The following is a 72,089-nucleotide window of genomic DNA, read 5'->3' as shown; positions in this document are numbered from 1 at the left end:
TATCCTGTTTTAAGAAAGTTACAACTCATAATTCAGGCTGGAAAGATTTGTAATTTTAGGCCAAGCTAAAGTTCAGAGTATAATCTCAAGCAAACAAATAAAACAAAATATATAATGGCCGTATTACTATAACAATGTGAGTGTGGACAAGCTATATCTACCTATAGCCAGACACCTTGATCCTGTGAGGGTACATACCTCCTCCCTGTCCACTGCCATCTACCTGCCCTCCCCCCAGATTACACCCCCTGCCTCTCCCCCCACCTCACTCACATACACCCTCCTGATGAAGTTTCCTACTCTCCATTCCACCAACTTACACCCCCTCCCCTATCCCTCCATTTTGTTCACATACACTTGCCTAGTTAGTCTTTCACACCCCAACTTACACCCCCCTCTCATATATCTCTCCACTCCATCCCTCCATCTCATCCTCAGTCTCCACCTGCCACTTTCCCCACCTCCACCTCACTCAGACAAACCCCTCCATCCCCCCCCACTTACACCTCCCTCTCATACCTCTATTCCATCCCTCCACCTCACTCTCATATTCCACCCCCAACTTACACCCTCCTCTCCTATATACCTCCACTCATCCCTCCATCTCGTCATCAGTCTCCCCCTTCCTCTTACCACACATCCACCTTACTCACACTCCTAGTTAGTTTCCCTCTCCATCCCATTTCAATTTACAACATCCTCTACTCAATCCCTCAGTTTCCCTCCATCTCACACATTAGGGCCGATTCACACTACACGGTTCGTCTCGGTACGGCTTTCGTACGTTAATTATTTTATCGAAATCAATGGGGCTGTTCACACTATATTTTCCGTTTATCGTTCATCTTTCGTGCGGCTTTCACTCGTACGGATCGCCTATGTTTGGAAGAAATCTCTAACGAATGAAAAGTATACGTATGGAAACGCTCCGTACCTCCACCGATCAGTGTGAACATTGATACGTATCAGTCACGGTGTGTTTACAGACGACAGAGGACAACTTTAGCCTGTCACTGCTTTTGGCCGTGAACAGTACTATAAGCAGTCATGAGTAACGAGAAGTTATTAGAACTGGTCAGAGGCTACGAGGAACTATATGACATGGGCAACAGAAAATACAACGATAACCATGTGAAAGAAAAAATATGGAAATTAATAGGAAAGGGATTGGAAAAATTGGGTAAGATATTTAAATATTTCACTATTTTATTATAACTGTGACAAATTGCATTTTATCCTTCATCCTATTCATTACCATTCATAGGGTATCTCTTAACACCCTATCCATTACCATTCACAGGTTCTCCCAACATCCTGTTCATAACCATTGGTAGGTTCTCTCTCAACCCTCTTTACGCCCATGGAAGAGAACCAGTGGGACTTCAAGAATCTTTTAAATTTCTTTTACAAGGAATGCACCTTGTGGAGCATTTCATCCCTGTCTAGTTATGTCTACTAAAGAGCTTGCATTGTTTGTGACATTCATGGTTGTAATATCAGTGGCATTGTCACCTAAGTAGTTGTGCAAAAATGAATGTTGCAGCAAGCTGCTTTACACTAATTTCTGAGGCTTCTTGTCGGAGCCACAGCTGCACGCAGACTGACGAGATCATGGACATATAGTGTGAACAGTGACATAGCAAATGAACCGTAACCCTACGAAGACGAACTGTATAGTGTGAATTGGCCCTTAGTCTCTCTCTCTAGCTCTCCATCTCATCCTCGGGCTCCCCTCCTACCTCACTCACATACACTCCTAGTTAATTCTCTCCCACTCCACTCCATCCCTCAGTCTCCCAATTCTAATTTATGGAGCATAGACAACCAAATGACATATGATTTCTTACTAAACTCGTGGAATGTTGCTATAACCTACCTACCAATAACAGTTCTTTGGGAAAAAAAAATTATATGGCCACCTTATATTTTTAAAAGTAATGAAGTAATATTTCTCACCTTTTAAGACTTCGTTCCCTTAAGAAACCTTGGAATAGCACTTCTAAAAAATTACAAGGTTACTTATGAACTGGCTGCTATGGTTTATATAACCCTTGTTAATTTCTTGGTCATAAACAGACACACATCTTAACCAAGACTGGCTGAAGTTTAAATCTATTGCTCATGGTCTGGTGCAAGTAGGCAACTAATAAAGTACTGTATGTTAAAGTACTGTATGTATAAAATCAGTAATGCCGTTCCTGGCCTACCAAGCCATTCATACCCAGGCAACAGGTCTTTTAGTCCAACATGACAGATGAACACTACAGCAGGTAATTTTTAGGCAATGTTGTTCCCACAACAATTTAAATCAATATTTTAAGCAAGGAAGAAGGAATCAAATGCTAGAAAATCTGAACGACTGTTCCCTCCAACAAAAAACTAAATCAAGGGCCAAATTCAAGATCGTTCATCTTGAGATACCTGGACACAGCATTAAAAAGACTGGAGGGTCATAGGCAGTAGGAAAAGTGAAAAGCAGTTCCAGAGTTGACCTATTGCGTACATGAAGGTTAACTCCTGCATTTGATAGCTGGACAGAAAAGGGATGAGAGTTTGCTGCTAGACAGGTGCTACGCACCCGCCAGGGTGGTGGAGGGATGCAAGCAGATGTTTCGGAGGGGCAGTGACCATTGACACAGCAGTACAAATGAGATAAACATACAACAGCTGTAGTCAGATGGAATAAAAATTGGCAAGCTGCATCACTATGTGCCACTGATGCAATATGTCGAGATTTCAAATTATTTTTGGCCTGCACCAGGAGCATGCATTTTTTTTTTTTTTTAGCTGCAGTTCTTTGGTTGTGTGTTTAAAATTTTTATTAAAAGTTGCAGCAATATTTCACTCATTGGCAAAGCAACTGACGTTAGATTTAAAAAGCAACATTAATTTTACTACCTCTCAAATATCGGAAATTCTAAGACTGCCTTGTCAAAATCAAGCTGTTTTTCATTAGTCTTAAAAGGCGATAAACTCTACTCCACTAGACAAAATACTGAAATATTTATATTAAAGAAGCATTTACATTAAAGATGCATTTATTGGAATAAAGAAAATATGGTCAGCACATATAAATATATAAGTAATGGATGTGGGATCATGAAGGGCCGCAATACATTAAAATGTACACAAGTGAACTTCTGCTGAAAAATCATATGGTCTGACTGACTGGCCAAGAGATGCTCCCACATCCACAAATACTGTACAGTGCATATACAGATGTCCTCGTTTAGCCACAGGTATGGCCTAAACTAACAGTATTCCCACCATACAACTGGTAATGGCAAATTCTGCACCCTGACTAAGCTTTACAGAAACACTTATCAACTGACAGAAAAAAAAAAAAAAAAAAAAAAAAAAAAAAAAGGAAGACACTGGGGAAGGAGAGGGGTTGCATAAAAAAAAGGGGGGGGGGGAGGTTACACTATCTATCTATCTATTGCCAGACGCCTCAATCCCGTTTGGGGTGGCCACAAACAAATCGCCTCCAAGTCGCCCTGTCCCCCGCCATTTCACTACCCTGCTCCCAACTCACACCCCCCTCTCTCATATACCTCTCCACCCCATCCCTCCATCTCATCCTCGGCCTCCCCATCCCTCTTCCCCCCTCCACCGCACTCACATACACTCTCTTCGTCAGTCTTTCACCCTCCATCCTCTCCACATGGCCAAACCACCTCAGTGTGTTCCTCATAACGCTCCTTATCACATCCACATCAACACCACAACGTTCCTTTATATCCTCATTCGTCAGCCTATCTCTCCACGTGACTCCACAGGCTCCTCTTAAATAACTCATTTCCACTGCTCTCACTCTTGACTTGTGTCCTTCCCACAACGTCAAAGCTTCACTTCCGTACGTTAGAGTTGGTGGATCACAATACTGTCATGTACAGTAGTAACTTTTTCACTTCCATGCTCACTTCCCTGTTTCTTATCACTGCTTTCAAAGAACCAGCAACCTTTCTTCCCTGCTGTACCCTTTCAAGCACTTCACCCTCCAAACCTCCATCCTTACTCATCACACTACCCAAGTACTTAAACGTACTCACATTTTCCAATTCCTCACCATCCAACCTCGCTGTACATTCACTGACGTCACCTCTCTCAAAGACCATCACTTTACTCTTCCCCACATTCACCTTCAGATTCCGTTTCTTACACATTCTCCCAAACTCATCCACCAAGCCTTGCACCTCCCCTTCGTCTTCACTCAACAACACAGTATCATCTGCGAACAACAGTACAGGGAGTTTCCAAACACTATCCTCTCTCACCAGGGCCACTCCAACATCCACTACCCTACCTTGTACCTCTTTTATTACCCCCATCCATGTACAGATTGAACCACCATGGAGACATGACACATCCCTGTTTCAACCCAACTTTCAAAGAGAATAATTCACTTAGTTCACCATCAACACGCACTGCAGGCTTCGCACCATTGTACATACTCTTCACAGCATTCAACAACTTCCCATCTACTCCATATATTCTTAACACTTTCCACAATCCTTGTCTATCCACCCGGTCATATGCTTTCTCCAAATCCATGAAAGCCGCATACAACTTCTTTCCCTTCTCTAGAAACTTTTCCACTAAAGATCTGAGAATGAATATCTGATCTACACAACCTCTTCCCTTCCTAAAGCCTCCCTGTTCTTCTCCAACTAATTTCTCAGTTCTTTCTCTAACTCTGTCAATAAGTATCCTACCATACACTTTTCCTATTATACTAAGAAGACAAATGCCCCTATGATTACCACACACTTCTTTTTCTCCTTTTCCTTTGTACAAGGGAATAATTATACCTGACTTCCAATCCTCTGGGACTCTACCTTCCTCCCAGGCTAATCTGCACATCTTCCACATCCATTCTACTACTATCTCTCCCCCATGCTTCAGCATTTCACCACACACTCCATCAATTCCTGGGGCTTTCCCAGATTTAACTTTCTTCATTGCTTCCACAACTTCTATCCTACTGATTTCTTCCTGTCTTCTCACCTCCCTCCTCCTCCCAGCCATTCCCCAGCCACTTATACTCGCATTACTTCCATCCTCTACGTTCAACAATTCCTTAAAGTGTTCTCTCCATCTGCTCACTTTTTCTCCCTTCTCCACTAGTAATATACCATTTTTATCTTTCACTCTCCTGCTAACTTCACTTCCACCCTGTCTTACTCTTTTCACCTCTTTCCAGAACATTTTCTTACAGTCCCTCCACTTTACACTCAAATTCCTTCCAAATTCCTCATCCACACTCTTCTTACTCTCTCTTACTAATCTTTTCACCTCTCTTTCTTTCTTTCTACATGTAACTCTCTCTTCCGCCTCTCAACTTCTTCCACGCCCCTATTTCTCATCCATTCATTGTATGCTTTCTTCTTTTGTGCCACAGCCTGTTTTACCTCTTCAGTCCACCACGCTGTTCCTTGCACCCCCCTCCGTCTTCTCTTCCTTCCACACACCACATCACATGCCGCACATATTTCTTCTGTAAATATGCTACACACACCTTCCACGTCTCCCATCTGCTCCAATTCATATATGCCCAATCGTTCCTCCACTTCTCTTATACTCTGCCTTTTCCTCATCCTCTTGTAACCTTTCCACTCTCCTTGTAACTACTCCTTCCTCTCGTCTTTCCCTTCTTCTGTTTCTCCATTCTAATTGGACCTTGATTCTGGCCACCACCAAGTAGTGGTCAGAAAGTCCACTCCCCCAACCTCTATAAACTCTTGCATCCATTACACATCTTCGCATCCTTTCATCCACACACACACAATCAATCATTGCCTTCCTTTCATTCAGTTCACCACCCACCCTTCTCATCACTCGCCATGTATACCTGTGGATCATTTTATGCCTGAAGAGGGTATTGGCTACCACCAACCCCCTCCCAGCACAAATATCCACTAACGCACTCCCATTCTCATCTATCTCAGCAGTCACACCCCACTCACCAACTATTCCATCCACCTTCGCATTCCCAACTTTACCATTCATATCACCAATCAAAAACACTCTCTCATTCCTTCCAAACTTTTCCATGCACACTTCTACATTTGTCCAGAACTCTTCTCTCACTCTTCTAGCACGATCTTGCATTGGCGCATACACACACAATCGCCCACATTTGTATTCCAACTTTCAACTTTACCCACAAAATCCTTGACCCAACTGATCCATACTGTCTTATGCTCCTCTTCCATCTTTTACTCACAACTATAGGACTGCAGTTGAAGAGTTGAGAAGAAGAATGGGACTTGAATGTATTGACGTAGTGATAAGGAGGGGTAGGTTGAGATGGTATGGACATGTGGAGAGGATGATGGGAAAAAAAAAATGATAGGGGGGATAGGGGTTGTTTGAAAAAATAAATACATAGACGGGTTGCACTGAAAAAAAAAATGGAGAGGGGCAGGAGAGGGGTTGCATTGTTTGATGGTCCTTAACTATGAGGTATGACTGTCTCCTTGGTTACTTAGTTTATTTTCCTATCGCTTACAAAGGCTTCAACATGCCTATAAGTTAGCCTTGGTCACCTAATGGCATCTCTCCATACTACTTGATCTCTGGCAGTCTCCCTGTCCAGTCCCGTATCCCTGAGGTCTCACTCTGACTTCATCCCAGGTTTTTTTTTTTAGTCTGCCTCTCACAACTCGACCCTAAACAATCACAACCCTCACCCTCCATCCTCTCCACATGTCCATACCATCTCAACCTACCCCTCCTCATCACTACATTCAAGTCCCATTCTTCTTCTCAACTCTTCAACTGCAGTCCTAACACCCTTCCCAAGGCCTGTCATTCAAGGATGTACTACAAACAAATCTAATCATTGTCATTACTGTATGTTTAAGCCTATGAACATCCTCATCCTTCACTGCCCAGGTCTCACGTGCCACATACAAAGATCCCTTAGCACTGAGGGAGAGCCCTCTCAATGTCAGGAGGCAACAGCTCCCTGAACTTCCTCCAGCCACTCCTTATCCTAGCCACACAGCTAACACCAGCTCCACCTCCAACACATAGTATGTCCTCAAAAAAAAAAAAAAAAAAAAAAAAAAAAAAAAAAAAAACACAACAGCAAGACTAATCCTTTCATGCCTGAAATCTCCATATGCTTCCCCCCACACACTGCACACACCATGTCAGCATTTTTCACAGTCTACCTCTAACACCACATACACAGCCTCTCACCAACACTGAACAAGTTGTAATTCCTTCCCACACCCTAGTGGTAATGCACACATGGCCACACTCCCTCAGCTTTAACAGTACCACCACCAGCCCTAGATACCATCACCCTTTGTTACTAGTTGTATCGACCCTCCAATCACAGTACACACTGCCATCAACTGAGACAAAAGGGAACAGGGATCTCTCAGGTTTGATAACATGCTATAACAAATTTAACAGACAATGGAGAACGTTGCCTTCATGAGGTGGCAGTCTCCTTGGTTATAGCTACTATTCATATCAATGTGCTATAGCAATACACTTTACAGGTACAGGAGGCTTGCTTTCATGTGTCTCCTTGGTTAATAGTCCTGCAGATGGTAGGTGACTGATCATCCACTCACTTGATAATACAGTGCAACCTCTTAAATTCGAAGTTCTTGTGTCCTTTTGATACTTTTGAAAAATTTGAACCTTTAATAAAGCATTTCTGTGGATGTCTTAATTCTCATGGTTTAGACATGCTTTTGACACAAGTTTTGTTATCTGGGCTAACTAGCTGGCTTCAGGCATCCTATTTTCCATTGTTAACACAACCATTTATCTCATCTCTTAACTCAAGGATCAGTACAATAATCGCTACAAACCATGAAGTGTTTCTTTCACATTTCCTTTCCTCATCTTGTGTATGTCCCCTTGTTCTAAAACACTTTGCAGTAGTATTCATATTTAACATCAATCAGTAAGCTGTAAGGGACAGTAATTATGCATTCATTTATTTACGTAAAAACTACAGTGCTGAACATGAATATTTACATCTTTCAGCAACCACCATCCACTCCTTGATGTAGCACTGCCCACTATCTCCATTATTTTTGTTTCTGTCCTCCTCTCTCCCTATTTCTCACATCTTTCCTGTCAATTTTTATTACTCCTTCCTTTTCAGGTGGCTTTACATTGAGTAACATGCCTAATGGCTTTCTGTAAGCCAGAAAACCATTTACAATGCTGGGTGGTAACCATATAACCAACCCATACCTGATGATACACTTCACATATTGTGCACTGATTACACAGTTTATTTTATGACATGATACGTACAATTACTGCCAGTCTGCATTACTATAATCTTGCAGAAATACTGCAATCTCAGTGATGAAATACATAAGTACAGTGTGTGTGTGTGTGTGTGTGTGTGTGTGTGTGTGTGTGTGTGTGTGTGTGTGTGTGTGTGTGTGTGTGTGTGTGTGTGTGTGTGTGTGTGTGTGTGTGTGTGTGTGTGTGTGTGTGTGTGTGTGTGTGTGTGTGTGTGTGTGTGTGTGTGTGTGTGTGTGTGTGTGTGTGTGTGTGTGTGTGTGTGTGTGTGTGTGTGTGTGTGTGTGTGTGTGTGTGTGTGTGTGTGTGTGTGTGTGTGTGTGTGTGTGTGTGTGTGTGTGTGTGTGTGTGTGTGTGTGTGTGTGTGTGTGTGTGTGTGTGTGTGTGTGTGTGTGTGTGTGTGTGTGTGTGTGTGTGTGTGTGTGTGTGTGTGTGTGTGTGTGTGTGTGTGTGTGTGTGTGTGTGTGTGTGTGTGTGTGTGTGTGTGTGTGTGTGTGTGTGTGTGTGTGTGTGTGTGTGTGTGTGTGTGTGTGTGTGTGTGTGTGTGTGTGTGTGTGTGTGTGTGTGTGTGTGTGTGTGTGTGTGTGTGTGTGTGTGTGTGTGTGTGTGTGTGTGTGTGTGTGTGTGTGTGTGTGTGTGTGTGTGTGTGTGTGTGTGAAAAAAAAAAAGGAAGATGGTGGTGGTTTATATCTAAACAAAAATATATTGCACAGTGGTTTAACTGTGATGCAAATGATCTATTAGAATTACACTAAGACTGCTGCCTACCAACAATCATGCTTCAGTCAAAAGTGAATAAAATCAGTTGACGTCTGACAAGTGGTGTTGCATGGTGTTGTGTGATAAAGGAATATTTACCATAATTCCACTCAAAAACTTAAAAACCTTATCACACTGCTTTGTAATGTCATACACTGTCAGGTTTACCACCACCGCTATCTTTGACAACACCTGCAATGAGTTATTTACTCTGGTTTCAGTTGGTACGGCACTGAGAACTGTCAAATTTGTCATACATGGTAGTTTCCATCACCAATCATTTCACAACACACACACTAAGTACTTGTGGCTGCATTCTTATACTGCATCATTTTTTTTTCCCAGCACTGCACTAATTGGTAAAGCCAGGACACCTGTTTGAAGCCACAATTATGGTCAAATTTGGATATGATAAAACTGACTCAAATAAGAAAGAGCTTACCCAAGAGGAGGAAAGGAAATTATTATTATTATGGGTGACCACACACTTTATGGTGAGGTCATCAGTAACAGATGGGTGTAGCTAGGAATCTTTTTTTTTTTTACTAGTCTCTGGTTATTTCTGAGCTAAGTTTGGGAAATAAAAATGACATTTTTCATAAATTATGGCAATTGAACTTTTTAGGTTTGCAAATTTTGAGGTTGCACTGTAGTACTACCTATTCTTCCTTCAACTTTATCATTCTGTTTGTCCTCACTCCCTACTTCTCCCTTTCCTTCCTGTCACTTTTTCTCTTCTTTCCACTTCATGTGGTTTTACACCAGGTGACAGGCCTAATGGTTTCCTGCAGCCCAAGAAACCATTTACAATGTTGGGTGGTAACCATATCACCAAATAATGGAGTGATGTGGGGCCTGCTATGGTGCTCCCGTTAACTGGATTATGCAAATGCAGCATCCATCCAGGAACCAAACCTCCACACTATTCAATGCACCTTGCCGTTGCAGGGCTCTGTCTGCCACAGGGGAACACTGGTTCACTAAATGAGGTGGCAAGGCTGTTGCTTGCCTGTGGTTGATGGGTCTGCTTGGCCAGGCAGACTGGGGTTGATCAACAACGTACTTCAATTCACAATGCCATCAAACAAAACATGCCCCAATTCCCTCCCTTATCCTCCAAGGATGGTGGAGTACACGAGTCTCCTTGGTTACTAGTCTAATACCTCCCTATCATCCCATAATGGAAAATGGTGGACTACAGGATAAGGGCAAATGCAGCCAGCAGACCAACATGTTCCTGTTCAGATAAGCCTGGCCACAAAATACATCACTTCAGCACTACCATATACACCAGCCAGGGAACACGATGACAATTACTTGGATTTAACGTACATGAAAACAGCACTTCATGACTAGCATAAATGAGGACTTTCTGTACACACAACTACAGTTCTTTCACTTAAACTTGGCCAAGGCATATCCTTTGACAGCTGACTTAACTTAGTTCAGTAGCAAAGACACAATCACTGGCTCTACAACCTTTCCACCGCACTGCATGACTAAGATCACTAATTTTGATCTAATACAGTATAGCTAAACACGATTCAAAGATGGTAATTTTAGGTCGTTGAAACCTTTCCACAGCACTTCTTCGTGACTAGCAAGGTAGTTTAAGGCCAAGTTAAAGCAAAATGATTGAGATGCAGTTTTAACATTACCAATCTTCTTCAAACATACAGCATATTCCTCTACCCAGCTGACTTCATCTTGCCATCTTGGTATCTTCATAGATCTTGTTGGACGCCATCTGTTCCCTTCAAATACAACACATTAGCTGTGCTTTTATCTACACCCACACCCACTGACCTAACCTACAACACCCACTAACCTACTCTACACCTACACCCACTGACCTAATAACACACACACACACACACACACACCTAACTTTCAAACACCAGCCAACTGGATTACCTAAACTCAAGATCACAAGTTTAAATTCTGTAACTAAACAACAAGAGCCTATCTGCACAGACTGCAGTCTATATTTAAGTTTCTCTTTCAAACTCAGAATGTGAAACTTGCATTAAAATGCCTCCTTATGGCCAAAACTGACAACTGTTTAATAATCAGCTGACGCAACAGCTGACCTATCAAATCAAATCAATATTTCAAGCTGAGCAACTTTGTATTTCATAAGGCACTACAATGCTTCCTTAAAGTCAAACCGAAATGCACCCTATAGTCAGCTTAGCCAATGGCTGACATGATAAATCAACAAAAGTTCAGGCTGAGCAGCTTTGTATTTCATAAAATCACTCAAAGCTCTCCAAGAGCAGATATTTACACTTTCCTTGAAGAGAAAAAAATAGTACCACTTCTAGACCTGTTAGCTTTGCCGCAGGTGAACAGACCTATTAATATTCCAAAGCACATCTGGCTGGACCACCTTAACCCACTACACCACCAGGCACCTACAGTAAACACAGCAGCACAACCACCTGACACATTCAAAGCATCAGCCAACACCACCTTAACCCACTACACCACCAGGCACCTACAGTAAACACAGCAGCACAACCACCTGACACATTCAAAGCATCAGACACCACAACCTTAACCCACTACACCACCAGGCACCTACAGTAAACACAGCAGCACAACCACCTGACACATTCAAAGCATCAGACACCACCACCTTAACCCACTGAACGACTTAGACAATGGCCAGATTTAGAAAAATGGCAGAAACTGTAACCACTGCTAATACACCTAAAGACAATTCACCATACTCCCTGAGTGCTTTATCCATCTATATCTATTTATCTATATCTACTGAAGTAATTCTGGAGACTATTTCAAAGTCTGCATTACATGAGGAAGCTACTCGAGTTAAAAAAAAATCTTCCCAAACAAGAAATGAACAAAGTGAGGGAACCATTCAGTGCAAGATGCCTGGCCACTGCATTTAAGAGCATGTCACATTACGAAGCACCAATGAACCAGCACCAAGTCACACTGGCTACATGGCACGAAGATTGCCATGGGAGCAGCTTTGGCCATGAAGACGCTTGGTGATGAAACAGTTTGGTGTTAATGCACAAGGAGGAAGGCAGGATAGGGAGGAAGGGGAGGGTAGGGAGGAAGGGGAGGGTAGGGAGGAAGGGAGGAAGGGAGGAAGGGGAGGGTAGGGAGGAAGGGAGGAAGGGGCAGTGTTAATGGCAGGGCCTTAAACTATCCATGGCATAATACCAAATGTCTAGCCTGATAGTAGGGGGGAAATGTAGGGCCAAAAGAATTATGGAAATATCAAGAAAAGGTGGACCAGTAGAGAGAGGACAGGAAGGGGAGAGAAAGCAGATAGTCACTGGTAAAAGGAAAAGAAGTCTCAGCCAGGAGGAGAAAGACGCAGGCAGGAGGAGAAAGACGCAGGCAGGAGGAGAAAGACGCAGGCAGGAGGAGAAAGACGCAGGCAGGAGGAGAAAGACGCAGGCAGGAGGAGAAAGACGCAGGCAGAAGGAGAAAGACACAGGCAGAAGGAGAAAGACACAGGCAGAAGGAGAAAGACGCAGGCATTTTGTAAAAAAAAAAATTCAGATTAATTCAAACTTACACAGTACTTCCAATTCCCTGACTCCCCCAACATCTCTTCCTTAGTGATATATTTTTGGTTTTAATCTTGCTACTACTTGGCAATTTTACAACTCAGGAGCTGGTACTCTTGAAGCACCTCCCCTAACATCTCTTCCTTATTGATTTATTGTTTTATTCTTGCCACCACCAGGCACTTTAAAACTCAGGGAGGACTTACAGCTCTGATGGGGTTAATAAGGCTACATCTTCAGTTCAAAAAATACAGGATTAATAGAATCTGGAAATATTGCTATCGTATCATTTATATAGACTCTGGAAACATTGCTATCGTATAGTTTACATAGACTCAGGAAATATGCTATCGCATCGTTTATATAGACTCTGGAAATACAGCTATCGTATCGTTTATAAAGACTCTGGAAATACAGCTATCGTATCATTTATACAGACTCTGGAAATACAGCTATCGTATCGTTTATATAGACTCTGGAAATACAGCTATCGTATCATTTATACAGACTCTGGAAATATTGCTATCTTATCATTTATACAGACTCTGGAAATATTGCTATCGTATCATTTATAATATAGACTCAAAATATTGCTATCGTATTGTTTATATAGACTAAAATATTGTTATCGTGTTGTTTATATACAGCAGACTCTGGAAATATTGCTATCGTATCGTTTATATTCACTCTAGAAATATTGATCTCGTATCATTTATATAGACTGGAAATACAGCTATCGTATCGTTTATATAGACGAAATACAGCTATCGTATCATTTATATAGACTGGAAATACAGCTATCGTATCGTTTATATACACACTGGAAATACAGCTATCGTATCGTTTATATAGACTGGAAATATTGCTCTTGTATCGTTTATATAGACTGGAAATATTGCTCTCGTATCATTTATATACACTCTGGAAATACTGCTATCATATCGTTTATAAAGGCTCCAACATGCTTGAATGCGTCGGTTTTCATAACTTAATAGCAGCTCTCCACACTGCTCAATCTCTGGCAGCCTCCCTATTCAGTCCTAGCCCTGAGGTCACACCCTATGGCCTCTTCCCAGGTCTTTTTCAGTCTGCCTCTCACCCCTACCCTCAACCTTGCCACTTATCACCTTCCGCACCCAACTGTTACTCTCCATTAAAAATAAAATCAAGGCATTTGAGAGAAGAACAAGTACCAATGGAACTTGGAAATCTGCATATAAGACAAGGCTTTACTATCACACCAATGATTTCCCTAGATAAATAGCTAAGGAAGAGGTGTTAGGGAGCTTCCTTTTGAATGCAGGGGTCTCCAACTGACTTAAGTTTAACTCCTAAAATAAATCATTACAGAAGAGACGTCAGGGAGCTTCCTGTTGTGTGTTAATTCACTCCTGCCACAGACAATGGTTTTATCCAGCTCTGGGGATATTTTATTTACTGATGGGGTAATAATGGCTATCTGTCTTCTGTTGCAAGTCTCCAAAGACTTAAAACTATATGGAAAAGTTAAGAATGAAACCTAAGGCACAAGGGGTGGCAGTGATCATTTCCTGGGATATGGTTGTTAGCACTGCCAATTTAACTGCAGCACACTTACTGCAAATAATTCCACTTAGCAAAATTGAGTTTTTAATGTTCTGCATGATTCTTGCAACTTTAGCTTCCTCGGCTATTTAAGCACAAGTTGCAGTGCATTTTGACTAACACCTACTGCGGCCAGCTCTGCAACCAACTGGCAATTAACAAAAGTAGCACCACAGCAAGATTTATAGAAAACTATACGTTATGTATGAAACACGCCACTGGCCCATCAATGGTTATTTCAACAGACTGGCACCTACGTGAGTATGTATAACATTTTTATATGTACTCATCTTGTAGTATCCAGCCAAGTTGCTCCCCTTCATCACTGGTGGTGGTGGTGGTGGTGGTGATGAATGTCTACCACCAGACACCCACCACAGCAGGGGTGGCCTCCTCTGCCATCAAGCTGCCCTCGTCATACTGCCCTAAAGTACAAACATGCTTTACAACTCCACCCTTGAACTACAATGCCAGTGCTACCTCAACCATCAACACTAAGTTAAATCTTAGGCTGAAGGACATACTGAAGGCTGTATCAAACCAGCCATTTCAAGGAGTCCATCAGTTAATATTCTTGCCATACACATATGTACCTATCTCTCACGAGGAGGATCGTGGACTGCAGAAGGGGAATTTTAGCATGAAGTCTCCTAGATTCATATCAAGATAAGCATGAACCCACAACTGAGTTAAGGGCTCTAGTAAGTTTCTCAGTGAAATATGTTAACACCCAAATATGCCTAGTAACCAATGCATTTATTCCTATACAGTATATTGCTACTTCCCTATTCAAGTTAGGCAAATGCAAACAGCAAACTAGCTAGGAACAATCTTCATTTTCCTTCATCCTGATCTTTTCCACCTAATGCTGGAATGAGGAAGGGTGCAGAAAGGAAGGACAGGGAAAGAAATAATAGAGGAAGCACTTACATTTATACCTCAACATCTTTACCTGCCAAATGGAGCGGAAAAGGGAACTTATTTCCTTCATTCATTCATTTATAAAAACTCCAAGATGCTTCCATATATCAGCTTTGATCACCTAATGGCAGTTCTTCATGTTGCCTGATCTCTAGCAGCTTCTCTGTCCAGCCCTTTATCTCTGAGGACACCGACTTCATACCAGGTCTTTCAGTCAGCCTCTCAACTTTACCCTCAATGTTCACATCGCTCACCCTCCGCACCCAAATGTCATCCCCCATCCTCTCCACATGCCCAAACCATCTCACTCTACCCCTCCTAATCACACCACCACTACACTCCAGTCTCATCCTTCCTCCCAAACTATCTCAGTCTACCCCCTTCTCATCACACCAATACACTCCAGCCCCTTCCTTCCTCCCAAAACCATCTCAATCTACCCCTTAACTCTACCCTCAACACTCACACCTCTCCCCAGCTGCATCCAGTTGCCATCCTTCATTCTCTCCACATGCCCAATGCAATGGACAGTAAATTTCTATGACTGCACCTCTGTAGATATATACTTTACCAATGCCTTCACCCACACTGGATAAAACTTAGGTCATAATGTAACTGTTCCCTAATGTTTCTTGCATAGTCTACTGTATAGTCTGTTAACTGCTCTAACACCTGTATCTAAATGACTTTTTAATTATGCTAAAAAAGGGCTATGGCAGAGGTGGGCAACCTGCGGCTCAGAAGCCGCACGCGGCTCTTAGGACACTTTTGTGGCTCCAGGAGCTTCATAACCATTTATTCTTTCAGAACAAAGGCATCATATTACACATGCAAGGCAACATTAGATTTTCCATTCAGCTTTGATAAGATCTATACTATAAGCAGATCAAACAATATCACCGTAATGTTTTGTTTAGCTTTAGAATACTGCAGATTTCGGTTTATGAGAATTTTCTGTATTACGGTTCCAAGAGTATTACATTGTTATGAAACAAAAGATCTATACTACAAGTAGATCAAACAGTATCACCGTAATGTTTTGTTTAGAATACTGCAGATTTCAGTTTCAGAATTTTTTGTATTGCGGCTCCAAGAGTACTACATTTTTATTAAACTTTAAAACAAATGGCTCTTGTAGCTTTAAGGGTTGCTGCCCTCTGGGCTATGGGAAAGGTATACAGGCAAGGTAATGTCAATCTGGCATTAAGCTGTATCCCTCCACAAAAGGACAAAAAGCTATACCAATTTATGAGCTAAAATTGGTGCTTCCATCTCAATTAGATTTCTTAACCAAGGAAAAAATAATCTTGCCACTTTCCTATACTGTAGTCTGTCTTTCACCTGATGGAACTGGCCCATTCTCACAAATTTAGTACTTGATTACAGTTTCATTAATTTTATAGTTATGGAGGTAGGAATGAGTCTCCTTGGTTACTATATGTTTTCACTGGACATTACCACTCCCACATCAATACAGTGTGCTTGATGGAAATTCAGTTATATATCTATCTCATCTATCTATTGCCAGACATCATAATCCTGTAAGGTGTGGCCACAAATATCCTCCACACTGTCCTGGCCTGTGCCATCCCTCCAACTCTCACACCCCCTCTCATCTCCATCCCTCCAACTCACACACACCCTCCACCGTATCTACCCACACTCCTCCCTCTTACATTCTCTCCCATATCTACTTGTATCTACTCTCCATCCCTCCAACTAACACCCCCTCCCATCTCTCCACTCCATCCCTCCATCTCATCCTTGGCTATAATGTAAGAATGAGTGTCCTTGCTCAATCCAACCCTCCATAGTTACCTGCCTACACTAACAGACAAACAGGAGTGACAAAAGAGAAAGACATAAGACAGACAGATAAGACAGACAGATAAGACAGACAGATAAGACAGACAGATAAGAGACAGATAAGACAGACAGAAATGAGAGACAAACATGAGAAGTGACATGAGAGAGAGACAGGAGAGAGAGACGAGAGAGACAGACGAGAGAGACAGACAAGAGGGACAAAGACAAGAGACAGGAAAAACAGATGGGAGAGACAGGAGACAGTACTATACCCATCACAACAGATTTCAACCTCTCCAAGCAGTCGTGGCCCCTCTGCTACTCTGAGTTCTCCAGGCAGTCTCCCTTCACTTCTCTTGAACCGCCATCACGCTGCCATCTCTCTGGAACCCTACTTTCTTGTACTTCACTTACACCCACACAAACCCAAGGCCGCCACAGGAACATCACTGCAATGATTGTAGGAATATAATACAAATTATTCACATTTAGAGTAGACAGTTATACAGTATATAGCACTACTTCTTCTACCTTCTACTTGGCCTATATTTCGCCTTACGCAGTCCATCTCACACAGTTCAGTGGCAGAACAAGGTAATGCTATAGAGTACCCTTTCCACAGCACTTCTCCATGACTACCAACATTCTACTCATCTGCAGTTACAATTCAAAATTCATGATGCTATGATATTTTAAACCAAAAAAGGGCATAGCATCATTCTAATAAAATTTTGTTACAGCCAGGTATTCAAAGTGAAAGTTGTTTTTATACCTACAGCCACTTCTGAATCAGTCACTCCTGCAAAAGAATACCAAGATGTGTTTGCATTTGACGATCTGTAGTTATGAGTTAGGAATGAGTCTCCTTGGTTACTATTCCAATTTACAACTACTAAAATCTGACTGGTCACTCCCACACAAAATACGAAGATGTGGTTGCATCTGACGAGCTGTAGTTATGAGTTAGGAATGAGTTTCCTTGGTTACTATTCCAATTTACAACTACTAAAATCTGACTGGTCACTCCCGCAAAAAATACGAATATGTGGTTGCATCTGACGAGCTGTGGTTTTGAGGCAGGGATGAGTCTCCTTGGTTACTATTCCAATTTACAACTAAAATTTGATGTTAGTCCTGAACAAGTGCTATGAGTCTCCCTGGTTACTAGCTTGCTTTTACTCTACCTTGGCCTAAAATTGCCATCTCTCCATCCTGAATGCTGAATTATCAGATAAACACTAGAACATAATGCTAGTCACAAAGAAGTGCTATGGGATGAATGTACAGCCATACCATTGCTTTTTTTCTGCCAATGCGCTATGTGAAATAATATACAAAGGAATGAACACCTGGGCAAAGCTATTGTGCCAGTCTCCTTGGTTATTAGTCAAAACTGCCCTCCCAATCTGACTACACCTGGCCATCAATTAACTGAAAAGGGGCTAGGGATCTTTACAAAGCCTTGGTCCTGAGTCAAGAATGAGTCTCCTTGGTTACTAGCCAGAATTACCCCCCCAAATCTGACAGCTTTGCCATAAACTAACTGAAAATTATGAAGAGCCTCCTTGGTCATGAGTAAGGAATGAGTCTCCTTGGTTACAAGTCAAAATTACCATCAATCTGACTACTACTTGCCATCAGCTTGTTGAAAAGGGGTGAGGGATCTTTACATAGTTCCTGTATGGAATACCAGCCTTAGTTAGGGAATGAGTCTCCCTGGTTACTAGTCAAAATTACCATTCCTATCGGCCTACACTTAGCCAAAAAGTAACTGAAATTAGGATAAGGATCAATATGTAAGGCCTTGGTTGTGTCTCCTTGGTTAGTAGTCAAAATTACCCTCCCAATCTGACTACACTTGTCCATAAAGTAACTGAAATCAGGCTAGGGATCATTACACAGGGCCTTGGTCATGAGTCTCCTTGGTTAATAGTCAAAATTATTTTTCCAATCTAGCTACACCTGGCCAACCACTGACTGAAAAGGAGTTAGAGATCTCTGAATAGTTGCTGCATGGAATTTGAGCCTTGGTTAGGGAATGAGTCTCCTTGGTTACTAGTCAAAATATGCATCAAAAGCATCAATCTGACTACACCTGGCATTAACTGAAAAGGAGTTAGGAGTTAGGGATCTTTGGAAAGTTGTCGCATGAAATTTGAGTCTTAGGGAATGAGTCTCCTTGGTTACTATAGTCTGATTCCCGCCCGTTTGCGGCTTAGGTGTGGCCCACACCTGTGGACAATGGTGCCACGTTTCCCCAACTTGCGATGTGAAACGGAAGCTGTTTATGTACAAGGCATCACAAATTCGATAAATTCAGATGAATAAAACTTACACTTGTGTATTTTGATGGATGAATCAACAGTAATCTTATTATGCATAAAATATTTATACAGTAACACAGAAACATGGCATACATATTGTACAGTGTTGCTAAAAGAAATAGCAGTCACTTTTAATGTTTTTTAGCGTAGTTTTAGGGTGGTTAATAATATTACAGTTATGGATATAATAGAATGAGCCTGAAAAAAGAAGAAATATGCCAATATCCAAAGTAAAAGAAATAATTCATATAATTCTTGTGAGTGGCAGCACTGACAGATAGCTTCCCTACAGAGAGAGAGAGAGAGAGAGAGAGAGCGAGAGGCAGGAGAGGGGCATGCATTGAATGAATTGTCGGCATCACTAAATATAACAAAACCAAATTAACAAATGAAAGCACAATTATAAATAACTTATAAAAGAATCAAAAGTACTCAGGGTAGCTCATTTCCCGCCAGGAGAGAGAGAGAGAGAGAGAGAGAGAGAGAGAGAGAGAGAGAGAGAGGTTTGTCACTGCCTTCTTTGTATTCATTTGTTCCTTTGTACATACTGCACACACTGATATACATTATTCCTATTGATGCACATATATCTATACACGTAATTTCTCTCTCTCTCTCTCTCTCTTCTAACACTGACCACGTGGTAGGTGAATCCAGCCCCCCCTTCCCCTTCCCTCCCTTCTTAATCCCTCCTGGGTGTCTCAGGTCAAATCCCCCTTCACACTTCCCCTCCCCCCTGGACCACCACCCCAACAAACCCACATCCACACTCCCACCCACACCTACACCCACACCCCACTACGTCAGGGTGTATGAATCAGTAACGTAACAAACCTCTCAGCAGACAGTAACTTTGACACTCCATCTACTACTAAATATAACAAAACCAAATTAACAGATGAAAGCACAATTATAAATAACTTATAAAAGAATCAAAAGTACTCAGGGTGGCTCACATTTCCCGCCAGGAGAGAGAGAGAGAGAGAGAGAGAGAGAGAGAGAGATAACGGTATAGAAAACGTGGCAACACTGTACACAGGTGCGGGCCACACCACAGCCGCAAACGTGCGCGAGTCCTACTATAGTCAAAATTACCTTTCCAATCTGACAACACTTGGCCAAGATGTAACTGAATAAAAGGGTCAGAAATACAGTATATAAAGAGCATTGGTCATGAGTCTCCTTGGTTAATAGTCAAAATTACTTTTCCAATCTCTACACTTGGCCATAAATTAACTGAAAAAAGGCATAAGGATCTTTACATTATTCTAGCATGGAATTTTAGCTTTAGTTAAAGAATGAGTCCTTGGTTACTAGCCCAAATTACCATCTCAATCTGACTACACAGCCAAAAAGTAACTAAAAGGGAGTTAGGAATTTTTACATAGTCTTTGCATGGAATTTTATGAACCCTAGTTATGGAATGATTTAATCTGACTAAACCTGGCCAAAAAGTAACTGAAATGGGGTTAGGGATCTTTAAGAACAGTCTTGGTCATGAAGCTCCTTGGTTACAAGTCTAAATTACCCTTCCAATATGACTACACTTGGCCATAAAGTAACTGAAAAGGGGTTAGGGATCTTTACGAAGAGCCTTGGTCATGAGTTTCCTTGGTTACTGGTCAAAATTACCTTTCCAATCTCTACACTTGGCCATAAAGTAACCGAAAAGGGGTTAGGGATCTTTACGAACAGCCTTGGTCATGAGTCTCCTTGGTTACTAGTGAAAATTACCCTCCCAATCTGACTACACCTGGCCATTAACAGAAAAGGGGTTAGAGATTTTACAGAGAGCCTTGGTCATGAGTATGGAATGTCTCCTTGGTTACTAGTCAAAATTACCCTCCCAATCAGGCTACACTTGGCCATAAACTGTGAAGGCTGGGGGTCTGTCACTAAAAACTCAAATTATTTTTATAAATTAGCTGGGAAAGTTATATACCTAACCCCTCCAGGTAGCATGCAAAAAATAATAATAATAATAATAAAATTGAGAAGGTTCTGGCATTTTCACCTAGTAAGTATCCAATTAAATGTCCCTTAAAGATGGTTGTGGTTGTGGTTGTGGTAGTTGTGGTAGGGGGTGGTAGTTGTGGTAGGGGGTGGTAGTTGTGGTGGTGGTAGTTGTGGTTGTGGTAGCAGTCTCTCTACAGCTACATGGCCAATTACTGAACCCTCCAGATCTTTTTTTTTCTCCTCTTCTTCGTTATCAGGCTGCCTTCTCCCCAACTCACACTTCTGAAAAAGAATATTCCTTATAAGCCATCACAAGAAAATCACAAAAAATATCAAAATATCCATACACAAACAAAACCACAATTCCACACACACAGATACCCCAAACTCCACATAGTAACCCCCAAATCTACACACACACACACACACACACACACACACACACACACTCTCCACATACACCCCCAATCTACAGACAGACACCCAAATCCACAGACAGACACACCCAAATCCACACACATACACAATCCAAACTCCACACATACACCACAATCTAAACACACCCAAAATCTACACACATACACACCCAAAATATACACACACACACACCCAAAAAACTACACACACACACCCCAAGCTCCACATACATAAACCCTACCCCAGAGTTCACACCCAGCACTGTCATAATACTTTCTTACCCTTTCAATCATGAGTATGCTTTAGAAACACTCAGGCCTGGTTACAATACACATTAAAATCAACATCATCACCACAGAAGCAATTAATGGTGAAAGAAAGGTAATTACTGGAAAAAGAAAGGAAAAATATCTTACCAAAATTGCATACCCTTCCCCTGTGACTGCTGGAGCCTGACTGACTGACCAAAAGCCGGCACATTCCATCCACCCCCACATTCCTTCCCTCCCTCCCTCCCCCCCACTAGTTTCCTCCCCCCCTCCACCACCTCCTCCCTCCCTTCACAGTCCCTCTTTCCTCCACCTCTCTCTCTCCTTCCTTCCTTCCTTCCTTCCTTCTCCTCCTTTTTCTTTCCACCTCTTCCTCCTCCCTGAAAAGCACTCTTCCTCCAATTCTCCTCCCTCCTGACATTCTCCCTCCCCTCTTTCCTCCAACTTTCTCTCTCTCTTTCTCTCCTTCCTTCCTTCCTTCTCCTCCTTGTCTTCCTTTTTCCTTCCACCCCTTCCTCCTCCCTAAAAAGCACTCTTCCTCCAATTCTCCTCCCTCCTGACATCCTCCCTTCCCTCCACCCCCACTAGTTCTCCCCCCCCCTTTCCCCCAACTCTCTCTCTCCTTTCTTCTCCTTTGTCTTCCTTCTTCCTTCCACCTCTTCCTCCTCCCTGAAAAGCACTCTTCCTCCTGTCCCTCTCCCTCCTTACATCCTCCCTTCCCTCCACCCCCACTAGTTCCCCCCCCCATCTTTCCTCCACCTTTCCCTCTCCTTACTTTTTCCTTTTTTTCTTCCTTCCTCCTCCTCCTCTCTCCATCTTTTGTCATCAATCTTCCTTCCCCCTTCCTCCTCCTTGAAAAACACTTCCTCCATCCCCCCTTACCTCCTCTCTCCCCTCCATCCCTCCTCTCTCCCCTCCATCCCTCCTCTCTCCCCTCCATCCTCCCCCTCCTCTCTCATTAGACACACACACACAAAGTAAAAAATAAAATACAATCCATTACGGACGAGGGAATCACCTATACACAAGAGAAGGATATTTGTGAAGCACTGAAGAATTTCCAATCAGTTTTTACAGAAGAAAAAAATTTTTTGAGAAGGACTATGTGGAACATGCATGCCCACACACACTACCAGATATACAAATATCAGAAAAAGTAATACAGGAGGAGTTAAGTAAATTAGACAATAAAAAGCAAATGGTCCTGATGAAATATCATGTTGGGTGATACATGAATGTGCAAAGGAATTAAGGTAAACCATTATCTTTAATTTTCAAGAAATCCTTGAGACAAGGTAAACTACCTGATATTTGGAAAAGAGCAAACATTGTTTCCTTATTCAAGAAAGGGAATTGGCAAAATCCACTCAACCACTGACCAGTATCACAAACCAGTGTTGTAAGCAAGGTATTAGAAAAGCTTGGGTAAATCATCTAGAAGAACATATGATAACAGAAAGACAGTTTGGTTTCAGAAAAGGAAAATCATGTGTTACTAATCTGTTGAGCTACTATGACAGAGTAACAGACACGTTACAGGAAAGAGAAGGATGGGTGGACAGTATCTATTTAGATTTCATGAAAGCATTTGACACAGTACCACACCAAAGACTTTTATGGAAACTGTACCATCAAGGAGGAATTCGAGGCAAACTGTATTGTTGGATGCAAGATTTTCTCATAAAAAGAGAAATGAGAACAGTACTAAGGGGAAATTACTCGTCATGGAGGAGAAGTGACTAGTGGAGTTCCACAGGGCTCAGTGCTGGCACCAATCATGTTTTTAGTGTATATAAATGATACACACAGTAACACTGGAAATGAAAGCTATCTAAATATGTTTGCAGATGATGCAAAAATACAAAGAAGAATTACTAACACAGACTCTCGTAAAGAGTTACAAGAAGAATTAAATAAACTTCATAAATGGAGTAATACATGGGAAATGGAATTCAATGTGGACAAGTGTCATGTAATAAAGTTTGGTAAAAGTGGAAAAAGACCTGATTGGGATTATAAGTTAGGAAATAAAACCCTACACACAACAGAGAGAAGGACCTAGGTGTGATTATCAATAACAGACTATCTCTGGCTGACCACATCAGTGAGAAGGTAAGGAACATGTATACACTGCTTGCAAATATGAGAATAGCATTCACATACATAAATCAAGACATGCTAGGAAAGATAATAACATCATTCATCAGACCAACCCTGGAGTATGCATAGTAGTCTGGAGTCCTCATCTAAAAAAACACATAGACAAGATAGAAAAAGTTCAAAGGGCCGCTACAAGATGGGTACCAAGCTTAAGGGATCTAAGCTACGAAGAAAGACCTAAAAAAACTGAATCTACCAAAACTACAGGAGAGAAGGAAAAGAGGTGACATGATTATGCTATATAAATGCATATCAGGGAAGGAGAAAATAGACATAAATGATTACTTAACCTATGGGGATGCATCAGCAAGAGGACACTGCAAAAATACTGCATAGAGAGGTGATAAAGACATAAGGAAATTTAGTTTCCCGAATAGAGCAACTGATCAGTAGAATGCACTACCGAATGAAATAGTGCCAAAACAATTCACAAATTTAAGGATATGTACGATAAATATGGTTTAAAACACGGGACAGTATGAGCTTGACTCATTCCTGTAAAGATACAATTAGGTAAGAACACCCACACCCACACACATACACACATTATCTATAGGATGATGATGATGATGATAGTTACACCAATGATAATGATTCATTTCACACAGGATAATCACCACCATAATTACTACCACAAACCACCACTACCATCATCACAACCACCATCTATCATCATCACAACCACCATTTATCACCACCACCACCCCCTACCATCATCACCACCACCACCACCACATTTCCCTACCCAATATTTCCTTTTTTTAAAACAATTCTACATACAATAAAACCTCACTAGAACAGAGTATTTGGAGCCCAAGCCATTCCGATATGTGGACTTCCCCCTGCTAAGATATTTTCATACATCAGGGAGGGGGAGGCCAAAGATGAGATGAAGGGATGAAGTGGAAAGGTATATGAGAGAGTGGGGGTGTGAATTTGGAGCAGGGCAGGGAAATGGCAGGGGACAGGGTGACGTGGAGGCGATTTGTTTGTGGCCATCCCGTATGAGATTATGGAGTATGGAAATAGATAGATAGATAAATTATCCAGGTTATATAATCTGCTTTGTGGAAAAATATCTATAGGCTGGTTTGCCTGCTTATACAAGGCCCTCCATTCACAAAAATATTCATATGGAAAAACAACTAACTCAGAAGACAAATGGCCACCCCTTATGGGATTATGGCGTCTGGTTATAATGTTATTAGATATACTGTAGATAGATTTAGAGAGAGAGAGAGAGAGAGAGAGGTTTTCCTGCTGATGAGGTAGTGGATATGAAAAACTACCCATATGCAACTCCTCCTCCTCTATGCGAAGTGCTCAATATAAAATAAGAAGAAACTATCTTCCTAGACCTGCAGCAAAACTATTGCAGCCAATTTAAAAAGTTTCTTTGAAACTCGTAGAATGTGAAACTGTTTTATTAAAAGGCCTTCTTATGGAAAAAATTGAAAATTGCTAAATAATCAGCTGATGCAACAGCTAACATGTCAATTCAACTCAAAATTTCAAGCCAAGGAACTCTGCATTTCATGTCACTAAAATGCCTCTTCATAATCCAAAGTCACACAACAATCAGCTGATGTGTCAGCCGACGGAACAGCTGACATGATAAAATCGATTCAAAATTTCAACCTGAACAACTTTATATTTCATAAAAATTTTGCTCTGAGCTCTCCAAAAGCAGATATTCCAGAAGGAGAAATATGAAAAAGATCCCCAGATGCACCACGTACAGACCTGTCAGCTTCACCGCAGGTAAAAATACGCATACATAAGAGCTGCCCACTTACAGACCTGTTGGCTTCACCCATACATAAGAGCTGCCCACTTATAAGATGTGCCCTGTTTAAAAAATATCCATATGTAGTACAGGCAAACCCCGGTTTAATGATGCAACTTTAAGTAAAAACCCATCACTAGGTGGCATATTGTAACTCAGGGTAGATTTAACATGTAAAGTACAGTACAGGGATGCATTTTTGTGCCTTGGGTTTCCACCCAACCAAGTCTTAAACCCACTCAAATGAGTCCAAAAACAAGTTTCTAGCTAACCGTAACCCTAAATAGCTTTAAAACAAGCTAAGCCTAAAATCAGGGGGTGTGAGTTGGGAGCAGGGCAGTGAAATGGCGGGGGACAGGGCGACGTGGAGGCAATTTGTTTGTGGCCATCCCTAATGGGACTGAGGCGTCTGGTAATAGACAGAAAGGTAGATAGACCTCACCTAAACCCAAAAATAAAATCTGTCTATCTATCTATTGCCAGACGCCTCAATCCCGTTTGGGGTGGCACAAACAAATCGCCTCCAAGTCGCCCTGTCTCCCGCCATTTCACTGCCCTGCTCCCAACTCACACCCCCCTCTCTCATATACCTCTCCACCCCATCCCTCCATGTCATCCTCGGCCTCCCCCTCCCTCTTCCCCCCTCCACCTCACTCACATATACTCTCATCAGTCTTTCACCCTCCATCCTCTCCACATGGCCAAACCACCTCAGTGGTTCATTAAATATGTTCGGAAAAAAATCAAACTTAGTAAACTGTACCCCAAAATGACAGTGTTCACTCCACCTGTGACTAAAACACATTATTCTAAGTCTAAAAGCAGTTTATAAATCAAACTAAACAAAAAATTTAAGTAAAAAAAAAAAAATAAAATAGTCATATCAGGGTTTGGCCATCGTTCGGTGGGTTAGGATGGTACTTCTACCCCCATCGCTATGCGGGGGAATCGCATTAAGGCATATCGTATCTCGGGGTCTGCCTGTAGCCTTCCTGTTGACACGAGGCTATCTATCTATCTATCGTCAGATGCCCTAATCCCATAAAGAGTGGCCACTTCATTTAAGTTTTTTTTTTTTTTTTTTTTTTCCCCGACTCTGGGCATAGGCTTCACAGCCTGCCATCAAGACCCAGCGGTCCTCCTACATACCATACACCTCTACACGTCACCACTTTGGCACTAACACCCACCGTCCATACTGAATACATGCTAGGGCTGTCTCATACAGGACTGGTGTATTGGTATTAGCGGGGGTATTTTTATGACATGTCGGCGGGTCTTCTGGTAGATCAGTAAAGCCTGATTTAATGAAATTCAAATCCTTAAACTGTTCCCTGCCCCAGCCGTGATTCGAACCTGGGTCCGTTAGGACTGCAGGCCACCTCTCTACCGATTGAGCCATCACCTCATACGTATGTTTTTTTTTTTTTTCCACCGATTGCCTTGTATCAGCACTCAACGAAAAAAAAAATACCCACACGTACGAGTCTTCCTGCTTATACAAGGTGGTCGATATGAAATATGTCTGTATGTAAGCTTTCCCTCTTATAGGCAGCACTCAATACAAAGAAATACCTGTATGTACACTCAACCCTCTGCTATCACGGGTTCCGCTATAGCATATCTCGCTATCACGCCTATATAAAACTCTACCCAAATACCTTTATCATGCACTAAATGCCTGCTATCGTGCATCGCAAATTGTTGAAAATTTCAAAAAGGCCAGGCTCCAGTGCTCCGCCCAGCCAACAAAAGCTTCACTCCGTGACTGATTGTGTGACGTCAGCGCCAGCCGAGCGCTGATTAGCCGCCCAACTGAGTCTCCTGCCCGCCAAACCATTCAAGTGCACGCCCTCAGACTGTGAACAGTGATAGCGAGAACAATAACTTTTTTTATTATATGACCATGGCCAACGTACCCCCTCCCCGTCCCCCTACCATCACCCAACACAATGCTGCGGCACCTGGCAGGGAAATAAAGAGGAAGAACCTAAGTTATGCAGATAAACTGGAAATGTGAAACTTATAGAGAATGGTGAGACCAAGCGAAGTGTGGGGAAGAAGCATGACATCAATGAATCAACTGTGAGGGGTATTTATAAGAATCATGATCACATCATAAAACATGCTCATTTTTTTACTATTATATATTAATATGTGGTACAAAAAAAGGTATCTTAGGGTAAATATTGAGGTCATGGCACCAATTAGAATTATTACCACAAGTTCTTCAATTCGGCTATCACTGTTTCAGCTATAGCGCAGCCATAGCGGGACCAATTGGGAGTGATAGCCGAGGGTTGAGTGTAATGGTTTTCCTGTTGATATGAGGCACTGGATATGAAAAAATACCCATACATAAGAGTCTTCCTGCAATACAAGACCTTGATGTGAAATAATACCCATACGTAAGAGTTGTTCTGCTTATACGAGGTGCTTGATATGAAAAACTACCCATACATAAAAGTCTCTATTTATACAAGGTCTTGATATGAAAAAATACCCATATGTAAAAGTCTTTCTGCTAATATGAGGTGCTTAACATGAAAAAATGCCCATACATAGGTGCTTTCCCACTTATACGAAGTGCTCAATACAAACAAATATCCACATGCAAAAGCTTTCCTGTGCATGCAAGATGTTCGATGTGAAAAAATACCGATTTCTAATTATTTTCCTGTTCACATGACATACCCAGTATGAAAAAAATACCCATACGTAAGCTATTCCACTTACACAAAGTTCCCAGTACAAAGAAATACAGTATACATATGTTCAGAGTTTTCCTGTGCAAATGTGGTGCTTGATATGAAGTACCCAATAGTACTAGTCCTCCTAATCATACAAACACTCAATAGGAAAAAAAGAAAGGAAAATACTCATACGCAGTTTTTATGCTGATATAAAGCACTCGATTAAAAAAAATACCTGTACTAATATACAGGAGTTTTTATGCTGATATGAAGTGCTCGATTTAAAAAAATACTCATAGTTTGCTTTTACGTTGATATGATGCCCTCTATTAAAAATACTCATACACTAGAGCTTTTATGTTGCCATGAAGTGATCGATTAAAAAAAAAAAATACTCATATGAATGAGTTTTTATGCTGATATGAAGTGCTCAATTAAAAAAAATACTCACATGAAGTTATTAAGCTGATATGATGCGCTCGATTTAAAAAAAAAAACTCATAAGGAGTTTTTATGGAGATATGATGAGCCTGATTAAAAAAAAAAATAACCATACACTGGGAGTTTTTATGCAGATATGATGCCCTCGATTTTAAAAAATTCCTGAGGGGACAACCTAACCCCTACAGATAACGGAGGTTTTCCTGTAACAACAATTCAAATTATTATCTTTATATTTACCTGCCATAGCAGTCGACACTGGAGTACGCATCTTCCCTTCGGAGGAATCGACGAGCCTGACTGTAGGACCTGCCTGGACAAGGACTCATCAGGGCCTGGACGAAGAGTCATCGGAGCCCAAACAATTATCAGAGATGGAATGAAAAATCCGCCTGGGCCTGCCAACAGGTCTAAACTCTCCCTATCCCCCCTGCCCCAGGACGTGGATGGTGAGCTGCAGTGTCAGTTCAGAGGCACATCCCAGATCATATACCATAGGACCGTACCTTAAAATGAAAACCGCCTTATTTTCTATATATATACACCATTAAAATTCTCAAATATCACCAAAAAACTACCCAAATCCAATAGGTTCCTCTGCCATGTTAATTCTAAAGCCTACCCATCTTGCTATACACTAAGATGGCCGACATTTTTGGCGAGGTAAAACTGCTTCCATTCTCCTGCTCGGGAGCACCTGTGGCAGTTCACTATCAACGCCGTTTCAATTTCACACACACACAAAAATACTACTACAATTAATTAACATGAAAAGGATATAATAATCTACAGGTCTTTTCCATCCCCTTAATGGATGGAGGCAATACTCGGTTTTTTAAATTGACAGCCTGTCTAGTTAAATGGCCGCCACCGGGGCCTTATCAAATGTAAACTTATTTCACCTTCCAAAATATTACACCACACATCTACTTGATTTTCGTTGATATTAATCTCCAACGCGTACTCATGTACTGACGATATTCAAATCCAAAAAATGAATATGGATGCTTGAAATAACATAAATTTAAATAGCACCTCCTAATCGGTTTTAAAGGGACGTCTTGGATGCCTGGGGCGCACACCGCCCTATATCGTCCTCATAGCTAATAATTATACACTATATCAACCAACTCCAATTCCCCATGAAGGCACCAGATACTAATAAATATACAGACATGATAATTACCGTAAAAGTAAGCGCAGAAACACCATAAATAATGATAAATGCAGTCGTCGCTCACCTCCACTCTCTCCAGCAGCTGCGTCTCATTCCCACAATGCTCCTGTGACCACGTCACCCGCCATCCTCCACCCGTAAAATTATATACTTTTCAATGGCAAATTTTATGCACAGAAGCTCTTGAATATATTACCAGCTGTTCAAATAATAATTATTGTGCAAACTTTGTAATGAAGGAAGTAGGAAGAGGTCTACAAAGCCTCCCAGGCCACGTACATTCAGGTTCACCCGATGACGTAGCAATGTCTTCAGAAACGGAGGAATCGTCTTAATCCAGGAGTAAATGGAACTCAACGTAATGAATCGTGTGTTGTATACCTGTATATATTTTGGATAATACTGAGCAGAAACCACATTTAGAACTGAAGCATTTAGCAGTGTTTTCTGTTTATACCTCATCCTTTGCTAACAATTTTCCTCTCTACTAAATATTTACTAATTAATCCAACATACAGTATATAAAACTGGAATTAACATTAGGATGGTGATGGATGCAGAGGAGTAAAAAAAGGTATAGTAGATTGGTAGACTGGAATTGTTGGCAAATGTTATGCTACTGTTAGTGAAGTTTCAAAATACATTGTTGTGTTTATTGTGAGTTTTTTCCAGGGTATTACTGTATGTACACATTTACTGCCAATTGTGCTCAAACCATACCATGTAAATCATTGTTGGTTCTGGCCAGTGATTGCTATACAAGGAAAACGTTTGTAAGAAAAAAAAGTCAGAGTGAGTCAGATACAGGGTGAGTACAAAGAAAAAAGAAAACTGAAAAGCTGGAAGTTCAAGGCAGCTTTTGAAAAGAAAAATTGGAGACAGGTTTTCATGTAACCAAATCCAAGCCAGTGCTCTAGAAACAAAATCCAAGCACACTTAAAATATAGGAAGTATTTAATCTGACCAACTTTTCACAAACAACATCTGAGCTACTTTCATATATATATATATATATATATATATATATACCGGTATATTTATACAATACAGAATCTGAGCCAGTTTTTCAGAAACAAAATCTTAGAGAAAGTTGTGTACTTTTCAAAAACATCTGAGCTGAATAAGAAAAAAAATCCCTTCTAAGCCAGTGTTTTAATAAGAAAAGTGGACCAGACTTTTCACAGATGAAATCCAGGCCAACTTCCAAATCCGAAATCCGAGCCAATATTTCAAAAACGGCAAATACAGTAAACCCTGTACAGCACACTGGATCAGTTGGGGGAAACCCGATCTAATAAAGCCGATAATCCGGCAGGTCCTATGGTCCCCCCTGAAGTGGGATTTCAAGCACATAATGGAAAATGAATTGAGTGAAATGGTATATTCTAGTACTAAAAATGAAAACTGGCTTATTTTGACACTAACTTGGCCCATAATTTCGCACTCTTGTCATAGCACTTCATGACTAGCCCAGACTGGTGCAAAAAACTGCTGCCAGCATTGGTAACCCTTCATGTGGGAAGCAAGCCGGTAAGCCTGTGTCAAACACTCCATATAATGGATAGTATACATTAAATGTAATAACGTGTCCAGTGGGCCCAGAGTTGTCCAGTAGGTCTGTGTGGTTTTTCCCATGTACCTGATGGTATCCAGTATTTACGATGGTAAGCCGGTGTCAAACACTCCATGTAACAGATAGTATACACTATATGCAAGAGTGTGTCCAGTGGGCCCAGAGTTGTCCAGTAGGTCTGTGTGGTTTTTCCCCCTCCCATTTACCCGATGGTAAAATGCCCGCCGAGACCGCCACAGGACCTCCCACCTCACCACCCCCCACACCACCGCCGAGCCGCCACCCCACCACCACCCCAGGAGGACACACAGGTGAGGCTAGTGACCTCGGGCAAGAGGGTCATCGGGACATCCCGGCCCTGAGCCCCTATTCCTCGCAAGTGCCCCAACCCCAGGCGTTCAGACAACCTGAACTACTGTGCGGGCGGGGTAGTGACCGTCAGACCAGGGGTGGGACTGAAAAGAGGTCAGTACCAAGTAGCACCGTCTTGACGGTCTTGCTACACCCTCTAGGGCAGGAAGAGGCCCAAGGGCAGGAAGAGGCCCAAGGCTATGGCCTTAAAAGAGAAATAGACACAGGCTACGGCCTGACAAAGTGTGTAAAGGGGAAGGTGACCCCAGGCTCCGGCCTTTAACACGCTGAGGAGAGAGAGAGTTGCCTGTGTGAATCCCTCTCCAGTTGTACTTTGGCTACGGCCAGAATACGGTCCAGGGTAGAGAGACCCTGCTACCGTATGTGTAGCGCTACCCAATTACGGAAGCGGCGACTCGGGGCCGGCCTCTCGCCGGAGCAGACGGGTGATCCCGTTTCTCCGTTAGTCGATTCCCGTACGGGCAGACACTCAGTTACGACTGGGGCACGTACCAGGGTGGAGAATTCCCTGACGGTAGGATCTGTCCGTATTGGAGAGAGTGCGGCCTCGTGCCCCTCACTCCGGCTTGTTCCCTACTGCGGGAGGAACACCACGCTGACGGCTGCTTGCCTCGGCGAAAGGGCGACCCCGATCACCCTACTGGTGTCCCTCGCACGCCGGACAAGTTCACGGCACCAGCCAAAGTCCATACTAGGGGAAGTGGAGCCCCACCTCAGCCCAATGAACACACTCAGGGAACCACGAAGAGCGTGAGTCTCCCTCAAGCCTTTTTCCCTCCGGGGAGCCCTTCGTCGCCATCCAGGCTTCTTGGCCAAGCGGAGGCGTTAGAGTGGTGGCAAGGCCCGATTGCGGAGTTACCGCCCACACCCGGACGCTCCTTAGCACTGTTGGAGCCCTACAGGAGTCGCTGCCGCAGCCCAGCCCTGACGGTGCCTCTCCCCCTGAGCACCTGCAGACCCCGGACGCCCAGGCCTTCCACCACGTTCCCCGACGACGGCGACCTAGGCTCTCTCACGCCCCAGCAGAAGAAGAAGCAGGCCCGAATCCTCCGCCTGTTCGGTCCTAGTTCAGAGGGCCCCCGATCAGATCAAGGCCCCAGACTACGAGGCCTCCCTGCACCCCACCAGTGCGGCCCTAGGAAGGTGCCGCCCCTCAGGTCAAGGCCCTAAACAAGGGAGCCTCCCTGGACAGTAAGCACTAGTGACCCAACTACCCAGGAAACACGGGTAGAACAGTGATAGTGACAGTGACCCCTAATACAGTGACAGTGATCCAATGCACAGTGGCAGTGACAAATAAAAGTTATGTTAAACAGTGATATCGGAGTAAAGCGTGCTTGAACATTAAACAGCTCAGTTCCCCCTCTCAGAAAGGAAGCGGGCAGTTTTCTGTGGAGTCGAAGGTAGGTGTGTGAACGAGCCGAAAGGCTAATTAAGTGCTTCCCTGCGACTAGGTGACGGTGTCGGATGTCGCCACACGCACCCTACCTTTATTATAGTATCATATCCCCCACAGACTCCCGATCACAGTGAATATAAGTGAGACTCCCCCGTTTATTGTTATCCACCAGCGGCACGACCAGTGTTCTCGATTGACCATCGCAGTGAAGTGATATCTCTCCTCAATAACAATAACCCATATCCCTGACTGCCCTGTGCCCTGTGCAAAAGTAGATTGGATCCAATTATAAGTGTATTGTTGTATCTCTGTGTAATTGTGTACCAAATATTGTGTATGTAGCATTGTAAGGGATAGAATTTAAGCAATAGATGTGATTTGGTGTACTGTCTCTTTTTATGCCCTGTTCCTTTGTTAGTGCATTACATCCGGTCTAGCCAAAGGACCCCGTCCCAGTGCTCGTGTTTTTACGACGAGAAGTCGCCTTAAAAACACAGCATTACAGATGGTATCCAGTATGTACGACAGTGACCTGAAAGTATTCATTAAATCTGATATCTGGTCTGGTGGTGTACAGTAAAGTGAGGGTTTACTGTACTGTAGTAATGCAACAAGGGAAATTTGAGACAAGATACATATTACTGGCAATAACCCCTCGCTGTACATTCACTAACTTCACCTCTCTCAAAGACCATCACTTTACTCTTCCCTACGTTCACCTTTAGATTCCGTTTCTTACACACTCTCCCAAACTCATCCACCGAGCCTTGCAGCTCCCCTTCGTCTTCACTCAACAACATAGTATCATCTGCAAACAACAGTACAGGGAGTTTCCAAACACTATCCTCTCTCACCAGGGACACTCCAACATCCACTACCCTACCTTGTACCTCTTTTATTACCCCATCCATGTACAGATTGAACAACCATGGAGACATGACACATCCCTGTTTCAACCCAACTTTCAAAGAGAAAAATTCACTTAGTTCACCATCCACATGCACTGCAGCCTTCGCACCATCGTACATACTCTTCACAGCATTCAACAACTTCCCATCTACTCCATATATTCTTAACACTTTCCACAATCCTTGTCTATCCACCCTGTCATATGCTTTCTCCAAATCCATGAGAGCTGCATACAACTTCTTTCCCTTCTCTAGAAACTTTTCCACTAAAGATCTAAGAATGAATATCTGATCTACACAACCTCTTCCCTTCCTAAAGCCTCCCTGTTCTTCTCCAACTAATTTCTGTTCTTTCTCTAACTCTGTCAATAAGTATCCTACCATACACTTTTCCTATTATACTAAGAAGACAAATGCCCCTATGATTACCACACACTTCTTTTTCCCCTTTTCCTTTGTACAAGGGAATAATTATACCTGACTTCCAATCCTCCGGGACTCTTCCTTCCTCCCAGGCCAATCTGCACATCTTCCACATCCATTCTACTACTCTCTCTCCCCTATGCTTCAGCATTTCACCACACACTCCATCAATTCCTGGGGCTTTCCCCGATTTAACTTTCTTCATTGCTTCCACAACTTCTATCCTACTGATTTCTCCCTGTCTTCTCACCTCCCTCCTTCTCCCAGCCACTTATACTGCACTATGAAATTATCCATTTGTAGTCAATGATTCTTCCCAACAACCCTATGAGGGGTTGACAAGTCATAGGATCGTTGGGAAGAATCACGAAGGGTAGATGTGTGAGCAAGGTGGTGAAAAGGGGACTGAGGTACAGTATGGTCCTGCCGACACCGACATATGCATCAGAGACATGGACATGGAATAGGGCACAATAGTCTAGAATAGGTGTGGTGGAAATGAGCTACATGAGAGGAGCGTGTGGCCTGACCAAGTGGGATGGGGAAAGCAATGAGTGTTTATGTGAAATGTGGTCTGGGTGTGGAGCAACTGGTGCTCAGTGTGGGGTGATTAAGAGGGTGAAGCATAATACCCTGAGGTGGTTTGGACACGTGGAGAGAATGCAAGAAGGGCAGTTTACAAACCGAGTGTGAGGGAGCGAAACTGAGGAGTCTGGCGTGTGAGAAAGACCACCAGTTAGATGGGTGAACAGGGTGGAAAAGTACATGAGAAGGAGAAATGTGAATGTAAGGGGAGGGCTGAACTGAGCAAGAAGGCAATGTCAGAACAGGGAGAACTAGAGACTTCTGCCCTGGCCACAACCTTGGGGGAAGTTCCAGGAGGGAGTGAGGCATATACAGATAGATAGGTAGAAAGATAGATTATCAAAGTTTAAACAAAAATGAGTCCAGACCTATTCAGCCATCATATCTTGTCTTTCATTATTTCCAAAGGTCCAATATACTGTACATAAAAGGTGAAAAGCAGGTTTTCACTTTTCTATACACATACCTTATTGGTGTTTCTGCCTGTGGTGGTACTTCAGCAACTTCACCAGTCTTCTGGACAGTTGAGCGGTCAACTGGTGACATTACTGACAAATTTTCTTCCACAATTTTGATTTTATGAAGGGTACCAATATTTTCTTTAAATGCTTTAACAGGCTCTTCATCTAAATCAACCCATTCTTCAATCTCCCCCCTCATCAAATCAATATTGCAGTAAAATTTTGCTTGAGTCAAGGGAATATTTTTCTTTCATGAACTTTATTAATTCATAACATGTATCCACTTCAGAAGGAACACTAACGATCTTTTTAGAAGATTTGTATGTTATGTGGAGGCGAAACATACCTGGTGAAAAGTATGAGACATCTGAAAAGGATGAACGGTAGATAACAAAAAAGAATAAAATATAGTAAAAATGATGAAGCACTATAAAATTATATACAGGATTGTACCGTATCAATAAAATAACCTTCTCCATGCCCCAGAACTGCATCTGACTTCCAAATTTCTTCAGAGCTATAGACAGTGAGAATGTAGCAGAAAACCCACCCAACTGGTAAAAGTGAAATGGTACCCACTAGCTACTGTACCTTTCTGTCTGCCTGGAAGTGTGAGCTATTCTAATCCTTGAATGATGTACCTCAAAGGAACAAAAAATTTGTCACCAGATATACAGTACAGTGGTAATGGATATTTATCACTGACTGCAATCAATGTTGAATCTGTAGGAAGCTGCACTTTGTAAGAATGAAAATGACCAGAATACTCAACAATTTTCATTGTGCAACATATCAAAAGGGGCTTACCATCAACTATATATAGTTCCTTAATATATCCGAAGGTTAAAAGGTCACCATTCCTTTCAAGTGGTACACACAACCCTTTTGCAAATACTGCTCCCTTGTACTTTAACCTATGGACCTTCAGAATTTCATTACTATACAAATTGTCTGGTACTTCGGGAATATCAATTGCTCTAACAGGGGGTTGATCCATCATATTCAATCTTTTTAACATCAAGAATGGTAGCTGACTCAGAATGCATCACCTGATTCATTTGGTGTCTGTATGCTAGTGTTTTACATATATTAATCTTGTTCCTAGTCACTCTGCTAATATTTTTGAAGAATGAGTGTTTTCCTTCAAATCTTAGGGTCCAACAGTTAACTAGTGGTCCAAACTGTAACACTTGATCAGCATAAAGAGTCATGTAATGGGCCTTGGGTTTCATGGTTTGTGTTGGGAACTCTGTTGCAAAACTCTCAAGAAAGTCATCAATGCATTCCCTCATTATCTCCACTTGTGCACGATGAATGGAGGGAACACAAATGTACTGTACTGCATCAAGAAGTTTTAGAAGAACCTCCCACTTATCATTATGTGCAGGTACCTTGTGTCCAATCAGTAATGGAAGAAGATTTATGAGACAACATTTGTGTTGCTTCTTGTTTTACCATAACCTTAACACTTGAGACAACTTGTAATGGGACTGGCTTATTTACTTTGTCAGATCCAACATATGGGAAGTGAATTATCCTTTCATTAAGATATTCTACTGTGATAAAGTTATTGGCCAAACAATAATTAACCCGTCACGTCCCAACCACTTTCGCACCTCCGACACCCCCCAGTCCCGACCATTTTTGGAAAATTTTTTGTTTTGGCTAAAACCTCCGCTTTTGGTGAGAAACATCGAAAATTCATAGAGAAATCACTCACCTGAGGTTTAAAATACTCAATACAGGTTGGAGTACCTCCTTACCTTACAGGGTTTTCTATCAGGCTGGCTGCAAAGAAAACGAGTTCTATGGGAGGATAACTATTCCACAACACCACTCCTAAAGGGTATTTATTTATTTATTTATTTATTTGGTACGAATTTATATGTAGTACGAGAGTATATTGGTTTTCAAACAGTAATATAGGCATTATAAGCATTGTTTCACTCACTAACTCATCACCATTCCTGACCTTCTTTTGCCACATTACCTGATCATCATTTCTGACTGTTTCTTCCTCTAATGCTATGTAAATGTTGTCCTCCACATTGTCATCGATTGGGGAATCACTGGCCCTGAATGTCTTTATTGGCCAGGTCACTGGTAACAGGTGAATTGCCAAGACAATGGCATGCTGGGGTGGGGGAGGTTATGCGGTGTAAGGCATTGTCCCTGCTTGGCATCTTGTAGAGGAATAGAGGAAGGTGTCCCGTGTAAACGTATGAAAAATCACGTGCGAAAATTGAAAACTGTGCAAATTAGGGACCTTGCAATAGCAAAATGTACCAGTACGTTGAAGGGACTGGCAAATGCAAAATGTTGCAACGTACCCAAACGTCGACAGGACGTCTCGGGTTAATAATGCACTGAACATCACAAAATACTCCTTCAAACAAATAATGGCAATATCTGATGGCAGACCCCCTATAATATGGTAAAATTTCAGCTCATGTAGTGGAGAAAGAGATTTAACTCCGTATGTACTTACCTGACTGGGATCTTGGTTTACAATTTGGACTTGTTCATCATGCCCAGCTTTTGTTCGTGGTTGACCTTTGATAAGAATGTTGTCATGGATTTCATTCTTTGTTACCATGCAGAAGCGACAAATTCTGTAGCTTGTAAAGCTTTCCATGAAGCCTCCCATAGCATAACTTCCAAGATTGTCACCTAATACCACTGCAATGGTGCCTTTGAACCAATGGACACCATCTTTCGTAGTGACAAAAATTCCTTCATTCTCTAAAACTTTTAAATCAAACAGGAGAGGCTGAAGAATATGTGTTAAGTTAAACTTTTTTAGTATGTGAGACTTGAAAAGCACAAGACATATTGATTTTAACTGTGATCTGTATTCAGGAGGTAAATTAGCTAAGGTCATACAAAATGCACCCATTTTGAATTTTTTTTTACTTTGCTACCAAGTGGATTAATCACTGTAAATTCATCATAATAAAGCACTATTTGAAGTGATTTTGTCTGTGCCTTAAACAGAGGATTTTCTTTCATAACTGACCCATCACACAAGTCACGAAGTACCCCATCAGTACTAGTATGACCATTTACCACCTCCTGAAATACATCATCATGAGAAATACATCATCATGGTCAGTATATTCCTACTATAGGAATATACTGACCAGTAGACGCAACTCCATATTCATCTTCACCTATAATGTATTCTTGGGGATTTACAAATCTGAAATTTGATTCAATGAAAGCATCCAATTTCTTAGCAGAGCTGAAGTTGTTACATGATGCTTCTGCTGCAGATGGAGAATTTAAAATGCATGAGAAACCATACGTATCAGGATCTATTCCAGTTTGGTCAAACCTTTCTCGTAACTTTGACATTATTTCAGCATTTTGTAAGGATAAGAGTTCCTGCATTATTTTTGTGAATTCTGTAATGGCAACAGAGGGAAGCTTTTTCTCTTCACGCATGAAGAGAAGAGTTTTAGCAATATAGTCATTCCAGTTGCAATCTAGCTTATCTGGATACGCATCTGAAATGGCTGACTGTACTGGTGATGCCACTAGGCTTTCAAGATCTTCATGCGGTGCAGCTACTTCTATGCATTCAACATCAGTGGCAGCCTTGGTAGTTAAATTGTTTGCGCGAGTACATAAATGTGTACTGTGAAACAAGGGATGATGTGATCTAATATGCCTGCACAATAGTTTAACCGTTTTATTTGATCGTTTACAATTTCTAAGCACACATGAAGTTCTGAAGTTTGGATCTGTTGTATGTGCATAAGTGTAATGAGACTACAATACAGTAAAATGCCTAGTTTGAAAATTGCAAGAAGCACATCTAAAAATGTCACTCATTTTTCATTCTGTATCATCACCTGGTTAAACAGTACAGTACCTACTGGTACTACTGAGGAATAATATTTACAATATGTTTGGTACTCCATTTTTTTTTGTTTTTCCTTAGGTCATTTTCAAATACCTTTATTACATTGCTTTTGTAAAAATTTAACATTAGTGTTGGATTCTTTTTTTTTTATTTTACTCTTGCTTGGTTAGGTGAGGTCAGGTTAGGTTAAGTTAGGATAGGATAGCTCAGGTTAGGTTTGATTAGGATATTTCAACATTATACGGGTAGGAGGGGGGTTAAAATGGTATAAAAATACATTATAGGAATTTCAATTAATTTTTACAAAAACATTGAAATAAAGGTACTAGAAGATTATCTTAAGGGCAAAAAACAACGAATTTGGAGTATGTACTGTAAATATTTACCCTACTGGGATTTGGTGAACTTGCTTGACGTAGAATGTAGCCTATACTGATCTCATGGAGTGTACTTGCCTACTAGGTCAATATATTTAAACATCATGATGAGAAGTTTCCTCACCTAACCCACCTGAGTATAGGGTAGCTATTACTTACTTGCCTAGATACCGTAACCTTAAATACCGAAACGTAAAAGCCTGCATTACAGCCAGCTCTTATAAATAATGAAAACAGAAGTGTGACGAACTTCGGAGGAAAATTTAAATGCCTGTGCACCTTACCAAAACTGCTAGTTAAATTCACTTAAAGGCTGCCTCATACTGTTACCTCCAAATAGCAAACAATATAAAAGAACGTTCAGTTTAACCTGCAATATTCACCAGTCTCCACTCCGCCAATCCTGCGCTGCTTGTTGTGTTGTGTTGCCAAGGGACGCCAGTCGGCCGCTGGATAAGGTAAGAAAAGTCGCTAGGATCCCGCTAGATACAAAAAATACAGAACATTGCCAGAAAGAAAATAGAACACGCTCTAGAAATTTGCTTATTCATGTCCAGAATCTCTATAATATATTTACATTTCATATAAGTGCTTGCCAAACATCATCTGTAAATAGAAGAAAATCTCTTTTGATCTAGCAATACATCAGCTAAATTGGCAACCGATTTCCACTCTTGCGTCAATTTTTGAAACTGAGGCTTATAAACATTTGTGGAAGTGGCGCGAAATTTAATAGAAAGTTATTCCCTGCACACTGAAATTAAAACAAATTTCTGTGTGTGTGTGTGTGTGTGTGTGTGTGTGTGTGTGTGTGTGTGTGTGTTATAATGTGGCAGGGGTAAACCAGCTCTGCTGTCGGGCCCTGCTGCGGATGTCACTGATTGCATTGCGCAGTTGACCCTTGTGCGGTGTGGTGCGGTGATGATCTGTCCGTTCTCCCCTTTGGGGCTAAGATGCGAATAAATGTGTTTGAATGGATGAGTAAATGGGGAGTGTGTCGTCCTGTCTCGGCTACCTCCCTTTCCTTGGGGGAAGCAGCCTGGGTATATAGATAGATAGATCTTTTTGGTGTCGAAGTTTCATAGAAGCATTATGTCTTGGGACCATTCTATTACTTAGGTTAGTAAAAATGGCTAGAATTCTGACTAATGTATACTATTCTGAGTAACGACTGACTAACTTAGTTAACTAGGGTTAGTCAAAATGGCCGGAATTCTAACATACAAATCTGACTAAGGACTGACTAACTTAGGATTACAGTGAATGTGAAATGTTTTAAGGAAAACGTTCGAACGAATCATGAACAGTAGATTACGCCAACATGTAGAAGACGTGAACCTTCTTTCCCCCAGACAGTTTGGCTTCAGACCTAGACGATCCACACAGGACGCCCTAAATATCATCACCAGTTACCTACATATCAATCAAAACATTCGCAATGCATACGAGACAGCCCTTATTACTCGAGACGTAAAACGCACATTTGACAGTATGGCACGCAGGCCTGAAGTCCAAAATCTGCGAACAATTTCACTTTCCAACACCAATTATAAAACTAATTTGCAATTTTTTATGCAACCGCACAATGCACATTAAATTTAAAAACAATTACTCTGTTTTCATCTTCATGCAGGTGTACCTTAGGGCTCCGTCCTCGCACCCACCGTCTACAGTGCCCTCTACACAAATGACGTCCCCACCCCACCACACGACGATTCACTGTATGAAGACGATATTACTCAACTGGTACGTTCCACGACAACTGACGGAATCACTAACAAAGCGAGTATAGAGCTGGACCGAATTGCACGATGGAAGCAGAAGTGGCGGATTCAAGAGAATCCCTTGAAGTGCACAGTCACATATTTTCGTACTAAAACCGCCAACCCCCGCCCACTTTTTCTAAATTCGCGTGACCTGGATCGCGTTCCCATTCCTATTAGAAATACCTGCACCGTACTTGACCTTACATTTGACAAAAACCTGAAATTCCACCATCACATAAAAGGCAAGGCAGCCATGGCTGGGACTGCATTAACTCGAATATACCGCTTTCGCAGTGCAGCGCATGAAACAAAATTCCATCTTTACAAAGCGCTGATCGGACCACTGCTTACATATTCTCCGTTAAGCCTATGTCTTTCCACCAAAAGCAACATCCAAAATCTACAGACAGTTCAAAACAAAGCCATACGTTGGGCATTAAGCATACGGTGGGATGATTTTGAAACCAACATACACATTCACGAACGTGCCAACATCCCACCTATCAACACATACCTTCATCATCTACAAGAAAAACAAATCATAAAATTCACTGACATTGATAATGACTTCATCAACTTCTGCACACAGATCACACCGCCCACGCGACCTCTAGCCAACCTCCTCCACCCTGACGCAAGACCTGCACCAACCCCATTGTTCACTTAAGCATTAATATTTATTCTGTTTACTTATGTACTTATTCACTTACTCCTTATGCTACTAAACTCATATCCAGCAAGCCACCGAGACCCTCCACCTCTACATTCATTACCAAGATCACGGCAACCACCCAATGCCCCGCCCACTATCAAGATCACTGCAACCTCCCGATGCCCCGCTCATCATCAAGATCACGGCAAGCACCCGGTGCCCCGCCCATTATCAAAATAACTGCAACCACTCAATGTCCCGCCCACCCTCAAGATAATGACAGCCTACCCAGACTCCCGCATTCTCCACTACTTCCTCCCCCCACCTCCTCAAGGCCACTCCCATGTAACAAAACATTTGCACGTGCGAGCACCCCCCCCCCCGTCCCAACAACAAACACAAGCACGTTGGCTAAAGCCCAGACACTCTTTCTCTTAATCTCATTTTTTTCCTCTCCTACTTAAAAAACATGCACACTACACAATGCGACCAGGGACCCTGAACTATCAGCAAGCCCGGGAGTCTAAACTAAGGCCTAGTTCCTGTGTCATCATGTGTCGTCGCCCTGGTTGCATAACACGCACCACATATACACACTCATTCTTTCAACTTCCTTCCCCCCCCCTTTTCTATACGTTATTGAGTGATTGACTGACTGCCATGCCTTATCCACAGCCCCTGTAGTTTGATCCCGGGAAGTCCTGCTGTCACTTCACAGACCTGGCAGCCTGTGTCAACTTAGACACGCCAGTGAGAGAGGTAGAGTCAACTAGGTCGTGCTTTGAAAATGTGGCCATTTGACAAAAGAGATGTTTTGTGAGTGTGGCAGCCCATTTCAGCTGTAGGGATTAGATACTTGTATAAGATGGTGTGTAATGGCCGGCAGAGGGTTAGAATTCACACAACACTGAAGGGAAAAATTATTCACAAATACATGTGTACCATTCACCTAGAAAATCATGTTTGAGACACGCCAGAGAGCCGAGTTTTTGGCCTATGTTAGTATGTCCTCAGAAATAAGTAGAATAAGTGGCATTTGTGCTTCCTTGCCTGGCATATTATGAACGATGTACTGGATCAACCATCCAAGAACCCTGTAGGTCTTTGCCTGGATTGTACTGCATTGCTACAGTAAAATCCATCACCCCTGGGGGTTCGCGTAAGAAATTTTCATCGATGTGAGGTTTTATTTTTACCAGGGATGGACCTCTTCCTCACTCTCCAATTCCTTACAACCCATTCTATCAACATTTATTTCAGTGCCAATATGTGGTGCCATGGAAAAAGTTCAGAAGTTAACCAAACCGAATCAGATCTTTTCCTCCTCCTGCACGTCTTTCGCTAAAATAACCCCGGTCTCTGTAAAACTTATGTGATCAAAATGCAGCCAAAAATCCAATCCAAATAACGGTGAAGTCAGTTTATCCGAGATGTATATTTCAACCGAGGGAACTGGAACAGCATCCACTGTGACGTCTGCACGGCATGTTTTGGTGCTAACACTTCGACCGTGGAACTCGAGGAAAACAAAAGGTTTATCAAGAGGCTCCATCTCCAAACCATACTTGATGGCCAAGGCTTCTGACATACAGTGCCCGACACCAAATCAAATCTCTTCCTTCTCCTCCTCCTCCTCCACATCTATCTCTAAAACAACCCCGGTCTCTGTAAAACTAATGTGCTCAAAATACATCCAAAAATCCACTCCAAATACCGGTTCACGAAATTTATCCGAGATGTATATTGTAACTGGGGCTGTGTAGGGAACAGGAACAGCATCCACTGTGACGTCTGCACGGCATGTTTTGTTGCTAACACTTCGACCGTCGAACTCGAGAAAAACAAAAGGTTTATCAAGAGGCTCCATCTCCAAACCACACTTGATGGCCAAGGCTTCTGACATACTTACGGTGGCCGAACCCGTGTCAATTAGCCCGGAAATCTCCTGCCCGTTAATTTTAAACACAGATTCTTCTGGCCATTCTGCTTTAGGCAAAACATTTGTCACAGTAAGCTCTAAATGTTGCTTGTCATCATCGTTCAAATCCTTCATGTGACACTTGTATGTATACAAAATATCTGCACCAATGTTTGGCTCATTAAGTTCGGTATGAACTTGAACAAAAGGAAACAAAGAAATAACCTCACCGTCCAGGGTTTCGCACTGCATTTCCACATTACCGAGCACTCCAGCAACATACTCGCAGACCAAACTATCATCCGGCTTCTGCATCTTATCTAGCATCCCACATTCCTTCACCATCTGCAAGGATACCGCCGTACAAGGACAACAACAGTCAATCAGGAAATCGGTCCATTTGCCGCCAAACTTTGCCCTAATGTAAGCAAGTCCACCCCTGCTCTCAAGTTGAATTTTATGCATTGTGTGTTGAAGAAGTACTAACAATGAAGCAAGTACTTCGAAGTTAATTCAAAGAATATACAACTTACTAAGATATCAGCGAAGTTCTGCTACGAGTATCACCCAACACGTCTTACCTTGCTGGTATCAGATGAATAATGAACCAGGAGGCATCGTGCACTTCTTTATACTGTATAGCCCGTTCCAGGTTTGCCCTTCAACACTAGAGAAACTTGTTGTAAGTTGTCTTTGTATAAACTTACGATTAATGTCCACATATAAAATAACTCCGTATCAATCATATGATACATTATTTATATTATTACAACTTCATGAATTTTATTAGCATTTCTGTGATCATTATTATTGTATAACTCCCTGCTGTTACCCGCCTTGTGCTACTAAACAGCACCCGAGATAAGCGATGTCTTTTCCCTAACCCGGAGTTCATTTGATAATTTCGCTGTTTGACGATATAAGCAACTCTGGAGATCATCCTTTTCGAAGGGGGGTACTGTACTGTAAATACGCTGTCTGTTCAAACTTGTACAAATAATAGATATTGTTATTACAGCAAAGTCTTTTAGAATATTTAGATTTGTATATACTTCCCAGTTAGTGATCCGGGAACAGGTTGGAAATTCAAAAATTTAAATTCAACCAGTACACACAGAAGCTAGGTCAGACGTCCTGTGTCAGTGTTGGCTACTGATTCTTGTTAATTATAGAAAGATTAGTCATCAATGCACCTCTACTTGAAGAAGAAACTGTGGATTTTAATTAGATCTATATTATGACGAGTGCCCACAACGTTATAACACTGTTGTATCTTCTCATTAAACAACTTTCTAATATGTGCACAGGCCTATCATATTATTGTTTACATATGCCATGTTTCCATAAGTTCGGCTATACCTAACCCTTCCTTTCTCTTTTACGGCCTTTTATCTAACGGTAATAGGTCACCATAGCCAAGTAGGGATTCAAGATTAGAACCAAGTCAGTCCGGCCAAATGGACAGATAGGAAGATAAAGGCAATCTTTAAGGAGACAGGACCACCTCGTAAATATTATTATTTACCAACCTTTGAAATACTCTTCCCTTCGATGAAGCGGCCGCACGAATTCAGTCTTGCCTATTTGGTGTTGTTAAAACCACTGGCTCGGCCTTCGTGGAACAGTTTGCCAACGGTAGGGTTGGTGAAGCTGACATGCATTGTGGGAAGAAAAATGGCAAGATTGGTGCACAAGTGTACCTTCACTTGTCATTTGTTGACATATGGGAACTCCCTCAACCACCAAGAAGAGCCATTCTTTGGAGACTTGTGGTGTGCCTGCATCTTGTGCCCAGTCGTGATGCCTCACAAAACATCAAGGTGGCTGGAGCAGCAAGGATTAGACCCGTGTCTTTAATGAAGCCTCGGTTCCTCCTTGAATTAAGACGAAATTGTGCATAGAGATCTGCTTAAGTCTAACCCCATCTTAAGCTGTACCTACGATTGTTTGTTTACGGCGTAATGGAAGAAATCTTATCCAACGTACTGAAAGGTGGATTTCCTTTCCCAAATTCCCAGCTGGATGCCAGGTTAGTTTAGGTTAGTTTGGGTTAGGATAGCTTAGGTTAGAATAATTATTAGGCACAGTTAAGCTCGGTTAGGTAAGATTTCGTTAAACACTTAGGTTAGGATAGTCCTTCCGCCCTGTGATGATTCACAGCCGACCAGTCAAACGAGTTGACACTGAAGGAACATAGCTAATAACAACGGGGAAACAAATATCGCATGAAAATTTTATTTACCACCCTAGAAGTGTTCTGAAAAGTATAACACTATCAGGAACAGCTTGTTTCGTAAGGTCCTTCTTTTGCCTCAAATAATGCGTATTGCTACCTAGTTTTATAGCCAATATCGTTTTTCACATATAATAACAGTACGTGTTAACCTTGTCTGTTTTTGTTCATGCAGGCATATATATTTCTGTAATACCTGGTCAACAGTTTTGTACTGGGATTTGGGACAGCAAATGTTCTTTTACAACAATCTAGCATCACATTTCAGTATTCAGCCAGGTTATATCTATCTATCTATCTATCTATATATATATATATATATATATATATATATATATATATATATATATATATGCTCTCGGGTGTCTGCCCTGTCCTTTCCTCCATCCTTCTTTCCTTCCATCTTCTATCTTTCTTTCCTTCATTCTTTCCTCGTCCTTCTGCCTACGGGTGACTTTACACTCTCTCTTCTGTCTTTCATTCCTTCATTCTTTCCTTCCTTCTGCCTATGGGTGACTCTACACTAAGTGACAAGCCAGATGGCTTCTTGTACACCAGGAAACCATTTACTACGCTAGGCGGTAACCATATAACCGAATTTTGGCGCCTGGTGGTTTAGTGGGTATTGTGCTCCAATCGGATTCAGCCGGTGAAGGTTTATATCCAAGGGGTGGTTGGGGTTTATTGCTCACGTAATGCCACTCAGGGATGAGTGAGGTTGGTCACTCTCATCTTAAATGTCGGGACCAACTGCCTAGCCCCGGTCTCCTACGCTCCTCATGGGGCAACGTAGGATTGGATGATGGATGGATATATATATATATATATATATATATATATATATATATATATATATATATATATATATATATATATATATGGCCAACTTTTTTGTACGGAGACAACAGATGTTCTTTTATAACAATCTAGCATCACATTTCAGTATTCAGCCAGGTTATGTACAGTATATATTACATTTTTGTAACATATGATCAACATTTTTGTACGGGGACAGCATAATGACCTTTACTTTTACGATAATTCAGCACCACATTTCAGTATTCAGCTAGGTTAAACATTTGAAAATGGAATATTAAATTTCTGTGTTGCTTGTAAGGCAATATGAACGTCATGGAGTAAATAAATGTCTCTTCTGAATTCTTACAATGTTTACTTCATATATAAACTTATATTTACTTTGGTAACACATTAAAGTGTTATCAAACAGAATGTAGGCTTCACCCCCACTATCTATACACATGGCTACCTTTTTTAAAAGACACTTTTAATCAACTTTCTCTTTTCAAAAGAGGTGATTACCAACCCATTGATAGCTGTTTCCCGGAAACTTCTGTTGCTATTTACAGTTTTATAATAACACCTTTATCTGAATGTTTGGTGAATATTCTGCCAGTAATAGTATGGTTGACTCCTACCTCAACTTAATTGTAGCTGAAGAGAGTTTACAGCATCCATAAACTGTTTGATTTTGTTATTAAAAGTAGCTTTAGTAGCTACAGAATCTATTGTTGTTGTTTTTTTCTATAATTATCACCAGTCCAACTGATCAAAGTAAGGTCTTTTATGAGAAGCTAGAGGAAAGTACAATAGTGACGATACTAAACTCTGCTTTAATATGGCGTAAAGTTGCCATCTAACCATCGTGTTGTGCTGTAAGAAGAGATTAGCACTGACTTAGACTACGGTGCTAGTCACGAAGAGGTGTTATGGAAAGGATATGTAGGCCACAGGTTAGCAGGTTAGTTTTGTGGTAGGTGTCTTAACTATGTGTGATATTTTCCAAGGAATTTGGATAAGCCATTGTGAAAATTTATTTATTCCTGTCTTTGAAGAAGCAACAGTTATAGGAAATGAAAAAGGAAACAGCGAGTATCACAAAGCAATATGGCTACTTTATGTTGCATTTACTATGGTGTACTCAAAACTATAAACACGCAGATTTGAATTTAAGTTTATAGCTAAGACCGAAAATAAGGCAGTCTCAAAAATATTACCCACTTGACGTTTCTTGATATGTAACTGTAACACTAAATTTATCTTAATTTATTAAAGTTAAGAATAAGGATTTTGTTTTTCTTCAAATATGTATGTGTAAAGGATCTGAATGGCACTGAGGTAATAATGGAAGAAAAATGACGAAACATTCGCCGCGCGAAGTATTCATAATATCCACATCCGGCGTCTTGGGGCTACAAAAGGTTAGCACCTGTGTGAGCGAGTCACTCTCCTTAGCGTTGTAAAAGTGGTAAGTCATATACATACATCACAGTGTTATTATCCGCTAAGGTGTAGTTTTATCTGATTTTTCGAGACTTCAAAATGTCTTACTCCGACGTGGAAAAAGGCGGTGGTGACCGCGGTGAAGAGCGGTTTTCTGTTGGAAACTGGATTCCCAAACCCTTTTGGCAATGGGTAATAGAACTAGTTTATTTGTCAGTATTTGTGGGTAATGTTGTTTGTGTTTTTATCCTGGAATTTAATATTCTTGCCAGGAATCCCGATGAAGTGCTTGGATCTGCGCCTGAACTTCACAAACAGGATTGGCTGGGTGGACCTGTCGTGCCTAAACTTAGGATGGAAATTTGGTGTTATCATTGAAATATTGATTGTTATGTTGGGATGTGTGATGAAGTGTTTTTGGAATGTGCTTTATCTGCTGCCGGTCATGGTAGTTGGTGTGTTGCTGAAAATCCTTTCGTATTTTCCCTTGCAGTGGACAACAAGCTCACTTTTTTTATGTTGAAATGTTGCTTCCTCACCAGAATGAAGTGGCTGAATTTTGCATGCTGTGGAATATTAAGGTAACGTATGTGGGTTCGGTGTTTGTGTGGTCTTTTGTACAGTATGGTATTTGTATTTTGGTGTTATGGTCCGTATATCGTTGGCAGCGGGATATTGAACGCCTGACAGTGTGCTACGAGATCAGAAAGCGGTCGGCAGACAAGCAGTTTTGGGAAGCTGTGGAGCAGATGGCCGGCACGGAAAGGTGTGTTATTGAGGAGGAAACCGAGGGAGGCGCGGCTTTAAGGCAAGTAGAACCGGTAGAGGTAACAGGTAACCCATTCTTGACCGTTACCTATGGCAAAAATGAGCACCTCCTTAACCAGCACTACCCATGAGCGGTTTCATTTGATTTATTTGAATTATATTTTGTTCTATTATTTTACAAGGAATAACTTAACTTTTTATCGTATAAATTGTGTATGATACGTTTTGTTCTTGTTCTTTAAGTTCTTGGGCAAAGAATTGGGTTGTAAGGGGTTGGAGACTGAGGAAGAGGCCCATCCCTGGCTAAACAAAACCCTCAGATTGATGATAATTCCTTACGCGAACCCCCAGGGGTGATGGATTGTGCAGTACTGTAGTAAGGCAATACAATCCAGCCAAAGGCCTACCACTTTTATGTTTAGTTTGGGGAAAATTTTCGGAATTACACCTAACGGCCACTGAAAATAATAGGCTCATTACTGAAGTAATGCAGTACTAAACACCTTTTCTTCTGTAACCATCCGTCGCAAATGTTTTGTACGTAATTGAAGGGGGATGTGATCCTGTCTTTTATTGCATCTGCATTAAGATGAGCTAACCTAACCTAAAATATCCTAAAAAACTAATATATACTAAACTGAGAACCTAACCAAACCTAATTTAGACAGATTCGATAGACGTGTGTAGAAACGAAAATTGCGTACAAACACAAACCAAATAGTGAACATAATTCCAGTTTCCTCTAGTTGGGTGTAATTCCAATATAATACCAGGTTGACAGGTGATTGTTATATACTGTGGCGCCCTCAAGTTACAAGGTATAATGTTACTACCGATATAGTCCATTAAGCCACCAAAAGTAACAAGGGCATGAAATTACACTCAGGTGACGGGTGTCTCTGAGGCGTTTGTTGTGTTCCGATAATGTTACGAGAGTATAACATGCAGGGTAAATCTTCATGACCTAAAAGATTAGCAATAATTACAAATACACAGAAACAGGTGTCCCTTGATACCATAAATGATATTGCTTCAGTTAGTAAGTTTTACGAAAAAATGTTACACAAAGCATATTTATTAACCTCGGGTCGTGTGTAACTCCAGCCCATGTACCTCAGTCCATTAAACCCATTACTGTTCTGGACACCACATAGAAGGCAGTTTGGTAATGATGACTCATTTCTGACCCTCACTTCCCCCTCCCCACTCAAAAGAAAGGAGGTTGTCCAAACTTGCTTACTGACATGCTTCGTAAAGACATACCTTGCCTGTTTATTCACCGATAAGACGCAACATAAAACAATAACATCATAGGGCATATACAACAAAAATTGTGTCAGTCACCTTGAGAAACGACACTGAAATGGTCTACCTTTCTTCCTGTGGTAGAAAAGTACAATATAGAGGAAAGCAGGCACTTCCAAAATAGCCCAGTCTTATCCATATTGAAAACCTTGGCTTCCTCGTAGCCACCTTCCTCTCAGTTTCTTTACAAGAGAAAGTGTAGTGAGTGGCAGCAGATGCTTTACCCTGCAACTGATCGTAGTGAAGCTCTTTCTACTTGACAAACTGGTTCACCCACCTTTACTCACACAAAACTGTCGGATTGACTGTACGTACCGTATATTACTTGTAAAACTTTACCATAAACTTGCTTGTTTTTTTGACACAACCAAATGTCACTTACGTACAACTGTACCATAAACTTCCTTGTTCTTTTGACACAACAGTGTCACTGATGTACAATTTTACCATAAACTTCCTTGTTCTTTTGACACAACAGTGTCACTGATGTATAATTTTACCATAAACTTCCTTATTTTTTTTTACACAACCGAATGTCATTGATGGGCAGATTATGCTCAAGTTCTGCAGATAAAAATCATTGAAATATATTCTCTCAGCACATCGCTCACATTGCTTCTTTCCACACGTTGCAATGCCATCCGAACTGCAACATCAGTGATCTCAGGGTTCCCTCTTACTGTGCCCACTGTGCACTCGCTGACACCACTTGCATGAGTACCATCAGCCCCTTATTGTGACTGCCTAAACACCGAAGTATTTCCTTTATAGTGTGCATAATAAGGGTTACACACACACACACACACAGTGCTAAGGGGAAATTTCTCTCTCTCTCTCTCTCTCTCTCTCTCACACACACACACACACAGACAAAGTGTAGTAAACCTTTCCTTAACTGTTGTTTGCAGATGATACTGTGTTGTTGAGTGAAGACGAAGGGGAGCTGCAAGGCTTGGTGGATGAGTTTGAGAGAGTGTGTAAGAAACGGAATCTAAAGGTGAATGTAGGGAAGAGTAAAGTGATGGTCTTTGAGAGAGGTGAAGTCAGTGAATGTACAGCGAGGTTGGATGGTAAGGAATTGGAAAATGTGAGTACGTTTAAGTACTTGGATAGTGTGATGAGTAAGGATGGAGGTTTGGAGGGTGAAGTGCTTGAAAGGGTACAGCAGGGAAGAAAGGTTGCTGGTTCCTTGAAAGCAGTGATAAGAAACAGGGAAGTGAGCATGGAAGTGAAAAAGTTACTACATGACAGTATTGTGATACCAACTCTAACGTACGGAAGTGAAGCTTGGACGTTGTTGAAAGGACACAAGTCAAGAGTGAGAGCCGTGGAAATGAGTTATTTAAGAGGAGCCTGTGGAGTCACATGGAGAGACAGGCTGACGAATGAGGATATAAAGGAGTGTTGTGGTGTTGATGTGGATGTGATAGGAAGTGTTATGAGGAACACACTGAGGTGGTTTGGCCATGTGGAGAGGATGGAGGGTGAAAGACTGACGAAGAGAGTGTATGTGAGTGAGGTGGAGGGGGAAAGAGGGAGGGGGAGGCCGAGGATGAGATGGAGAGATGGGGTGGAGAGGTATATGAGAGAGGGGGGTGTGAGTTGGGAGCAGGGGAGTGAAATGGCGGTGGACAGGGCGACTTGGAGGCGATTTGTTTGTGGCCACCCCAAACGGGATTGAGGCGTTTGGCAATAGATAGATAGAGTAAGAACCGGTGAGATGCGAGCGAGAGAGACTCCAAGCACTGAAGGGAAGAGAGTGAGTCAGTGCGGTAAACGACTCGCTGATGTTGATATCTGTAGGCATGACCCAAGGCACCGAGGAGAACCACCAGCTCCACCTGGAAGGCTGAGACCCCCTTGGAGATGCGCCATGATTCTGTATATGTTCCAAAAGCAAAAGCCGCCCCCGCTGAACCATCAGACGAGACTGAGCCGTCCGTATAGTAAACTGCTGAAGCAGTAGAGTTGATGGCAGAGATGCTACTAAGACTCTCCTGCCGGAGTACGTCTGGAATGGAGTGACGAGGCTAGGGTACAGAGGGATAGACGATGGTGAAAGGAGAAGGTGACCAGGGGGAGGGAGGTGAATAACCTGGACAGTCTAGCTCAGGATCGCTAAACACCTCCAAAGCCACTCCCAAATCATGTATAAGAGCCACGGTGACATGAGCCCAGTCACGGTGGGGGAGCGGTTCAGGAGGTCGGCCTACTAGACGGCACAGTAAAGCTGAGACTGGTAAGAGTGGATGGCGATGCACTAGCCGGAGTGTCCCAGCTGTCGCACGCAGATTATCCTCACGTTCGGCACAGATATAAATCATAGAAATATATTCTCTCAGCACATCCCTCACATTGCTTCTTTCCACACGTTGCAATGCCATCCGAACTGCGGCATCAGTCATCTCAGGGTTCCCTCTTACTGTGCCCACTGTGCACTCGCTGTCAGCACTTGCATGAGTACCATCAGCCCATTATTGTGACTGCCTAAACACCGAAGTATTTCCTTTATAGTGCGCATAGTAAGGGTTACTCTCTCTCTCTCTCTCTCACACACACACACACACACACACACAAGCACACACACAGCGCTAACTTTCTTTTGAATATTTTCCTATCTACCTATAGCCAGATGCCATAATCCCATAAGAGTTTGAGTTAGTTATTTAGAGCGGAGGGGCACTAACCCTCTGCCAACCCACTTGTTGACACGTAGGGAATACGTATAAGTTGGTCATATGGTTACCACCTAGCACTGTAAATAATTTCCTGGCTTACAGGAAACCATTAGGTATGTCACTCAATGTAAAGCCATCTGAAAAGGAAAGAAGAGTAATAAAAAGTGACAGGAAAGATGGGATAAACAGAAAGACAAGAGGACAGACACCAAAAAAGAATGATGAAGGTGAAGGAAGAAGTGGGGAACACTATATCAGGTGATTGGATGATGGTCATCACCACCTATATTTACCTGCCTTTTTTAATAACACACATAAGTACTTGAACTCCATCACCAATTCAATTCCCACTCACTGTTCACCAGTCCATTGCACTGAGTTACCTTCTTTACCAATTTATTACATTTACATTCATATAATGCCCAAGTTCAGGATAATTACCTCTCTTCAAAATGGTACTCCTTATTCCAATGTTATAGCCATTGTTTTTTATATCGTATGTGAATTTAACATTACAACTGAGGACTGCAAAGTTATTTTTCCACAAGCACACTGAGTCAACCAGTACAGAATATGAAGAGGATAGATAACTCAAAAATACAATGATACACAGCCTTTTATATTCAAAATTCCACATAGCAGTAGTTGAGTAGTTGAGTATCAAAATCTCAAAACACGACTGACCTCTCCCTACAACCTACAGCAGTCATACATCCTCCTGACAAATATCATACTGTAGGCCAAAGATGGGAATATTCACTTAAACAAACACAGAGACAAAATGAACATGCTTCCCTCTGCTGCATAAGTAATGGAAATTAAATCTAATTATTGACTTTTTCTCACAGAAAAATTAATATTACACAGTATACATGAGCAGCTGCTAAATAAAGTGCATACCCGGAATACTATAAGTCTCTTTTTCTGTGGGCTTTCATTACTATAAGAAATATCAAGGATGCCTGAGCACTGGACATCATATTACAAAAAAGTAATGTATTATCTTAGACCATACTCTTTCTATAATGTATGCACAGCAGTAAGCCAGAGGGAATTGCACATGGAAGCTTACATAATACAACTTGCATATTAAAGTACTGTGCAAGTATTTTTGAAATACCCACATAATTTCAATATAACCCCAAGAATTTATATAATCTGAATGCTGTACAATATCATGTTATGCTCTATTATGCAGTCATCCTCCCTTACATAAGTGGTGTCAATATAACATGCAAAGGAACTGGATTGTGAAAACATGTTTTGTATTATATCACATACTCTAAATAGGCAACTGAATAAGGTATTCCAGTACAGTACAGAACTTGGTAGCTATGTTGACTAGTGCTGAAGAGGATACTAGTTTGACTCGCACCCTCCACATATCCATAATATCATGCTACTCAGTCCTCCTCTAACTCCATGGGGGTTTAAGGGGTTATAAGTTGTCTATAGCAAAGCACCAGTTAATGTTCATATGGATATGTTGCATCCCATGCCTAGTTCACATTGATTCTTATTTACACCGGATACCATAGTTACAGCAGTTTTATTATCCTTTACTTGGCTGAGAATGTTGGCTTGTCTGAGTGAACCATTATACAAAATATAATACACCTTTCAACTCATATGGTTATGTTACTTCTTTGGAACATGAGTTAGCTGAGTTCAAAATTGAACTCAATCAACCACAGTCTTCTTGATATACTTGGTAATTACATGGAATTCACACCTGAATTTAAAATGCACTTGTCAAATATATAACATCAATTTTGTTTCCTGCCTCCACTTTCTCTTTTCATGACCTCATTACCTGACTTTTTGATCAAACTTCACCATAATGCCTGACTAGACTAAGTACATTATCTCACTGTATATTATCTTACACTGTAAGTTCCTTTTCTTCAACCTTGCCACAGTGTTCACTGGTTACTACTGTCTTTCATACAGTAGCAATTTTCCATAACTCAAATTTTGACACCAGAGTTACAGATATTTAACAAGCACAGATTCAACTTTATTTCCTCTTGAATGACATTCTTCTGTAAAAATGTCTTCCAGAGTTTGAGATCCCACTGAGATCGGACTAGGCTGAGAGAAGACCAGCTAACTGCAGAAACATTAAAAACGTGAGTAAGAGGTAAAACTGATGGGAAGTGTCCTTGAGGTGAGACATTAAGGGTGACAGGTAAGTCTGGGTATAGGTGAAATTTTTATTAAGATTATAAGCATGGTTTACTGCCAATTTGAAATGATGAATAACTTGTAAGACAAAAGTCTGAAGGTGCAGATTTTGGCATAGAATAGGTATATACAGGTACTGTGGTGAAAGGTCATATGTAGAGTTCGGATAAAGGTAGATGCGGCTAACGGGTCTGTGCGGCAATCATGGCCAGCATTCGCCGCTCCTCTTCCGTTAATCCGGTCTTGAGGGTTCGCCGCACTGAGGGAAACAGTGAAATATGCAGTATTAATGATTTTACTAAGAAGATAGTATTTAAAAAAAAAAAAAAAAAAAAAAAAAAAAAGTGCAACAGCTGATTAAGTACAATCTGCTAATAAACTTAGTAATACTTTAAATGCTACTGGAGCAGAGCCTGTATTGTATATAAGACATAGTAAACAAATAAGTAAACATTATATTGCTAGATGCATAATACCAGTAAATCCTCTAAAGTGGCTATACAAAAATTATTCATTATAAAATTGGGAACTAATCAGCTGATACGAAAACCAGGCATAAAATCTGACAACTGTGTAATGTTTTAGTACTGCAACCATCATACTCTCCTCACATAAAAATTATCAACACACAAGCACTACAACACTTAAGTTAGTTGATCTTGGTTTCACAGACATTGCCAAGCAATTTAATCATGCGGGGTTAAACTGAATACCATAGTTCAAGAGACTCAGGGAGAGCCTACCAGCATAGAAAAGTACATTACCTTTACTGTTCCATAAATACACTTTATTTACCTTCTTCAAGTTAGCAAAGTGATTAATAAACTAGATTAGTCAGGAAAATAAATGTTGACAAAACATGGTAATGATACAGGTGGTATAAAATTCAGCCATAAAATTAAAACATCAACACATCTTCAAGGCTATCTTATTGCAGCCACTGAGCCATGCAGGAACAGGACATCACTTAAGCAACAAAATCCACAGCCTTCATAAACAGTCACTTTAAATCAGTTTCTTGCAGGAATCAGCATTACAGGAGTTTCAGCAGCAGCAGTCCTTAGTAAACAATCTTGCTTGTACTTGTGGTTGCAGCTGTGACAGTCAGGTTGGTGTCTGGGCTGACCATTACTCTTTCACCACCATAGCCTCCAGGTGGGATAAGTCAGGCACTCCTTTTCTTGAACGTGATCTTCTTGCACTGGTGGCTGCTGGGACTGTGAATGTTAACAAGTTTGGGGTTCTGATGGCCTTGGCCAAACATACTGCTTCATGATAAACTTTTAACAAGGTCTGGCACTGTCTATGATGTAGCTTGTGACACTCTTGGACTTTTAAGTACTATATTAGTTTTAACTCATCTAAAGTTTTTTTAATCAGTCTTATGGCATCAAACTGCAGAGCATTATGCTGGTTTACACTGAATGAGTGAAGAACTGTACACCATAATACCATGCTGGACAATACAGCAAAACATCCTCAACTGTGATTAATTGGTCTGCCAAACTACTGCAACAAATGAAAACCCACAATAACCAAATAACACAATGAATTGGTACAAATGTAATTGGTTCAAGGCACACATGTGTACACCCACATTTTTCCCTAATACCTAAAAAATAACCTCTAAACAGACTGGAGGGACTTGATCAGTGATGTTACACCAATTCTGCTACTCTCAATTGTAAACCAGATGACCATTTTTTCTCATATTTCTCATAAGTAACTTTGTAAGCCATTATTATTAACGTATTTTGTCTGTGGATACAAAATTCTCATCATAAACAATTCCTAAACATCAAAAAAGGCAGACCATTTTCTTCTTCTTGTGGATATGAGGGGCATGGGCAAAACAATGGCCCAATGTCCTTCCATTTCAGACTGATTAGGGCTTCATGTTATATGCAAACGAGCTACCTTGATTTACGGATGAAGTCAGGCATGTACTGCATGACAGGTTGCCACAACTGGGGGTCCCCATCACCTCCTTCCAAAAGGATGTGAAAAGACAGGTTGAAAACTCTCAAAAGTGTGTGGAGGGAGTGGAGTTTTGGGTACCACAGCATGAAATGTTCTATGGTCTCTTCAGCCCAGGGACACCACTGGCACCAAGCGTGCTTTATCATACCCAAATGGTACAGGAGATCTGCGAGGCCTGTGTGACCCAACCGCAACCTGATGATGGCAACACCAACATCCTGACAGGGATGATGAGCCCGAGGATGTGCAGAGGAGTTAGTACGAAAAAACACCAGGTGGGTGGCAGGGAGGTGGAGCACAAGGTTTGCATTCCAATACTACATGCAAGCATTTTGTGTGAGGTTAGGGACTGTGGCAGTATCAGGTGCCACAGACACCAACGTGCTGGAAGTCAGCGCCTGCCTTGCTGCTGCATCTGCAATTTCACTGCCATGGATGCTTACATGTGAGGGGATCCACTGAAGGCGAAAGTGTCAGGGTAAGGCAAAGAGGAGGTACTGCAAAATAGCATGAGCAAGCCTGACATGAGTCACTGGGTAATCTGAGAGGAGAAGAGTGGGTGAAGACTGTGAGTCAGTATATACAACCACTGGTTGGGAGTAGAGGGAGGTCCATACAAACTCAAGGGCCTGAAGGATGGCTAGGAGTTCTGTAATCAGAATGTCATGCCGCCCACTGAAAGACCAGACCAGGTTTGGAATAAGGAAAGGTCCTCAAAGCAGGTTGCCAAGGCAAGAGAGAATGAAGGGGAGTTGAACCCATCTGTGTAAATTCTAAGAGGATCCTCATGACAAGAGGAGTCCATGGAAGAACTGCCATGCCAAGTCTGCATCAGTTGACTTCAGGAATGGCACCAGAAAATGAAGAGAGAGAATCACAGACAAATCCATCCCAGGGTTAAAGAGAGGCAACTGTGGCAGGTCAACGGAGGTCTAGAGATAGGGTGTCACAGGCCTGGGGGCTGGCAAAGGACTGTGGGGAGAAAGTAGATGGAGGAGACCGAGTGGTTAGACGGAAGGGCAGAAATGCAATGCAGCAGCTGACAGTCCAAATCTATGCGACAGATGGAGAGGGGTATCATCCCTGACTCTGCATGAAACAAAAGAACGGGTGGACCTGAAAGAACCTAAGGCAATGCGAAGTGCAATGTTCTGGACAATGCCCAACTTCTTGAAGAGAGTCTGGGCAGCCAATCCATAAAGGATGGAATCATATGAAAGCTTGCTGTGGATGAATGCAAGAGGAGTACTTCAGTCAGCATCCCAGCCAACTCCTACAACACACTTCATGATGTCCAGGCACTTACGGGATGCTGACTGAAGATAGTCAATATGAGAGGCCCTGGTGAGACAGGAGCTGTCCAAATAGGGGCCCAAGAAACTTTGCAAGTGGCAGACCAAAAAAAAAAAAAAAAAAAAAGGTTACAGAGTGTGACCTCAGGGATATGGGACTGATTAGAGAGGCTGCCAGAGATTGAGTAGCATGGACAGCTGCTATCAGGTGACCAAGGCCAACACATGCAAGCATGTTCGAGCCTTTATAAATGATGGTGGCAGGTGGGGTGCTCACCATCCACTCAGTCAATGTAGTGCTGCTTTGGGTGTCTGCCCTTTCCTCTCTTCCTTCCTTCCTTCCTCTTCCATCTTCTTTCCTTCATTCTTTCCTCTTCCTTCTGCCTATGGGTGACTTTACATTCCCTCTTCTGTTTTTCTTTCCTTCATTCTTTCCTCTTCCTTCTGCCTATGGGTGACTTTACATTCCCTCTTCTGTTTTTCTTTCCTTCATTCTTTCCTCTTCCTTCTGCCTATGGGTGACCCAACACTGTGTGACAGGCCAAATGGTTTCCTGTACACCAGTAAACCATTTACAATGCTGGGAGGTTACCATATAACCAAATTATAATGTCTAGTTGTTTAATGGGTAATTAAGGCACTTCAATTGGATTGAGCCTGTGTAGGTTTATATCCAAGGGATGGTTGAGGATTTTTGTTCACATAATGTCACTCAGGGATGAGCGAGCCTGGTCACTCCCATCTTAAATGTCAGGACCAACTTGCCATGCCCTGAGCTCCTACGCTTCTCATGGGGCAACATAGGATTGGATGGTGGGTGGATGGATTGACAAACGATACGATGCAAATGGTCTGGCAGTGGACATGGTGTACTCAGGTACTCCATGAATCCACCCTATTAATCATTAACTACACACACTGGCAAAGTTCAAAATCAGTTGTGTATTATTTCCTCCACCTAATCTTCCTGTCCAGTAACAATATTCAGTAGGAAAATATCAGATGTCTCCTAATGATAAAGTGTTATTTATATAACTAAAGAACACACATATAATGACTCCCAATAAAGAATAACTGCTACTGATCATGATGTACCAACACACAATAATATTACAGTACTATGCACTCTGATGCTAGTGGTGCCCATGATTTACCAAGATTTGGTATACATTACACTGAATGCACTCTAGATGATACTACACTTCAGCTCACAAGTAATATCTTCATTATGAACATATTCGTTATCTGTGTAATTTTTATTTTTATTTATTTTTTTTAATGGACTGATGCTGATGGTACAGAAACTGTGGTCAGCAAAAAAACCATGATTTTAGAGCAATATCTGTGAACAGAGTGAATATTTACAGAACAGTGAAATGATGGTGTATCAAACCATATCACTGTCACATGACTCTTAAATACAAATAATGTAATCAATGAATGGAAATTAACCTCTGCAACTGACCTCAGCATTATGATGACATTTAACTTTATCCATCAGACATTAAGACATATTAATTGTATGGTTAATGTATAAAATAATGCACCATATAAATCATAGGTTAAGTGAAGACTGGTTACTCCTTGTTATACTGTTAAAAAACAAGTAAAAAGTCACTACAGTATACACAGAGCACTTATGGCAAAGAAATCAACAGAGAAACATAAGCGTGAAAAATGTAAAGGAATAAATCGATGTGCATAAGACAATATGAAACCAACAAAAAGTAAGCATATTAAAAAAATAAAAGCAGAATTATACAGGCATACCCCAATAATCGGAGAATCGAAAACCAACAACTCGCTCTCTTGACAATACAGAATAGGGGACATAACCGAGAAAACTGTCATATTGTGCTTTGCCTGCTTTTCTCCTCTAACAAGACAACCATCAGCAGTTTGAAATGCATGCAGTTCAGTGTATGTATTTTCAACAATGCAAAATGAAACACTGTGCTGTATTTTTCTATATACATGGGATCAGCATGCAGGGGATTCCCCTTACATCATCATTATTATTTATAATCTGAAAAAATATCATCGTGGGGCCGTATTTATGCACAAACTTCATTCCATATGTGCCTCCACTGCTGGACTGATTGATATCTATCTACTACAGTCAGACACCACAATCCTGTAAGGGTGGCCGTTTGTCTTTAAGTTAGTTTATATCTATATCTATATATATATATGGAGCTCTGTGGTGCAGTGGTCAAGTATGCGTTTTCGTACACTGAAGAACGAGGGTTTGTGCCCCGCCAGGGTAATAAACTTCGGGATCGTTCTTCTGACCACGTACTGCTTGGTGGACAAGGGGTGCTGTGGTTGAACCAGTGTCGCATACTATAAGTATGCTTGCACCCAGTCGGCTTGCACGGGCCGATTGCACTTGGTTCACAGACTACACACACATCCAAGGCCACTCCAAAACTACAATTACACTTACAAGCACTTCTCACCATACATACAATCTCTACTAGAAAGCCTAAGCCACTTGGTAGAGATACACTGGTTGTATCGTCCGTGTTTCGGTAGGGATAGGCCGGTCCTGCAGTGGACACTCAAACGGCTGATGAGATGAGAGATGAGACGAGATATATATATATATAAGTAATCCCTCCACTATCCGATGTAATAGAGCCATAGGCATGTCCGGAAAGTGGTCCTGTCCAGATAGTGGGCACCAGCCTCCTGGACTTGTACTTACAGACCCAAACTCAGAAAAACACCTATACAACTCCCTCTGGACATGCATAGCACCTATTTAAGACCCAAATCACACCAATAAGGGACATAAAAGACTGAAATAAATGCAAAAGAAGCATAAAATGAGATTTTTGAGGTAGGTTCATACAATATCAAACATTCTGGGTACTTACAAGTCCCTGGCTCCTGAACTGGTAGTTATGGACCCTAACCTAGCCTAACTCAGAAAAACACCTCCCTACTGCACATGCATAGCACCTAAGACACAACATATTCACACCAATAAGGGACATAAAAGAGTGAAATGAGGTGTTTGAGGTAAGTATGGTATGGAAAAAACAGTAGAGTACAGAATGAAACATTTTGCCTCCTTACAGCAAGTCCATGGCCATCTCGATGAATAACTGCCTCCTCTCAGACTCTGACAGTAAGAAGGATTTCCTGAAGAACCTGCAGTACACTGTTCATGAAGTCTTGCACTGAATTTAGTCATTCGCACTCAGAAGTCCATTCTCTTCACACTGCACACTCTTTGTCTTACTTATGCTCCATTGTAACTTAATAAGTGTTGCCCTCTGCACTTTAAGTCTTTCCACTCATAAAACCAATTTCAAAACAAATCACAAGTCTATTTATGTTAAATTTAGTCCAAAAATTTTGTCTTTTCACTCAAATTTCTACTTTCTTTACAATACTGTATGCACCGTTTTTCTTAAACTGCACAACACTAAATTCCCGTGTGGTCTAGTGGAGAAGTTCTTGTCATTTAATCACTGTCAGAGTCTGAGAGTATCACTGGCAGGTGACCTAGGGATGCGTTGCTGGGTCGTGGTGATGGCGTACCCACTGCAGACGACTCTGAAGATAGACGCAAACTCATGTCGAGCGGTGACTCCACCATGGCTGATGTGCTAGGCTGTGGCTCAGAGCATGAGGGCCTGTCTTGGGGAGACAACGGAATGGAGCCAGGACTGGGCACAGTGGGGGTCGCGGGCCTGAAAAAGCTCTCAATCGTTGATTGACACAAGGAACGACGATTCTGACAATTTATGATGCGCTGCCTGAAAGCACGCACTTCCTCCACAAGTCCCAAGGGCCCCATCTCCCTGTCGCAGTCCGGGTGTTCCAGGCAGTCCAGAACGAACTCTAGGTGTTCCTGGAGTGCGCTCAGCTTGGGGATGGCTGGAGTTGTGTCATGCTGAGAGGAGTCCGCATCATCGTCGCCGTGCTCGCCAGAATCTTCAAGCTGGGTACTGACACCTGCAACTGAAGATGCGATCTCGATATCAGACAGGGTCTGATACCCAGGATTGCCCTCGTCGTCATCCAACGACTCACGCACTTCGTCCACATCAACATCATCGCCGTGCGCACGTAGATGTGCATGGAAGTCATCCACGTTTGAAACCTAGGAAATTGTACTCTGCATCCGTTCCGAGAAGCAGACGAGACCAACCATTTTCTAGAGTCTTGACAGGGATTTCCTTCCATGCACTGGCCCAGTTGTAAATGGTAGACTTGATGTTGTAGCGGCGAAGGTTTTCCAAAGTCCGCTGGCCTCGCGTGTCCCATCCCTCCCTGCACTCGTCCTCGTCCTCGAGAACAACCATCACCTCGTCCAGGAACTTCCATCGGTATAGGCGCTTCGTTGCCACGATCACTCCTTGGTCCATTGGTTGGATGAGAGCAGTAGTATTAGGTGCCAGAAACATGCACCTAATGCGGCCATTCTCAGCCACCAAGTCCTTGTCGCACGGGTGGGCAGGTGCATTGTCGAGGAGAAGGAGGGCCTTTACCTGGTCGCTTGGGATTCCCAGTTTCTCTGTCTGGTAATGTATGACCTCCTTGACGAAATGGCGGTGGAACCAGTCTTTGAAGATCTGGGCCGTGAACCATGCCTTCAAAGAATGGTACCAGACAACAGGAAGGACATCCATCACTACACGAAGACACCGAGGCTGCTTTGCACGGCTAACAATAACGAGCTGAAGCCGGTGCATGCCGTTAGCATTGGCACAACACAAAGCAGACAGCCGTTGCTTGGAGAGCTTGCAGCCAGATAAACGCTTCTCCGTCTCCTCGGCTAGAGTGTTTGTTGGCAAAGAGCGATAGAATAAACCAGTTTCATCAGCGTTGTAGACTTGACCGAGAGTGAGGCCCTTCCTGTCAATCAAGCCCTTCACCTTGAGCCGAAACTCCTCTACTCCATCCTCGTTAGCATCCAAAGCTTCGCCATGAGACTTATGGTTGGTCAGGCCATGCTGTAACTTAAATGCCAAGAGCCAACCCTCAGATGCCTTGAAGTCTAGGGCGTCATGAAGCCTTGTGAACTTCTCAGCAGCAGCCTTCAGCTCTGTACCATGTACCATCACACCAGCAGCACGTTGTTGTCGATACCAAATCAACGTGAAGCGGTTGACTTCAGCAAACTTGGGAGTAAACATCATCTTCCTCTCCACGTTGCATTTGTTTTTCGACGAGAATTATGCCGTGTACTGCATGAGTTTGTCTTGGGATCCCTTAATATCAAACAAAGTAGATCGGGCCAGGTTAAACTCACGGAGGATGCGTAAAGAAGACCATCCCGCATCTACTTTCTCCAATATCTCCCGCTTCTTCTCCAGAGTCAAAACCACTCTCTTCCTCTTCTCAGGCAGTGGGGCCATAATCACACACACGAAGGAGAGGCATGAGAGCAGCAGGAGTGCCTGCAGCAGGTAAGGCACCACCACAAAAGCGAGCATGTGGGCAGCCATGACGACGAGCATTCACTCGCGACAAGATACAGGCGGAAAGTGGGGAGGATGCAGGGTCACTCTAGCGGACGTCGGAGGAATGATGCGCCACAACAAAGCTGTCCCGCGACCCGCGCGCCAAGTTCAAATTACGGGCGGGAAAAAATTCGTCCCCCCCCCCCTGATTTTTTTGCGGTTTTCGGACCATTTTGGGAATATTGGATCCCGGGACGATTATGTCTGGTTAGTGGGGATGTCCAGAAAGTGGGCATCCGGAAAGTAGAGGGATTACTGTACAGTATATATATTCTGCCTACGGGTGGCTTTACACTCTCTCTTCTGTCTTTTCTTCATTTTTTCCTCTTCCTTCTGCCTATGTGTAACTCAACACTCAGTGACAAGCCAAATGGTTTCTGTAACCATTACTTTGCTGGGTGGTAACCATTTAACCAAATTATGGCACCTGGTGATTTTGTGGGTAATTAAGGTGCTCCAATTGGATTGAGCCTGTGTAGGTTTATATCCAAGGGATGGTTTGGGTTTATTGCTTATGTAATGCCACTCAGGGATGAGTGAGGCTGGTCACTCCCATCTTAAATGTAAGGACCAACTTGCCTAGCCCCAGGTTCCTACGCTCCTCATGGGGCGACGTAGGATTGGATGATGGATGGATGGAAGGATGGTTACATACAGTATATACAGTACCCTCGCGTCCAACACGCGTTAGTCCAGCACGATTCGGGTCCAGCACGGAGAGCAATTAATTAGTATTATTCAATACAATTTAATTACTGCAACACGAGTGTGTTAGCATAACACGCACAGAGCTCCGAGAAGTGGGCGAAATCTGCAGAGTTCACTCTAGCACGATCACCCCCGGTCCAACACGGTCATACTGGACATTCCCATGATGATGATAGCCAATGAAAAACTTCTGATCAAGTAGCCTTCCCCGCCTGCTATCGTGACGTGATCGTGATGCCGCCCAATTAAAAACGCTTCTGGTGTCACGTGATGTTTTGTTTACATTTCTCCCGCCACAGAGCCACTCAGTCGCATAATTGCATTGGAAGGTGCTTTTTTCTTGCTGCATTTTCTGCCCTTGTTATTGCATTTTACCCTGCTCACGATGCCTAGGAAGCCTTCTGAGAACCCCAAGAAGCGTCGGCACCTCCCTCAGGCCACCAAGCTAGAAAGCATTGAGAGGAAGAAGAAAGGGGAGAGGAAAGTTGCCATTGCCAAGGCCTACGACATGAATGAAGCCAACGAGATCATAATAAAAAACTTAAGACTAGATCCTGGCAGCCGAAGGCTATCACACGGCACTTCATACCAGGTTTGCCGAGGATACGATGGTAAATCGGAACGGTAACGTGGAAAAATTGCCGACGATACCACGGGCATTTGGAATTCATCTGGATGGATTCCTGCCGAGCATACGACGGGGAAAACAGTGTGACCAAAACCCAGGCGACTCGACAGAGAATGTATCGTACTACAGCATTGAACATTTAGCCTGACACTGAATACATATTAATATTTTAGAATAAATATCAATCGTTTTGAAACCCTTCTCATCGGCGTGCGTACCAGTTTATAAACAAAGTTGCTTCTCCTTATTCTCTACCGAGTAAGCAACAGCAATCACTTTCCACAGTCATGAGACGGGGCTCTGGCAACAGTGTGAGAAGCATGCACTTTGCCAAGGATTACAGTGCTAGGACAGGCAGAAGCAGGACCTTCCACGGCTGTGGACGAAGATAGTGATTCTGAGTGTGATTTCGAAGGATTTATGAGGGAGGTTGAGGAGGAGCAACAGCCATTACCCGCTAGTGACGCCAGCAGCCATCCTCCGGGGACCCAGTAGGACTAACTACAGCCTTGGATACCACCTTCCATTCCCAGCAAGCCCACCAACACTATCCTAAAAGGTTAGTTATCATTCATAGCACAGTACCATTTATTATAATTACAATAGTACCAATATATGTATAGGTATATGGTAGGTATTTAGGGTGACTTTTCCGAGGGTTGCTGACATAATTCATTTTTCCCCATAAGCTCTATTGTTAGTCCAACACGTGACCCATGCATGACAATATTACCGTGCTGGACGCGAGGGTACTGTATATATATATATATATATATATATATATACTCTATATGTATATATATATATATATATATACTCTATATGTATATATATATATATATATATATATATGTATATATACACAGTAATCACTCCAATATCCGACGTAATAGAGCCATAGGTAGGTCCGGATAGTGGTCCTGTCCGGATATTGGGCCCCAGCTTATGGACTTGTACTTATGGACCCTAACTCAGAGAAACACCTATACAACTCCCTCTGGACATGCATAGCACCTATTTAAGACTCATATCACACCAATAAGGCACATAAATGATTGAAATAAATGCAAAAGAAACATAAAATGAGGGTTTAGAAGTAGGTTCATACAATAATAAACATTCTGGTGACTGGCTCCTGGACTGGTACTTATGGACCCTAACCTAGCCTAACTCAGCAAAACACCTTCCTACTGCACATGCATAGCTCCTAACACCCTATTCACACCAATAAAGGACATTAAAGAATGAAATGAGGTAAGTATAGTATGGAAAAAAGTACAGTATGAAACATTCTGCCTACTTACAGCAAGTCCATGGCCACCTCGATGAATAACCGCCTCCTCTCGGACTCTGACAGTAAGAAGGATTTCCTGAAGCACTTGCAGTACACTGTTCCTGAAGTCTTGCACTGAACTTAGTCAATCACACACAGAAGTCCGTTCTCTTCATAGTGTGCACTCTTGTCTAACTAATGCTCCATTGTAACATACTAAGTGTTGCACTTTAACTTTTCCCATTCTTCTAATAATTTTCCAAAGCCAAAACAAACAAAATTTAATTAAATTTTGTTTCAACTGAGTCTTTTCTTTCACAACTGTAAATCCTTAACACAACACACTGTTTTTTTTTCACTGCACAACACTCTAAATTCCCGTGTGGTCTAGTGGAGAAGTTCTTGCTGTTTATTCACTGTCAGAGTCCAAGAGTATCACTGGCAGGTGACCTAGGGGTGTATCACTGGGTCGTGGTGATGGCGTACCCACTGCAGACGACTCTGAAGACAGCCGCAAACTCACGTCGAGCGGTGACTCCACCGTGGCTGATGTGCTGGGCTGTGGCTCGGAGCATGAGGGCCTGTCTTGGGGAGGCAACGGAGTGGAGCCAGGGCTGGGCACAGCGGGGGTCACGGGCCTGAAAAAACTGTCAATGGTTGATTGACACAATGACCGACGATTCTGACGATTGATGATGCGCTGCCTGAAAGCACGCACTTCCTCCACGAGTCCCAAGGGCCCCATCTTCCTGTCGCAGTCCGGGTGTTCCGGGTAGTCTAGGACGAACTCTAGATGTTCCCGGAGTGCGCTCAGCTTGGGGATGGCTGGAGTAGTGTCATGCTGAGAGGAGTCTGCATCATCGTCGCCATGCTCGTCAGAATCTTCAAGCTGGGTACTGACACCTGCAACTGAAGATGCGATCTCGATATCAGACAGGGTCTGATACCCAGGATCACCCTTGTCGTAATCCAACCACTCACGCACTTCGTCCACATCAACATCGTCCCCATGCGCACGTAGACGTGCATGGAAGTCATCCATGTCGAAACCTAGAGTCTTGACAGGGACTTCCTTCCATGCACTGGCCCAGTTGTAAATGGCAAACTTGATGTTGTAGCGGCGAAGGTTTTCCAAAGTCCGCTGGCCTTGCGTGTTCCGTCCCTCCCTGCGCTTGTCCTCATCCCCGATAATAACCATCACCTCGTCCAGGACGTTTCGTCGGTATAGCCGCTTCGTTGCCATGATCACTCCTTGGTCCATTGGTTGGATGAGAGCAGTAGTATTAGGTGCCAGAAACATGCACCTAATGCGGCCATTCTCAGCCACCAAGTCCTTGTCACATGGGTGGGCAGGTGCATTGTCGAGGAGAAGGAGGGCCTTTATCTGGTCGTGTAGGATTCCCAGTTTCTCCGTCTGGTAATGTATTACCTCCTTGACGAAATGGCGGTGGAACCAGTCTTTGATGTGGGCTGTGAACCATGCCTTCAAAGAATGGTACCAAATGACAGGAAGGACATCCATCACCCCATGAAGACACCGAGGCTGCTTTGCACGGCCAACAATAACGAGCTGAAGCCGATGAATGCCGTTAGCATTAGTGTAATACAAAGCAGATATCCTTTGCTTGGAGAACTTGCGGCCAGGTACACACTTCTCAATTTCCTCGGCTAGAGTGTTCGTAGGCAAAGAGTGATAGAATAAACCAGTTTCATCAGTGTTGTAGACTTGATCAAGAGTGAGGCCCTCCCTGTCGATCAAGCCCTTCACCTTGTGCCGAAACTCCTCTACTCCATCCTCGTTTGCGTCCAAAGCTTCACCATGAAACTTACGGTTGGTCAGGCCATGTCGTAACTTGAACGCGAAGAGCCAACCCTCGGATGCCTTGAAGTCTAGGGCGTTTTGAAGCCTTGCAAACTTCTCAGCAGCAGCCTTCAGCTCCGTGCCACGCACCATCACACCAGCAGCACGTTGCTGTCGATACCAAATCAACGTGGAGTGGTCGGCTTCAGCATACTTGGGAGTAAACATCATCTTCCTCTCCACATTGCATTTGCTTTTCGACGAGAAGTCAGCCGTGTACTGCATGAGTTTGTCTCGGGATCTCTTGATATCGAACAAAGTAGATCGGGCCAGGTTTAACTCACGAAGGATGCGTGACGAAGACCATCGCGCCTCCACCTTCTCCAATATCTCCTTCTTCTTCTCCAGAGTCAAAACCACTCTCTCCCTCTTCTCAGGCAGCGGGGCCATCATCACACACATGAAGAAGAGGCATGAGAGCAGCAGGTAAGGCACCACCACAAAAGCGAGCACATGGGCAGCCATGACGACGAGCGTGCACTCACGACAAGAGACGGGCGATAAGTGGGGAGGATGCAGGGGCGCTCTAGCGGAGGTCAGAGGAATGACGCACCAAAACAAAGCTGTCCCGCGCTGCGGGTGCCAAGTTCAAATTACGGGCGGGAAAAAGTCAGTTTTTTTTTTCGATTTTTTTGTGGTTTTCAGACCATTTTGAGAATATTGGATCCTGGGACGATAATGTCCGGTAAGTGAGGATGTCCGGAAAGTGGGCGTCTGGCTAGTACGGGGATTACTGTATGTATATATATATATATATATATATATATATATATATATATATATGTAATATATACAAACACCTGCTGCAAATTGACTCAGGACCTCCCCACACAAGATATTAAAAAACTCAAATCATAGTACATCACAATGTTTGTTATTCAATGCCTTTCATTAATATGAAATCATGTTTCCCTTGTTTTTCAGGACCAGTTGGATGCGTTTTGGCATGGAATCACTTACATCTCTAAAGTAATCTAAGGATATTTCTTTGCACCAAATATTTGTCAGTTCAGTCTTGAGGTTGTCCAAATTGGGTGTCTTCTTCTCCGTCATGGTTTTCTTCATTTTTACCCAGCAGTTTTCTACTGAATTTCGATCCGGACTGTTGCCAGGCCAGTCGAGGACCTCAATCCGATTATCCTGAAGCCATTTTGTCATCTTGCGACATGGAGCTGAATCATACATGAAAAAGTCGCACCCATGAATAACGAAAAAGTTTAACAAATGATCTTTCAGAACTTGAATGTACCAGCCACCATTCATCATCAAGTTCTTAGGAAGAAAGTAGAGGCCTCCCCTTCCCATTTCACATAAGAAACACCCCCATACCATTACTGACTGTGGGTAAGCAACTAGCAACTCCTCTGGTGTTGGCGGATGTGGTGAAACACTCAGCACGTCAGTGCTTGCCCAGAAGCGAGAGTGGGAGTATATGTTCCCGCTGCTCCGAGCTTGCACCTCCCTCTTTTTTCATATGCATTACTGTTTGCTCTGGTATTTTCCTAGAGTCGAGTTGTCATGCTTGGAAAGTACTGCTCAAGGGGTGAGAGGGTCTGTATCACTGCATGGAGGCAGGATAATGTCCCTATCAACATGATTTGTGAATGTGCTGGACCCGCAAAGTCGACTGTCATGAAGATTCTTGCTGCAACGTGCGGCCTGCCACCTGATGTCATGCCAGAGCACAAGCATGGAGGTGGAAAGAAGAGGACGACTCCCAGAGGTACAGATACACTTCTGAAGAGGGAAGTAATCAAGAATCCTCGACTGACAGCAGCAGAATTGAAGAGAATGTATCCTCAGCTGTTACAAGACGTGTCAATTCAAACACTCCAACACCGCTTGAAAAGGAGCTGGGTTTGCCAAGCTGCACTGCAGCCAAGAAACCACTTCTCACTGACCACATGAAGAAGCAGTGCATTCAGTTTGCCAGGACACTGGATGAGTGGAGAAAAGTTAAGTTTTCCGATGAAAGCACATTTCAAGTGTTCCAGGTGCGTTCTGCCAAGGTTCGTTGCCCTGCCTCCCGTAGTCGATATGACCCTGCTTACACTGTTCCAACTGTTAAGCACCCACAACCAGTAATGGTATGGGGGTGTTTCTCAGGTGAACTGGGAAGGGGAGGCCTCTACTTTCTTCCTACGAACTTGATGTTGAATGGTGGCAGGTACATTCAAGTTCTGAAAGATTATTTGTTAAACTTTTTTGCAATTCATGGGTGTGACTTTTTCATGCATGATTCAGCTCCATGTCACAAGTCAAGAAAGGTGACAAAATGGCTTCAGGATAATCGGATTGAGGTCCTCGACTGTCCTGGTTACAGTCTGAATTGAAATCCGATAGAAAACTGCTAGGCAAAGATGAAGAAAACCATGGCAGAGAAGAAGACACCCAATTTGGACAACCTCAAGACTGAACTGACAAATGTTTGGTGCAAAGAAATGTCCTTAGATTACTTTAGAGATGTAAGTGATTCCATGCCAAAACGCATCAAACTGGTCCTGAAAAACAAGAGAGACATGATTTTATATTAATGAATGGCATTTCATGAACAAACATTGTAATATACTATGATTCCTGTGTTTTTTAATACCTTGTGGGGGGAGGTCTTAAGTCAATTTGTGGTAGCTGTATATATATATATAAGTACATCCCCAGTACGTGAGTTCCGAGTACGCGATCCCCCTTGTACGTGAGGACTTTTTTTTTTTTTTTTTTTTTTTTTAAAGTATGCGAACTGAACTCCTTGTAAGCGAGACAGGCAGCGAAGAGTGGCCCAAATCTGGGGTTACCCCGAGTATGTGACATTGCCCCCCCAAGAAGCGATAACAGGTAAAGGTCTGCCTATCTATCTATCTATCTATCGCCAGATGCCATAATCCCGTAAGGGGTGGCCATTTGACTTTGAGTTATTGGTTTTATGGGGAGGGGCAATATCCGTCCACCAACCCACTTGTTGACACATAGGGAGCACATATGGGTTGGTTATATGGTTACCACCCAGCGTTGTAAATGGTTTCTTGGTTTACAGGAAACCATTAGGC

Source organism: Coenobita brevimanus, chromosome 59 (assembly GCF_032717465.1).
Source record: "Coenobita brevimanus isolate Jiangsu-jjx chromosome 59, ASM3271746v2, whole genome shotgun sequence".
Classification (NCBI taxonomy): domain Eukaryota; kingdom Metazoa; phylum Arthropoda; class Malacostraca; order Decapoda; family Coenobitidae; genus Coenobita; species Coenobita brevimanus.
This window is presented reverse-complemented; position numbering follows the sequence as displayed.